General features: G+C 39.7%; 1 protein-coding gene across 1 annotated transcript; it reads right to left on the bottom strand.

The window, feature by feature from the left end:
* Positions 1 to 22,087: 22,087 nt before the first annotated feature.
* On the bottom strand, positions 22,088 to 61,125 carry DBX2 (developing brain homeobox 2). Its single transcript, XM_060113951.1, has 4 exons — positions 60,726 to 61,125; positions 45,252 to 45,347; positions 28,299 to 28,486; positions 22,088 to 22,420 (listed from the first exon to the last, which is right to left on the bottom strand). The coding sequence occupies exons 1-4, from the start codon at positions 61,123 to 61,125 to the stop codon at positions 22,088 to 22,090; spliced, it is 1,017 nt and encodes a 338-aa protein (XP_059969934.1).
* Between the last annotated feature and the right edge of the window lie 10,964 nt (positions 61,126 to 72,089).

Raw genomic sequence — 72,089 nt, 5'->3', positions numbered from 1 at the left:
GGCCTCTCACTATCACGGCCTCTCTTGTTGCAGAGCACAGGCTCCATACGCGCAGGCTCAGTAGTTGTGGCTCACGGGCCTAGTTGCTCTGCGGCATGTGGGATCTTCCCAGACCAGGGCTCGAACCCGTGTCCCCTGCATTGGCAGGCAGATTCTCAACCACTGTGCCACCAGGGAAGCCCGTATATTTGGTCTTTGTCCTGGTTCCTAGCGCCCTTGGTGCTAAACCCTTGGAGTTTTCTAAGTGCTAAGAGTGATAAAGTTATCTTGATATTCATAACAAACCCCTTTCAACCACACCTGAGTTTATGTTAGTGAGGTGACTTCTCGAAAGCACTTAAGGATGGGGGCTGGTTACCAAGGGAATCAACCATGTGATTGGAGAATTAGACTTTCAGTCCCATCCCCCTGACCTCTAGGAATGGAAGAGGGGCTGGAGGTTGAATTGGTGACTGATGGCCAATAATTTAATCAATTATGGCTATGTAATGAAGCCTCCATAATGACCCCAAAAGATGGGGGTTGGACAGCTTCTGGGTTGATGAACACTTGGAGATCTTGGGAGAGTGGTGCACTCAGAGAGGGCATGGAAGCTCCCCACCCTTTCCCCATACTTTGCCCTAAGCGTCTTTTCTGTCTGGCTGTTATTGAGTTAGTTATATCCTTTTATAATAAGCTGGTGATCTAGTAAGTAAAATGTTTCTCTGAGTTTTGTGAACTGCTCTAGCAAATTAATCAAACTCAAGGAAGGGGTAGAAGGAACCTCCTGTTTATAGCCAGTCAGTAAGAAGCACAGGTGACAACCTGGGCTTGCAACTAGCATCTACAGTTGGGTGGGGTGGGCAGTCTTGTAGGACAGCGCCCTTAACTCCTGAGATACAACACAGTTCTCTAGGTAGATAGGGGCAGAATTAAGTTGAATTGTAGGACATAAATGAATGGTATATGAGAATTGCTTTGTGGTGTGGGGTAATAGACTCATTTTAGTCTAAGTTTTTAATAATTTTAAATACTATTGTAAATGGTATTTTTTAAACTTTAATTTCTGATTATTTCATACCAGTATATAGAAATACAATTTTTTTTGCATATTGATCTTGTATCCTGAAACCTTGTTAAACTAATATATTAGATCTAATAGATTTTTGTACATTCAATTGAATTTTCTACTTAAAAGATCATGTCTTTTGTAAATAAAGACAGTTTTACTTCTTTCTTTCCAATCTGGGTGCCTTTTATTTCTTCTTCTTACCATACTGAAGGAGCTAGAATCTCCAGTATAATGTTGAAGAGAAGTGCTATGATTCACCATCCTGCTTCTAAGTATTTACTTAAGAAAAATTAAAGTATATATTCATATGAACATTTGTACACAAATGTTTTAGTAGCTTTATTTGTCATAGCTAAAAAGTGAAATAATACAAGTAGGCTATCAACAGATGAATGAAAAATAATAAACTGTAGTAAGTCCATACAATGGAATATTATGCAGCAATATAAAAGAACAAACTATTGATTTGCTACGTGGATGAATCTCAAAATAATTATGGTGAATAAAAGAAGGCATATAGAAGGGTACATACTGTATGGTTCCAGGTTATATAAAATTCTGGGAAATGAAAATGTAAATTAAAGCAAAGCAGAACAGTGGTTATTTAGGCATGGGGTTGAGAAAGAGTGGAGAGAAACTAGAAAAAGGGATTACAAATGGGCATGAAGGAAATTTGAGGGGTGATGCATATTTTAATTATCTTGATTGTGGTTATGTTTCACAGGTGTATAATATGTCAACATTTATCATTTATATCATTTTATACACTTTAAATATGTGTAGTTTATTATATATAAATTATACCTTAATAAAGCTATTAAAAATAGCATTAAAAAAAGCATACTACAGGCAATGAATGAAGTCAGGTCCAAGATTATCTGGCTGGCGGTACATATAAAATGTTAAGTCTATCATATACCCCCACTGCCGAAAACCCCCTAAATGTAGCCCAAACTCTGAGACATCTGAAGAGCAATTTTAAGGCCTGCTTACATTAGGAGACTGAGTGGCAAAGATGGATATATTATCAATTGAAGTGAGAAATAAATATGGTGAAGAGGTAGTTCTCAGAGAAAAGTTCCTAATATTTCTATTGGATTTAAACTGGGAGTGAGAAATAAATTTAAGGTATCTAAAGCATGGGGTACCAATAGCTATCATGATTATTTTAGGAATAATATATCATTGGCATGCAGCATGCAGCATGGTTTGGGGATGGAATAAATGAGAGAAAAAACTGGATATAATTAGCATACAATTAGTACTAAGCAAATACTGCTGACTGCTTATATACTGGTAATAAGTGAAGGAAATTTCTGCTCTTTTTCCAGGAAAATGAAGAAAGCTTCTAATGGTGACCTCCCACTCTCAGTTACAAAGCCATGAGCCATGGTCTCTGACTTCATGGAAACTTTCTTGAACTCATTTGTGGAGATCATTCAGTCCAACTAAGACCCTGGGATATTTGTTCAATTTCTCACACTTATAGCAACAGTCCTCTAATATATTTTATCCGATGCTCGCCCTGCTGTGCATGTTACAAGGTAATGGTTTTATGCAAGTATGACTGAACTTCCATCGCTGTCTCCATCCATTGCTTCATCCCAGAGTATCATCAGCTTATTAATTCACTATCCCAGCTTGATCCTTCACCAGTCTTCATGATTTTTGAAATTTCCACAAGGTTTCTGGTTCATGAGATATTATTAGTTTCTTTGCCTCAAATGAAAATGTTGTTCTGTGATCCAAAACCTGAATATCCTAAGCTGCTTCTCATAAACCTAATTTCTAATGTTTCTATCAAGCTTCTAATATGTATATCTGAATTGCTGGATTTCCCTTGGAAAACTGTATTACAAGTAGCCTCAAAAAGCCAAAGGTCAGGATTCTATTTAAAAGCAAAATTCTACTACAATGTCCTTGGGAATTTTGAGATGCAATATCTTCCCTTGAGATAGAAGTAAGTATTGATAGTTAACTAAGACAGTAAGTATTTTGCATTTTTGTCTATGTATTCCTAATTGTTTGAATTCAGCAAGTTTGGGGCTCACCAAGTTAGTTATTTTATAGTCAAGGCACAATGAATGATACAAAAGAAATCAATGTCATGCCATTCTACTAGTCAAGGCTCTTTCAGTTGCTAGAGATAAAACCCAATCTCAGACCAAGTTGAACAAAACAGGCTTTTCATTAGCTTACATAAAAAAAAGCTCACAGGTTTCTAGCTTCAAGCATAGTGGAATCCAGGTGCTCATATATGTTCATTCTTCCTATCTTGTACAGATCTTCTAGGCATGATGAATACCTGCAGCCCCAAAGACCCACATCCTGCTATCTTAGCAACTGCCACAGAAGGAAAGCAACTTTCCCAGTAGTTCTAGCAGACAATTACCAGGGACAACTCTTCCTGAACTAAGCACTATGGCCAGGGGACTGGGGTGCTCAAATTAGGCCAGGGGTATGGGTCCTCTTTTGCATCTGAAAGATGGAGTCACCCATGCTCAAAGCATATGGCATGGGTTCTCCTCAGTAATGGAGGGGATTTGTAAACAGATATGATGAACAGATCTTTTCTACAGTTTTCAAGAAGATGATAATATCCTCAAAGACATATCTACAAGGCACTGTAAAATACAAAATCAAATATAATCAAGTGCCACATGTAGAAGGCAAACTGTATTTGTGCCATAGATTGTCAGACATCTCTCTTGCAGAGAGTCATCAAGAAAAACTTTCAGAGGCAGTGACTTAAAAATATTCTTGCATCCTTCTTTGATATTCATACTATATATACTGCCAAATCAAACTTCCTAAAGCACTGCTGAAGAGCCTTTGGTAGCTCCTCAATACTTACATAAAAAGGCACAGGCATCTCAGTCTGAAGATAATCTATGCAAATTCAATCAATAGTACACATAGCTTCTGACCTTGAATGAAATATCTAGTCTCTTTAAGCCTCAATTTACTCATTTTATATAATGCCTACTTCAGTGGATGTTGGAGAACTGCATGAGCCTATCACAGCATCTGGCTCACAATAGACTCAACAAGTAGAGGAGATACTGTCATTAATATTATTGCTCATATTCCTCCACAGGAACAGCCTTCTTCCTATTATTCTCTTATCAGATCTTCCCACTACTTTCCTCACGCAGTGTAAGCTTGAAAAAGACAGAAACCCTGGCTTAGAACTACACCTGTAACATAGTAAGTGTTCAGTACACATTTGTTGAATGAATGAATGAATGAATGTCCTACCTTGTCTCCCACCTCGAATAGTGAACTCATTGAGGAGATGATCCCTGCTCAATTCATTTTTATATTACCCCAAATTCCTAGTTCAGAGCCTGGAACGAATAAATATTTGTCAAATGAATGACTGAATGGATAAAAACCAAACAATTGCCTCAGTTCCTCATTTTTCCCTTCTCAAACATTAATATAGTCAATGAACATTTTTAACTGCAATCATAATCATCATTCTTAGCATTTTAAGCTTCATATTCAGCAGGAAAATAATGCTATAAATACTATGCCTTTGTGTTCAATCAAACAGACATACAAACTAAAGTTAAAAGCATAAGGACTGACATTTATGTTGTTCAAGGACATTAAAAATGTAAAGATTGCTCAGTGATTTAGAGTGTTTTTTCTTAAACCTGTTTGCTTTTCAATCCCAGATAATGAATAGTAAATAGCATGTATTTAATAAAACATTTCTGAAGTCAGAGCCTACTATTGAATGATCAGTAAAATGTGCCTTTCAACATATACGCAGGACTGATATAATCAGCTTTTTAATGAATCCCTAGACGGCAGCAGAAAGTTTTATAAATTCCAAATAGTGAGATTTTTATGAAAGTTATTAGCACACTGTTCACCAAAGAACTTTACGTCATTTCCTGGGATTTTTAACTGTTTTAATGAGGGAACAGTTACAAAAAGATTTAAAGCCTAAACTTTATTGGTGATATAATAGAACAAAGATCCATTTAGCTATTTCTTAAGTCATTCCCCAAGCATTTGCATGTTGCATAAGCATGATAAAATAAAGAAGAGATGACTTGTTTTTTCCAAATTCTAATGGGACTGTGTGCTTGAACATGATTTGAACCCATGTTAGTGAATTTTCTAATGGAAAAATATGACCTCCTATCTTTAAAATTAAATGACCCTTTGGAGACTTTGCTAACATTAAATGACCCATTCAAAACATCTTGATGTATTAATATATGAATCAAAAACATCTGCATCATGTTTGGCTTAAAATATACATTGATTTGAAAATAAAATGGAAAGTTTTTGTAAAAATGTGTGCTTTATTTCAAAGACTATAAACCATTAAACATATTTTTGATACTATTCTAAAATTTAATTCATTTGTTTAAAATAATGCTCAGAGAAGTCTATCTTTCTTCCTGATATGGGACTACATAGAACCTTCCAGCAGAGGGTTTTGACCTGAGATCAGTTGACTTGGAGTTGGTCTACTGATAGGCTTCAGAAGTCCTTGAAACCCCTGAAATTGTGTTCAAAATTCCGTGTATATATGTAGACATATCTTTATTTAAATTGCGTTCAAAGTTTTGTGGGTCTATGCAGGCATGTCTTTATCTAGAGTAGAGTTTCTCAATCTTGGCATTATTGAGATTGTGGGCCAGATAACTCTTTGCTGTGGGAGCTATCCTATGCACAATAGGATATTTAGCATTATCCCTGGCCTCTACCCACAAGATGCCACCAACACAGCCCCAATCATGACTATCAAAAAGATTTCAAACATTACAATGTCCCTGGAGAACCACTGATCTAGAGAGTCCACTGCTCTCATCATATTGTATTCCCAAACAAATCAAGAGTCACTGCTTTAGCATTTAGAATGAGAGTTCTAGTCACTTCCCCATTGGGCCCCATAGATAAACATGCTGGTCATAAGCATGATTCCCCCCAAAATGAAACCCATTGCCATTACTTTTGTAGCAGGCAGAGTGATGGACCCCCCATTACCATCCTTCCCCTTGCAAAGTGCAAACCCCTCAAGCTCTATTTTTTCAAAAAACTTTGACTAAGCTCTCCTAATTGCTGGGTGGCTTCAGAAAAATCTAAGGATAGGGATTCCCTGGTGGCGAAGTGGTTAAGAATCGACCTGCCAATGCAGGGGACACGGGTTCGAGCCCTGGTCCGGGAAGATCCCACATGCCACTGAGCAACGAAGCCCGTGAGCCACAACTATTGAGCCTGCACTCTAGAGCCTGCCATCCACAACTACTGAGCCCACGTGCCACAACTACTGAAGCCTGTGTGCCTAGAACCCGTTCTCCGCAACAAGAGAAGCCACGGCAATGAGAAGCCTGCACACCTCAATGAAGAATAGCCCCCACTCACCGCAACTGAGAAAGCCCGTGTGCAGCAATGAAGACCCAACACAACCAAAAATAAATAAATAAAATAAATAAATTTATGGAAAAAAAAGAAGAAAATCTAAGAATTATGTTTCAAGAGTCATAAACCTCCTAGGTTTGTTGAGGTTTGTTGCTCACCTTGTTTTGATTCACCACCACACAACCCAGTGCCTGACTCAAGTAATAGATACATAGTTGGTTAATGACTGGATAATTGCATTATAAAAGCCATGGCATCTATTAAAGCCTATTCTTAATTAAAAGACCCATAGTACGAGGTAGTTCTGGAGTCATTTCCTCCCAAGGTTCTGATTTTCTCTGCCTGCTGACTGTAAACCTGTTGCCTCAGAGGTCCTCTCCAGGGAGAACAGAGCTCAGTGAGCCCATTCCACACCATTAACCTGGACCCGCTGGCGGTGGACTCTCTCTCTGCTCCACCTAGGTTTGGCCCCATGTGCAGCTCACAGGTATCCCTGCAGGCATCTAATATTCAAAGTATCCTTCTCATCTCTACTGGAACCCTTGTAGGGTATAGGATAGCTCTCATGCTCTGCTTTCCTTTTGCCAACAAGCGCATGGATTTTAACCTGCTTTCCTTTTCTCTTTCAGATTGCTACCACCCCTTCACTGTCTTTGATGTTCTTTTCCAAATCCAATTCTGGAGTGGAATACGATGTCTCTAGCACTCCTCCCTTCCCCAGCAAGTTTCTTGTCTACCTCACACAGATTGTATTAAACAAAACCAAATTCAGCTACATACTGTTTCATACACCCCAAACATAAGGACATAAAAAGGCTAAAACTACAAGTGTGAATTACCACCCAAAAGAAAGCTAATGTAGCCAAAGAAGCTCCAAGTATAAGAACATCACCAAAGTTAGAGGTTTGCTGCATGACAAAAGGTTTGATTCACTGAGAATATAAATCTAAACTTATAAAATAACTTCAAACTATGTGAAGCAGAATTTGACAGACCTACCTGAGCAACTTGACAAATCCTCTATTACAATGAGATTTTAATATTAACTTTCTCAGTGATTGGATCAAACAAACCCTAAATTAATAAGTATATAAATATGTGGCAATACTGCTACAAGATTGATCTAATATACATATGTATTTCAAACCTTGCCCATGTAATGCACTCTCTAATAAAATAGTTCATACCAATTTCTCTACATAAACCTATACTATCTCCTTCCTATCCTCTCTCGGCTGAGTTCTTTGCTACTTTGAGAAATTTTAAGCAGTAAGAATTTCTGCCTCTACCACATCTGCCCACTTAGCAGTATTTTCACCTTTACTCTACCTTCTCACTTTTGCTACAGATGAAGTATCTGTGCCCCTATGTAAAAGCCAGCCCCTACCCTTGTGCTTTAGACCCCATCTCTTCTAGCCTCCTTCCTCCAACTGTCCTCCTTTCCCTCCTGTTTCATTCTTCTAGATCATTCCTATTAGCATTCCATTAGCATAATCCTACCTCCTGGATATACTGCTCTGCTCCCACTTGCTAGTAACTACTGTCTCCTAACCCTCTCCTCTGATACTCTCAAATCTACCCTAGTCCAGCTTTCACAGCCATCACTCCACTGAAACTGTTCCTGTCAAGCTTTCCAATGCTAAATAGTGGTCTTTTCTGAGTTCCCATCTTATTATGCTATTGTCAGCATTGATCCACTCTCCCCGTCTTTATTCCCTTTCTTCATTAGCTTCTAGGACACCCATCCCTTTGGCTTTCCTCCCACTTCAGAGTTTGGTCCTTCTCAGTCTCTTTTACTGGTTCCTCATCTTCTCTCAGATATCTTAACATTGCAGAGTCTCAGGGCCCAGTCTCTTTGGTCCTGTCCTCTTCCCTACTCACTCCCTTGGCAACCTCATCCAGTCAGGGTTTAAGTACTGTCTAAATACTAATGTACATCCCAAATGTACATCTCCAGCCCAAGCTTAGCTCCTGAAATCTAAGTTTGTTTATCCAGTTACAAGCTCTCCACTTGAAGAGCTCATTCACATCACGAACTCAAGATGTTTAAAACTGAACGTCTGATCTTCCCCCAAGAACCTAACTCACCCACAGACTTCCTACCTCAGTTAATGATGATCCCATCCCTCCTTAAGCCCAGGCAAAAACCTTGGAGTCATCCTTATTCCCTCTGCCTCATACCACCTTTATTCTGTCAGGAAATCCATTTGGCTCTATCTTTAAAAGATATCCAGAATTCAACCACTTGTCTTTACCACCATGCTACTACGATGGGCCAAGCCACCATTGTCTCCTCCAAGGACTGTTACACTATCCTCCTGACTTTCCTGCTTCTATCCTTCCCCTTTAGTCTATTCTCAACATAGTGGCCACAATGACCCTTTGACAGTGTAAATCATATTATATCACTTCCCTGTTCCCCCTGTCACTCAGAGTAAAAGCCAAAGACCTTACAATGAAATACACCTCATTATCTGACCTCTTCTGTCATTATTCTCTCTGTTTACACCCCTCTGGTCACATTGCCTCCTTGCTGCCCTTTGAACATACCACTCAAGTTCCCACTTACCAGTATCTCCATCTATGTGCTCTGTCTTCCTGCTTAGATCCTTTGCATTCCCTTTTCCAGCGGCCTAAAATGCTCTCCCCACAGATACCCACATGACTAATTTCCTCACCTTCTTCAGGTCTTTGCTCAGGTGTCATCTTTTTAGTGAAGGCTTCCATGACCTCTTTATTTATAATAGCAAAAACCACCTCCAGTCCTCCTGTATTATATTCCCCCCATAGCCTGTATCAGATTCTTACACTCTTCTAATTTACTTACATACTACACTCATGATTTGTTATCTGTCTTCCTCCACTAGAATGTAAGCTCTTAAGGGCAAAGATTTCTGTTTTGTTCACTGATGTATCTCAGGCACTTCAAAGAGTTCCTGGCGCACATTCCTCTTTTTGCACGTGCTTAGTAGAAATTTGTTAAATGAAAGAAATGAATGACTGAACAAATGAATAAATGAATGAATGTATAGAACTCTGCATCCAACATTTCTTATTTGTAGGAAAAGGGCTTCAGCCTCCCAGACCTTCTCTGAGTTCAAAAGGGAAGACTCAAACAGTTACTAATTCCGGGAGTGAAGGAATGTAGAAACAAAGGAAAGGCAGTTGAGAAACTATTGTATAGCAATGGGGCAGGGTCCTCGCTCCTCCTCAGGGGACGGGCAGCAATGGGATACTGAGTTCTTCCACAGGAGCTGGGAAGAACTCCCGAGCTCCACCCAGTTAGAGGACGGTAACTTCAGGCTGAGCACAAGTATGTGGACCTCAGACTGGTTGCAACCAGAGGGCTGGTGACTGAGATTCCTGGAGCACCACCCTGTCACCTCCCCACCAACAAATCAAAAGAAAGTCACATACCCTGCAGCCCTCTTCCCCAATTTTGCCTATAAAACTTCTCCCCAAAAACCATCAGGGAATTTGGGGTGTTGAGCCACTCATTCTCCTTGCGTGGCGCTTGCAATAAACCTTTCTCTGCTCCAAACTCCAACGTTACGGTTTGTTTGGCCTCACTGTGCACACGAACCTGGGTTGGCAACATCTTCAGTGGGCTCCAATCTGGCTTTCACTTACATTTAAGACTATTTTTGTCAATGTCATTTTCATTCTCTCTGTTGTCAAATTCAAAGAGCTTTTCTCTGTCCTTATCTTACCTCTCAGCAGCATTCCAGGAGGAGGTTAGCCTTTTCTTGTTATAATCTTCTCTTGGCTTCCTGACACAATGCATTCTTGCTTTTCCTCTTACCTCACTGCCTCCTCCTTCTCAGAGACGGTGGCTCCTTCACAGACTCTCTTTGCTGGTGTCCCTCAGAGTCATTCCAGGGTCCTCTTCTTCCGTTTTCTCTCTACACCTTTTCTTCCATGACCCCACTCAATAGATTTAAATACCACCTATATTCTGATGATTCCCAAATTGGTATCTGCAGTATGGATGTCTCCTCTCAACCCCAGGTACTCATAACCAGCTTTAACCAATGTCCATTGAATGACTCAACAGCTTCATGAACCCAAAATTGAATTTCCAGTTCAAACTCGTTCCCCATACCTTCACCGTCTTAGTAAATGTCTTCTTTGCTCATCTCACTGCTCAACCCAGAAGCCTCAGAATCTTTGTGATCCCTTCATTTCCATCATTCATCACATTTAATCCATCAGAAAGCCCCACTGATTCTAGCTTTACAGCCTATCTCAAATATATCCATTTCTTTCCATTTAAACTGCCATCAACTCTGTCCATGCCACCATCATTTCATTTCCCCTCTAGTCTACTGAATAGTCTTTTCCTCCCTCCCTTCCTTCCTTCCTTCCTTTCTTCCTTCTTTCCTTCCTTCCCTCCTTCCTTCTTTGTATTACAGAGCAACGTGCCCACAATGCAGAAAGCCAAACTCTGACAGTAGGTGTTTGCAGCAAAGTAAGAATTTATTTGCAGGAAGTCAAGCAAGGAGAATGGGCAGCTCATGCTCAAAAGATTCAACTTCCCAATGGCTTTCAGACAAGGGTGTTTAAAGACAGTATTAGGGGAGAGGTTCATAGAATGCGTGATCACCTCTTGGACTTTCTTCTGATTGGTTAGAGGTGAAGTAACAGGGTAATGTTTCAGGAACCTCAACCTTCTGGTTCCAACCAGTCTGGGGTCTACATCTTGTGGTCAAAAAGTAGTCATCATCCTCCACCTAGTTGGGGGAGGGGGGTCTTAGTTTCTACAGAACGACTCAAAGATATGCATCAGATTGTTATATATATCCCTTCAGGAGGATTTAGGAGTCCTGTGACCCTATTGTTCTAATCATTAACTGCTTGAGCCTGCTCTCTGGAACACAGGGAAGGCCTAGGAGACTAAAGCCCTTTTCTCTACAAACAAGAAACAGGGAACAGAGGGGCTTTTACCTGGGAAGGACCCCCAGAGTCCTGCTTGGTTTCAGTCTCCCCTTTTCATTGATACTCCTCAATCCTGAGAGGAACAGGGTCAGGACAAGAAAGGGAATAAAGTTTTGGATAGAGAGATTAATCATAAACTCAGCAAGGGAACTCAGTTTTAGGGGGACTCGGTTTCCCTTCCTTCTCTTTCTTTCTCTTTCTCCTTCCTTCCTTTCTCTTTCTACTTTGTAATCTCTTGCCTATCCCTTCCTACTCCATTCCCTGCAACAAGAGAGTGATTTTAAAAAATAAGAAGATTACTCCCTCACCCTTCCCTGGGTTCTATTGCACTTATAATAAAATCCAAACTACTTACCATGTTTTATACGACTGGGCTTCTTCTAGTCCCTGCCCAACGCTACAGCCCCTTCCCCTTTGCTTATCCCCATAGATTCTGCCCCAGTTCCATAGACATAGCATGTTTTCCTGTTTCAAAGCATCTGCACATGATCTTTCCTCTGCTGGGAACCTTCCTCCCGCCACTCCTGCACATCCAGCTTCTTCCCATCCTTCACGATGTGCCTGAAATGTTACCACCCAGGGTAAAGTTTGCCTCATCTCTACCTTTTTTCTAGAACTTATTATAATTTACACTTTTTTATTGACTTATATTGTCTGTTCAGTGAAACTGAATATAAGCTGTGTGGGCAATGACCACATTGAACTTGTTCACCATGATATTCCTATAGTCTAGGACAGAGCCTTGCAAACACGTATTTCTTGAATGAATTAAGTACCGAATCAATGACATACCAGGAGGGGAGTGACATGATCAAATCCATGTTTTAGGGCAGTGGCTCTTAACTGGAGGCAATCCTCCCTCTCCCCCAGGGATGTTTGGATGTTTTGTATTGTCATGCCTGGAGTGAAGGAGGACTTGCTAGTGAGTAGAGGCTAGGGTTGCTGATAAGCATCCTGTAAGGCACAGGACAGCCCTACACAACAAAGAATGATCTGGCCCCAAATGCCCACAGTGTCAAGGTTAAGAGATCCTGCTTTAGAGAGATCAAGGTAAAATTTAAAGAACAGATTATTGCTAATCTCTTCCTCAGTTGGCAGTGGGGAGACCAATTAGAAGGTCGTTCCAGGTAAGAGAGGATGTCCTATAATGGAAAAAAGTATGTGGTAAGGAGAGAAGTAAATACACATTTAGGATGTTTGGATATAGGGTAAATGTTTAGAGCTGACTATACTTTGTAAATACCATTGGAGGAGAGAGAGAGTCATTCAGACAGACAGACAAAGATATCCAGGATTACCCACAAGTTTCTTGTTTAGATGTCTAGATAAAAGCAGTGCATTCATTGAGTCTGAAGATATAGGAAGCTGAGCTCACTTGGAGAGGAAGATGCAATCAGTCTTGAATGAAACATGAAATTAATAAATGGTTGGGGAACTCACAATTCGAACCTAACAAATTCCATCACTGAAGTAAAAAAAAAAACCCAAGATATAAATTCTCAGAGATAAATCAAGACAAATCTTATAAAGGTGAAAACAATATGGTATGAATAAATAGTATACAGTACAATTACTAGAGATATTTCGCAAAAGGAAAGAAAAGAGAATAACATGAAATAAGGTAAAAAGGAATAAAAACTTCAGAAATGCAGTGATTCAAAATACCTAGAGAAATCATTGAGAGCATACAATAAAGCAGAAACTGAGAGTAGGAAACCTTTAAACTGATGTATAATCCCTTTTAGCACAAGTGAACAATTAAATGGCCAGTTTGGATTACTCATGTGAAAGGAATTTAAAAGTTTTATAATATATATAGAAAATATCTTTTCTATATGTATACCCTTTAAAACAATGGTGTTAAGGCTTCTGATTTTATTTCTGACCTTTATGACTTGAAGTTCTTCATTATAAAGAAGATTTATATATGTTTACGGAACCACAACATAAAAATATACTTTTGACTGAAAGAAATTATACTTTAATTTCAAGGCTTAATTGTAAAAGACTACAATATTTTAAAATACTGGTTGTGGGACTTTCCTGGTGGCGCAGTGGTAAAGAATCTGCCTTACAATACAGGAGACACAGGTTCGAGCCCTGGTCAGGGAATTAAGATCCCACATGCTGCAGGGCAACTAAGCCTGCGCCACAACTACTGACCTCACGCACCTCAGCTAGAGCCCATGTGCCGCAAACTACAGAGCCCACACGCTCTGGAACCTGTGCGCCACAACGAGAGAAAACCTGCACGCTACAACTAGAGAGAAGCCCACGCACCACAAGGAAGAGCCCGCACACTGCAAGGAAAGATCCCGTATGCCTCAATGAAGATCCGTGTGTCGCAACTAAGACCCGACACAGCCAAAAATAAATTAAATAAATAAACAATAAAGAAATTTAAAAAACAAATAAATAAATAAAATAAAATACTGGTTGTGGTAGACTGAGATATCTTCCCTCCAAAGATATCAGATCCTAATCCCTGGCACCTGTAAATTTTACCTTATCTGGAAAAAGGGTCTTTGCAGATGTGATTAAGTTAAGGGTCTTGAGATGGGGAGATTATTCTGGATTATCTGAGTGGCCTCTAAATGCAATCACATGAAATCTTATAAGAGGAAGGCAGAGGGAGATTTGATACAGGCAGAAGTAGAGAAAACATAGACAGAAGAGGATGCCATGTGACTATGGAGACGGATTGGAGTGATAAAGCCACAAGCCAAGGAATGCTGGCAGCCAGCAAAAGCTGGAAGAGGAAAGGAATAGATTCTCCTCTAGAAGTTCCAGAAGAAGCTAGCCTTGCCAACACCTTCATTTCAGCCCATTAATATTGATTTTGGATTTCTTGCCTCCAGAACTATGAAAGAATACATTTCTGTTGTTTTAGGACACGAGTTTGCAGTAATTTGTTATTATAGCAGCCATAGGAAACTAATACAAAAGAAGATTTTAAATACTTGTATATTTAAAAAACAAAAAGTAGGGAGAGATGAGACAAGAGATGTGCAGATATCTGATCTCAGAGGACACTGTAAACTATATGAGGGAGGTTGGTCTTGATCTTAGCTTAGGGAAGAACCACAAAAAGATTTTAATCAGAAGAATGGTTTGATCAAATTTGCATTTAAAAAGGATCCTTCTGACTACAGCCTGGAGAAGGAGTTGGAAGGAAGCTAGAAGGAAGAATGCAAAGAGACTTTGCAAACCAGAGGGACTGGTGATCTGGAATGTATTAGCGGCTGTGGGGGTGGTTAGAAGGGGCCAGATTGAAGAGATGTTTAGGAGAATGCATAGACAGGACTCACTAATTAATTATATATGAGGGGAGCAGGGAAGAAAGAGTCAAGCTGACTCCCATGTTGCTGACTTCAGCAACTGTTTGTCCTATTTTACTATTACCAAAAGAAGGAAATACTGCTAAAGATTTGAGGCGAAAGAAGAACTCATTTGAATTGGAGATGTCTGTGAGACATCCAAGTCAATGTGTGTTTTCTAATTTTAAAAGTAATATGATTTGTAGTAGATTATTTGGAAAATGGAGGGAAAAAAGAAAGCAAACATCATCTTTAACCCCACTACTCAGAGACAGTTACAGTTAATACATGGGTGTACAGTTTTTTCTTTAAACCTGTATACACACACACACACACACACACACACACACACACAAGCAATATTAGGTGATTAAAATATTGTTTTGTAATGTTTTTCCCTTTAACAATGAATTATGGCCATTTTTATCAATCATCATTCTTCTACAATACTTTCAACGGCTTCATAGGATTTTATTATATAAATTTGCTATGACTGAGTTTAGCAGTCCCCTATTGTTATCAAACCCCTTTGTTAATCAAAATATATAACGAGAGGACTTTTAGGGCAGTGAAACTATTCTGTAGTTAAATGTCATTATACGTTTTTCAAAACGCATAGAATGCACAACACTGAGAGTGAGCTCTGATATAAACTATGGATTTTAGGTGATAATGGTGTGTCACTGTAGATTCTTTCATTGTAACAGACGTACCATTTTTGTGTGAGATGTTGATAGGAAGGGAGGTCGTGTACATGTGGAGGCGGGAGGCATATGGGAACTCTCTGTACCTTCTGCTCAACTGTGCTGTGAACACAAAACTGCTCAAAAAAATAAAGCCAAGTGTATTATGATGAGCATCCTTGTATGTAACTCTGTTTGCATAATCCTGACTATTTCCTTAAGATAAATTCCAGTAAGTGGAATTGTCTGGTCAAAAGGTATGCTCATTTAACAACTTGTTTGTGTTACCCAATACCCCTCCAGAAAGTTTATGGTAAGTTACACCCCTAAGAGAGTACACTTGAGTTGATTTCTCATCCCTGACTCAACACTGCCCATATTGTATTTCACTCCACACCTCCATTTACCCCATCCTCAAAATAATGCTATCAAAACATTATTGGATGTTTCCATCAAAAAATCCCTATTTTCTTAACCACAATATAGTACCAAGTTCACTCTGTTTTTTGACTACCAGCTAGCTGCAGCTCTGAGAAAATGTATGCCATGCTAATTTGTCTTTATTTAAAATAAAGAAATTCCCACATGGATCCCAGATGTTGACCATTTAATGCAAGAAGGTGTTTCCTCATTATACAAACATGGTATATGTCCTAAATATTGGCATTGTTTCATTTATGAATCACTTAAAATAACTACATCACAAAAAAACAATGGTTCACGTGTGAGTCATAAATTAAACAATGCCAATTTTTTGATGTGCACCACATTTGTGTAATAAGGAAACACCTTGGATTAAATGGTCAACATCTGGAATCCATGTGAGGGCTTTAAAAAATTAGTGCTACATTTTCTTAAATTTTCCCATTGTAGAAAGAAATCCAAAATGGAGGCAATTTTTACAAAAATTTCCCTGCTCCAAATATCCTTGCAAGTAGTGCATTGGTTGGTTGGTACAAAAGCCTAAGTCAAAGCAATATAGTCAAATTCCATTACAGGGAATGCCATAGGAGTCTAAGTCTTCTGTTTTCATTTATTTTAGGTCTTACGCTGTGATACTGAGGAACACAGTTGTAGTGGATTGAATAGTGGTTCCCAAAAAAGATACGTCTATGTCCTAACTCCTAAAACCTGTGAATATGAACTTATTTGGGGAAAAAAAGGGCCTTTGCAGATACAATTAAGGATCTTTAGATGTGATATTCCTGGACTTCAGCTCTAAATCCAGTGACAGGTGTCCTTACAAAAGAAAGGCAGAGGGAAGTTTGTGACATAAACACATAGGAGAGAAAAACATAAGAAGTCAGAAGTAGAGACTGAAGTCACACAGCCCAAACCAAAGAATTCCTAGGGGCACCACCAGAAGCTGAGGAGAGGGCTTCCTAAAACCTTCTGAGAGACCAAGGCCCTGCTGACATCTTGATTTTAGATTTTTAGCCTCCACAACTCTAAGAGAATAAACTTCTGTTATTTTAAGCCACACAGTTTATGGTAATTTGTTATGGTAGCCCTAGACAACCACCATGGAAATTCATTGTAATAGGATTAGATTTACATTATGAATTGGTTATGACACGTACTTTTTTCAAATTTAACATGCTTGATATTTTGACTTTTGATTAGCATCAAGCACTTAATGGTTCTATTTTGGGTTTAGATAACATTCAAGGCTCTCTTTTAACCTTGGAATGTTCTGATCCCAAAAGATTCTCTCCATAATTTCTGTTGTTCAAGCACATTTGAGAGAATATCCATAGAGTTGTGAGAGCTGGGGAATTCTAGACTGGACAGGCAAAACAGCCTTATCAACGAAGCCTTCAAAATGGTGACACACGTCAGATACCCATTAGCTTACTTGACCTCTGCCCACATTGTGAACAAAAATATGTACCTGAAAAAGCTAACTAATGTATCAATGTGACCGTAAAGCACAATTAAAGAGATGTAGACTATTACCCTACACTAGTTATGTTTGCTGCTGGCTACGTACTGAAATCCATGTGTATACACTCCCTTGGATTTTGAATGGATGGGGGATGTTTTGATACATTTCATGGTGGATTTTTGGAAGAGGCTCTCCAGTTAGTATATTTGATATTCCTTGATATTCAACACCGCTGAAAGTATAAGCCCAAACTTCCTCAATTTTCATTCTACATCTAGTGTTTGCTGGGCTTTCATTTAGTTAAAAGAAATAACAAACATCAGATTGTTTTTCTTAAGTAAATTTTTGGTACAGGAGCCCAAGATCATTCTTCCCATGACCTACCATGTCCTGGCCCCATCCCCTGGTCCACCTCAAGAAATGAAGGAGTTACAAAGAAATAATATTATGCAGCTGTCATAACCAGTTTAAAGAATTTTTAATGGCGTGGGAAAATATTCTCTATAAAGTTGAGTAAAAAAAAAAGAGGATAAACTAGATATACACTAGGATCCAAATTTGTTTAGACATATACATTTACATACACATACATTCAAAAGTGAAAATTTTTCACAAGAGCTAAATTGGCTATCTCCAGATGGCAGAATTACACATGAATTTTTCTTTGTTAGCTACATTTTCAAGTGTTTCTTAATAATGAGCATGTATAGCTTTTATAACCAAAAATACTAATGTAATGGAACCCATCTAACAGCTGGAAGCTAAGAACCATCTTTGGAGGGGTTAGTACTTTGTCCTTAAGGTATTTGCTTATTTAAGAACTGGTTTATAAAGGATATAAATTAATTCTGCAAGATTTTCCCTATATAATCAAGAATACTCATCATCCTGATTTCCTCCCACTTGTGTTATTTGCTTTTTCTTCACTCTTACCACTCACCATGGTTGCAAGTTGATCTGAGGCTGGGAAGGTAGAAAGACGAAAGTAGAGGGTAGGGTGCACTATGAACAAAAAAGTCACTATATTCTTTCCTTAGACTCATTCTGACTCCTCTTGGGACCAACTGTGGCCTAAATGGAGGGGAGAGAGCACAGAAAATCAGCAACGCCAAATAGCTTGTATTTTTCTGAAAAATGGAGCCCTCAATAATTACCCCCCATTCCACCACCACCACTGCAAATGGATAGATAGGGTTTTGGAGGATGTTAGATTATTTTTTACCCCAAATTTACTGGATCCAGTCACTGGTAACACGGAATATTTCAAAAATAGTTTGGCAAGAAGACTAGATCATAAGTTCCTTAAGGGCAAGAACCACGCTCTCCCTCATATTTGTTTACATAGAGCCTAGGACAGTGCCTCACACATAATGCCTAAGAAGTGCTGAGATCCAGAAAGAAAATATTTTTGTGGATTTCAAAAGAGTGCAGAGGCAGTGTCTAACAAGCTTACGAGCCCAGTGGAATGAGCTTTGTTTTATTAAAGGCCAGCGGAACTTGACGAAATCACTGGTCATCAAGGAATCGGTGGTGGATCAAGCTGGGGAGTATGTACCTTTGCAAAAGATGCATCAGAATGGGGAATGAAGGGGGCCAGAAAGGACATGTGTGGTTTATATTTAATTATGCTTTTATATTTGAAAAGTGAAAAGAAGTATATGCATGATTCTAAGGGGGTGGAGTGGGAGGTGTGGGTGCTGAAGAGTATTATGAGGTATATGCCAAATCTGAGCACATACCCAAAACTGGTTGGAAGGTATGGCATGTTCAAGGGTATGGATTTTTAAAGACTGTGAACCACTAGACTGAATAATTAGGTTCCCCATTCAAACCACTTCATTACTAAGAAAACAGAGTTGCCTTTTAAACATCGGTGATCATGGCCTCACTGTCTCCACATCCAGTGACCATTCCAAACCTGGTTATATACTTCCAACCCTTTATACTTAGCATTATAAAATATTTTCCTGTATAAAAGCTGAAGGATGGTGTTCACCATTGTTTTCCTTCTCTTCCACCTAAGATAATTAGACAATGTCTTTTAAAAATTTTTAAACACTTGTACCTGCAGGCTTATATGGTCCTGGTGCTTTCTAGAGTAGTTTTAGTTTGGAAAGCAGACAGAAAACATACTCATATGTGATCACTTGGAGAAAAGGAGTCTGCATTTAGAAAACAGAGGGAAATACACGTGTAAGAACACTGTAGGTGGAGGGGGCATTGGTAAAGCACAAGTTAAAGGGGAAAGGAGACCCTTGTCAATTAGAATATGAAGCTCAGCACTTCTCTCCAACAACTTGGGTAAATGAAGGCAAAGTCAAGGCACAGCAAGCATATGCCTGTGGACCATGTGCGTGTTTGTGTGTGTTTCCTAAGTACCCCTAATATATTCATTCAAGATGTACTTTTCCTAAGCCTTTAACACATTCTGAGGTAGAAACCAATTAAAAGATGTATCTGTGTATACGATTATCAGGCCAATCATACAGAGAGAAGCCTCTGCTGGGTCTCAGAGCTCGAGATGAAACCCTGGGGAAGATCATTTAAGCACCAAGTAGCCCACTTCTAAACCCTGGGTAATCAGATGGCCAAGACACAGGTTTCTCTCATTTGATTTTCAAGTTATTCTCAAGAAACATTGACCACAGATAAGCACTCTATGATTTCTAGCAACAAGTGATAGAAAAATACACTTCCATTTCATACTTAAACACTCCTGAGTGACTATTCTCTACAGAGACTTCAAAGTTGAAGACTTTTGTGATTCTTTACTTTCCCCAAACTTCAAAATTAATAGAGAAGATACTGAAGAGAAAATCTTTCCCCAAGTAAGAGATTATAAAGTACAACGTGCTTCTGAATTTCTTTAATACATTTCTCTGCAATCCTCAAAATGTATGTCTTACAATGCATCTGATAGCTGGGTGAATACATTCACAGTGGTATACACCCCCGCATGGCTGGTTAGATTTCAAGAGCTGAAACTTGACTGCCAGGGGTCAAATCCCATTTATTACCCTCAGTACCTTGGGCAAATCACCCTAACCATACTGGTCTGGGTCCCCTGTCTGAATAACAAGAATCCTAATAGTAACAGAGTCCCTACACTTCATAGGTTATTGTCATGAGGATTAAATGAGTTAATCCACATTAAAGGCCTATTAGCAGTCTCCAGCACACAGAAAGGACCTGATAAATGTAAATGAGGTTAACATTATACAAAGAAAAGGAACCGTATTATAAATCATTTTAAGACAGGTTTTAAAATGTAAATTGTTGTCGGCAGATCCCTGCCTCTGCTTCCCACAAAGAGGGACTGAGACAATCTTCTGAGATGATTTTTGATCTTGTGATAAAGACATAAGCTAGCATATACCAAATCAAGTTCCATTCATACAAAATAATTCCCTGGTGTTGACAAAAACCATTATCACCTGAAATATTACCTTTGCTAAAACTCTAAACCCTCAAAGTCCATAGCTAAGAACGTAAGCAAATTAGAAGCTACTCTCTTTATGCAGCTTTCTCACTAACAAAATTCCACATCATGAACTTCTACTAATGTTTCTTGTCCACAGATTAATAACAACCTAGTTCAAAACCACATCATTTCCTTTTTCTGCCTCATTTCCTTCAAGTGAAACATAATTTTTTCTTGGACCTGGAATAAAAAATTCTAGATGAACTAAGCAAATTGTTACCAGAAATGCAATTTTATAATAATACTATTTCAGAATACTCAAGAAACATAAAACATCTGTGGTGATGTTTTTGTTAATACATAAAAATAACCTAATATATACTGCATACCACCTAAATGGAAAATTGAGTCTATAACTAAAAGTGCAAACAGAAATCACTATAGATCCCATCAGTATCGGGTTTTGAAGCCCAGTTGGGAACATTTTAAGAACTGTGACACTTCTTTAAGTCTTGGTTGGACGTCACAAACTGCTTGGCACAGATGTTTTGTTTGGCCAACACAATATTTAAAAATTATTAAACTCAAATATCTTTAGGTGAGTCATGCCCTCTATTTACCTGACAGGCCCTTAAAGGCATTTTATTTGGCAGACCCCGATAAAGACCCATCCTTACAGAAAAGAGATCAAATGATAATCATTAGTTAAATGGGTCCCTCCCTCACTGATAGCCTGATAAAGTCCAGAGCCTTGGAAATTAAAGATACTAACAGTTACATTCAGAAATTCTTCTAGTTGCTTGTTGGATTAATTTTAAATACATACTTTCAGTGCATGTATCTAATAGTGGCTCATTTGATTAGGATCGCTGAGCTGAGTTGTTAAAAATCATTTACATCTGGATACTGAAAGAAACCAGAAACTAGAGTTTTTTTAAAATGTTCTTTTGATATGAAAATTTGTACTGAAGTCCAAATTTCACATAATTTTCAAAAAATTAAAAACATTCAGTCATCGTTGGTTTTTCTTCATATAAAAGGAAGTGAATTTGCTCAATGCACTATTTAGAGAGAAATTAATTTCTACTGATGTATTTTAATGAATATTTATATATATACACATAGAGACACACGCATATATACACATATTCAGAGCAAGGACTGAGCTGACCATTATTCTCGTTCTTTTCAGTTCCATCGTACTTTCTGGGAGATTCTGTTCCACTTACAAATTAAGTCTGAGTCTAGGACCCAAATAAGACAACACTGGAGAGGGTTTCCTAAAACATTAGTCCATGCTTCACTCCAAAGGTGTTAGGTTTTAGGCACTGATGAGACACAAGCTAGCAGGCTTAAGAGTCCAAACATTAATAGTTAACTGTTCTTTACGTTAACATGGCAGAATGCTTCCATTCACACTGAGCCAGTAAGTACACCCTTGTCTCTGGCATCCTCTTCAGAACACAAATACAAGGCACCTTGCAGTGACTTTGCTTCTGGGGCCAATGCCCCTGGACTCTCCAGGATTAGTCTCTCTGAAGGTTCTGGTGAATTCTCCCTCCATCTTGGACTCGAGTGCTGTTGGGAGATTTCCCAGAGTGAAGGACATGGAGAAGGGAAACCCAGAGCAGATCGTGAGAGGGGGTCCTCTTGAAGGACTACTTCTTGGATACACCTGTTGGAAAGCACTTCCTTTTCTTTGGAATTCCGCCATTTCATCCTTCTGTTCTGAAACCAGATTTTCACCTATTGATAAAGTAATTGGACAAAACGATCACTTACATCACGTTACTTCACTTCAGCATTTTAAACTGTAATTTCTTCCACTGTGCCATCCATAGAATACCTTATCCTGAGAGCCAGCCTAGCAAAGTCCTTGTGGCTTTTTACTTCAGAAATATCTGAGAAATTATTTTAGTAAAGCATCTCCACACACTTATGAAACAAAACAACTGTGGTAAGCTGCTGACATCCTGAAAGTCAGACATCTTTCAAGACTGATTTAACTCTCTTCGATATTTTAAAACCTCATTTAGTCTGTGCTAAATTATTTATCCAAAGGAAATGTTATTGACTAGTAATGGCATCTGAGTGTTTATTTTGTGCCAGGTGTCAGGCCAGGCACTCATCGTGGATTTTACAATTTGATCCTCACAATGACTGCAAGAAGTCCTTATTTCACACATAAGAAAACTGGGGTTCAACGCAATGAACCAGTTCAAGGTCACATAGCTAGTAAAATAGAAGCATTTAGACTAGAATCCGTGATAGTCCCACTCCAGCGCTGAGGCTCTTATAAACATTCAGACCTCATCAGAAACTTCTGGAGACTAAATTAAGATTACATTTTATGGGCTTCCCTGGTGGCGCAGTGGTTGAGAGTCCACTTGCCGATGCAGGGGACACGGGTTCGTGCCCCAGTCTGGGAAGATCCCACGTGCAGGGGAGCGGCTGGGCCTGTGAGGCATGGCCGCTGAGCCTGCGCATCCGGAGCCTGTGCTCCGCAACGGGAGAGGCCACGACAGTGAGAGGCCGCGTACCGCAAGAAAAAAAAAAAAAGATTACATTTTATAATGCTTGGATAAATTGCAAGCTTTATACAATTTCCAAGTTCGAGTACTTCCAGGATTTATCAAACTCAAAGAATTAGGCTCAATAAATAACAATTGATTGTAATTAACCTAAAAGTGCTTATGATGGTAGTTTCTAATTTGAGCCATACCTTCCCCTACCCCACTTGAGTCTCTCTTTACTACTAACCTCCCTCTGACTGTGTAGTCAACTGTGCCTGAGCAGGAAACTTCACAACTGGTTTCCTGATAGATTAAAAGCCAATCACATTGCTTTCCTGTGCATTACATTGCACCCTTTTTTAGTAGCTTTCTATTTTTAAAACAAGACCTGGAAAATTTTTACCTAAAGAAGTAATTATTAAAGTGTACCAACCAGATATTTCTCCCAATGAAGTAAAAAATTCTACCTGAGATGGTCTTTCCAGATTGGCAAAACAATTCTTTCATTCTTTCAACGTGATGGGCAATGTCCAAAATGGCTACAAAAGAAACCTACCACAGGCAGCTGAGTCCGAAAGACTGCCATCTCAGTTGTAATCCTGTGGCTCAGGCTTTTCACAAGAAACCAGTCCTAATGCATACATAGCAGAGCATTTGCTTCTGTTCACAAACTCATTTATTATTTGCAGTAGGCATTTACTCCCAGAATGCCTGCCAACTATTTCTAATGGGTTTTCACCAAGACAGTTATTTGTTGCCATTAGTGATTTTTGTCTTTCTCATCACATTAATTATTTTATTCTCCTCTTAGCTTTTCTGTATATCTAGAAATTTTTTGAGTAATATCTCAATTTAAAAAAATCATGAAAGGAGTTTCTTCATAATCAGTGGTATTGGGACAAATGTACATATTTGGGAAAAATCATAAAATAAAATTTCTACCTCTCAACAAATATAAAAACAAATTCCAGATGGATTAAACAGCTAAACATAAATACAAAACTATAAAAATTCTAGAAGAAAATATAAGAGATGATCATTACAGTCTTGGGGAGATTAATGTTTTCTTAAGCATGACATAAAAAAATAAGGCTACAAAGGGAAAACTAGATCTGACTACATTAAAAAAAGAGAAATTTTTGTACAAATAAAGATGCCACAAGCATATGAAAAAAGCCACAAACTACCCAAAAGAATTAAAAGCAGGGACTCAAGGAGATATTTGTACACACAATGCTCACAGTAGCATTATTCATATTAGTCAAAAGTTGGAAGCAACCCAAGTGTCCATTGATGGATGAATGAATAAACAAAATGTGGTATATACATACAATTGAATATTATTCAGTCTTAAAAAGGAAGGAAATTCTGACACATGCTACACCATGGATGAAACTTGAAAAAAAATGGTGCAGCCATGAAAAGGTTAAATTCAGATGAAAAATGACCAGTAAAGTGATTAAAAGATTCCCGAGTTCTGATAATTAGGAAAAAAATAACAAATACAACTGCCCATGAGGTTGGCAACATTTTCAAAAACTTAAATAGGGGAGGGATTGCAAAAAAAGGACTGTTTATTAGTAAGAGTAAAATTTGATATAATTCAAATTGATATAATTGATATAATTGATATAATTCAATATCTTGATACAATATTTGGAAAGGAATTTTAAAATTGATCACAACTTAAAATGTACATAAACTTTAACTTATAAATCCAACTCCTAGTTCCCTATCTTACAGAATTATTTTTAAAGTGCATAAAGATAGGCAACAGTAAAAACTAGGAAGTAACAAAGCTGAGGATGGCTAAGTGAATTACAGTATATCCATGTAATGGTCTGCTCTGAGACACTCACTAAAAAAGAATGAAGTAAATGTGTATGCAGACATGGAAGGACGTATCCCATGACATTTGAGTGGGAGAAAAAAAAGCAAAGTGTCAAACAATACTCATTGTAAGCAGCATTAATCATAATAGCCCAAAAATGGGAACAATCCAAACACCCACCATTAGAATGGATAAACCCTGGTATACCATGTAATACTACACAGCAATGAATGTAAATGAGCTACTGTTACAACACAGCCACATGGATGAATCTCGCAAGCATACGGTAAGTGAAAGAAGCCATATACCAAAGAAAATGTACTGAGTGATCCTATCTATATAAAGCACAAAAACAGGCAAAACTAATCTATGCTGTTCAAAGTTATTAAGGAGAAGGTAGTGACCGGGAGGGGGCACGCAGGGGGCTCCTGGCCCGGTGGTAATGTCCTATCTGGACATTGTGCTGGTTACACAAGTGATTTGTATTGTCCTTCAAAAGATGTTAAAATATATGCAGTGTGATGCCATTTTTATTTAAAATTATATACATGATTCTAGGTCTCAGCTTCTTCATTTGTAAAACAGAAATAGCAAAAGTAGCTACTTTTATTATCTGTAAATAACATCAAATGTAAGGGCACATAGTAGTCATTATGAAAGTATCTGTGTTTTTATATGTTTGTGCATATATGACACACATGTATACATTTATTTATAAAATAATACATGATATGTCAATAAACTCAAACAAGAGCCATATATAAATGACAGTAGTAACCAGGGAGTTGGATTGGAAAGGGAACAGATATGTTTTCATTTTTAACTCTACCAATCTCCCTCTTGTTTGAATTTACCGTAATAAATACCATGTAGTAACTGTGTAATTAGATATAGTGTACATGCAAATAAGAAAACGTTAAATTACTTCCGAGCTGTTCGCCAAATTCAATAAGGTAAAAAGCATTCATTCCTGAGGCACTTGAATTTTAAAAATGATACAATCGACTATGTAAAACTATGTGCCTATGGATAACAACTGGGAGATAACATACAAATATGGAAACAGTTTGTTATCTCAGAGTGGAAATATTATGGTCATGCCCTCATAAATATTCCTTAATAGGCTTGCTGCATTCCCTTTTCAACAGTTCATTTTAAAGAAGATGCTATGTACTATCACAGATTTTCACACTTTCTCAGAGCACTGTCAGATCAATCCTAGCCACTTTTGATCTTTTAACACCTACCTCAAGTTCCAACTCAACCAGAAGCCCCCAGCCTCCCAAACCTGCACACTTTCTCCCCTCTGACTCTGGTGTGTCTTATCCATAGCAATGCGATGCAGGCCAGGCCCACTGAGCCCCCGACGTGATCCTCTCTCAGGCCCAGCAATTCCTCTGAGGATCAGGTAACTCCCATCACTAGACTCCCCAGGGGTATAGGAACCAGTCCTATGATCATCCTTTCCAGAGATGGGGATTAGTGTAAGGCTCCAAAGAGATACATAAGTTCTAGGAGAACCACTGATCTAGCTCCTTTATTTGGTAGTATATCTAATCTACCAGGGGCGGTTTCCTACATTAATGTCTTATATTGTTATCTAACTGTTCATGAGCTTCTGTTTTGTTTTCCCAGTTGGTTGTATAAATTCCTGGGGTCCAAGAAGTGTTATTTATCTTTTTTTTTTTTTTTTTTTTGCGGTACGCGGGCCTCTCACTGTTGTGGCCTCTCCCGTTGCGGAGCACAGGTTCCGGACACGCAGGCTCAGCGGCCATGGCTCACAGGCCTAACTGCTCCGCGGCATGTGGGATCTTCCCGCACCGGGGCACGAACCCGTGTTCCCTGCATCGGCAGGCGGACTCTCAACCACTGCGCCACCAGGGAAGCCCGTGTTATTTATCTTAATCAGTATTTATCAATATTCCCTCTTACCTAGCACAGTGTCTTACACACAACAGACCACCAAGATATACCTATTGATTTGCCTGTCATAGACACAAAATTGCTCTGTGACATAGACAGAATTCCTATATTTGTCCCTGTTTTTAAAGTGAGAAGCTGAGGCACAGAGCAGTTAATTAAGGTTATGGGCTCATTAGTCCCACACATGAGGAAAACACAGACTGGCTGATCTAGGCCAATTATCCTCTACCACACCTCGTGCTTCCTACGACTATAAAAAGTCGGGGGACAGGGGGACAGATCACTTCCCTAGGGAAAGGAAGCAAGGTTAAGAAGGGTTTCATCCAAAAATAACTAGTTTAATAATATCCCAAGTTAGAAACCAGGTCATTTGTATTGAGGGAAGTACAGTAGAGCATGGTGGTTAACACAGAGCCTCTGCTAGCCCTTCAGTGCCTTTATGCTGATTCAAAAATTCCAGGTGGAAGGAGCCTTGCACCTGGAAAGTCAGTTTGACAAGCAGAGTACCTGCTGCATTTCAGTTGCTGCCATCCCTCTTAGACAAATGCCCTTGTGCAGTGAACATCCTGCACAACTGTACATGGTGGCTCCAGGTTAAAGAGAATGCAAACTCCAGAGTCAGGTTGCCTGGGGTGGGAGCCCAGTTCCAAAGCAGCTTCACTTTGTGACACTGGACCTCTGTTTACCTCTCTACATTTCCTCATCTAGAAAATGGGGATATTTCATATGGTGATTATAAGAAGGATTAAATAGGAAAATGCTAGTGCCTTATACTGTTAATTATTTATAAGTAGGCCAATCTTTAAATGGAGTATGCTGCACTTCCCAAAAGGCCAGAAAGTCTCTTTCAAAATTATATGAAATATCATTGTACAAGAAAGGTTTGTAAAGGTTGCAAATGTGAAACTACTTGACTGTACTTGACATAAGCCCACAGTGCAAAATAATGAAATCTATTAAGAGGTCTTTATGAGTCACTCATTCATGCCTTGATTTTGGACTGGAAATGAAGAAAAAGACAGGAAAATTGGTTCCTGCTTTTGAAGGCAATTATGTAACCTGTTTCTCTGAAAACAGAGCAAACAATGTAATGATGTAAATGCCACAAGCCTTCGCTTTTCTCTTCATTTGGGGAGAATTAATCAGGCGAAAACCTAGACCTCTTCAGCAAAGGGCCCGATTTCCAAATAGGAATTGTGACATATATTTCCACCCACTAAAAAACCATGAAAGTCATTTCAATAATGCTTCAGGGTCCAGTGCTATGCCTACTACAACAAATAGTTACCAAATGAATAGATATCATTGGATTCCTTCAGAAACCAGGAGCAGTAGATATCTTCCTGCTCATTAGTACCTGTGATTCCTTTAGTCCCAAGTTGAGGGCAAGTTTCTTTCGGTCTGTTTTGCTGATATATTTCTGCTTCTGAAACATTTTCTCCAGAGCCTTTCTCTGGTCCTCAGAAAAGACAGCTCTTCTTAAAATACCCCTCCGAGCTTTGGAATTAGATTCCTGTGTCAGAAGAGGCAGCACACTCTCTTCTCCTAGAGGGGAGAAAAGACACAAAAAGCCCCATTAGCTGTACGGAGAATTCCATCTGTCTTTTCCATGACAAGATCCTCCTTCTCTGTACCATGGCCAAATTATCTCATCTCTGAACTCTGCACATTTAGAGAGCTTCTTAACCTTTTTTTGGTCATGGACTCCACTGAGAATCTGATAAATGCTCTTTGCTCCCCACTGGGAAAAAAAAGTACATATGCTTGCCTTCCCAATTTTGCATGCCATGTCGGAAAGTCCATGGTCCCAGGTTACAAAGCTCCAATGCAGAACTAGTAGGTGGTTTAAATACTGAATTTTTCTCTAATTCTTCATTTATTTATTCATTCTTCTATTGTCTCAAACTGTTGAACACTTACCATATGCCAGGCACTCCTCTCAATACTACACACTGAGAAATAAGACATATGTTTTATCGTACTCATTACCTATAAAATCAAGTGGGAGGCATTTATTGAACCAGCATCACAAGTGTGATGAAGTATTCCTAAGAAGAGGGTGCACTGGGAGCACAAAACGATGGGCTTAATCTTCATCTGGGATGTCAGGGAAAGCTTGCAAGAGTCAGAGATGTTTAAACTGAGAAGGAAGGTTTGGAAGACCTCCAATCACCCCCTCCCTGATTCAGTTGATCATCAACTCCTTCAGGGCAGAGACATTTACCACTTTTTCTGCCTTTCTGCGGCTAGCACAACACTGGTTCCCACCCTCTGTGAGCTTCATTCATCATTCACTATTCATTTATTCAGCTTCCAAGCTGTGGTAGGAAGAATAATGTCCTTTCCAAAGATGCCCATGTCCTAATCCCCAGAGCCTGAGAACATATTACATTATATGGCAAGGGGTAATTAAGGTTGCAAATGGAATTACAGTTGCTAATCAGCTAAACTTGAGGTCAGGAGAGTATCCTGGAGTATCCAGGTAGGCCAAATGTAATGACAAGGGTCCTTATCAGTGGAAGAGGGAGACCAAAAAAGGAAGTCATAGTGATAGTTTTGAAGATGCTACACTTCTTCCTTTAAAGATGGAGGAAGGGGCCATGAGCCAAGAAATGCACTAGAAACTGGAAAGAGAAGGAAACAGATTCTCCCCTAGAGCCTCCAGAAGAAATGAAGTCCTGCTGACACACTGATTTTCGTTCAGTGAGACCCATTTCAGGCTTCTGACCTCTGTAACTGTACAATAATAAGCTTGTATTGTTTTAAGACATGAGGTTTGTGGACATTTGTTACAGCAGCAAGAGGACACTAATACACTGGGTATCTGCTGAGGAAACCAGACAAACAGCACATGGTCCCTGCCCTCAAGGAGTTCACCTTCTCATGGGAGGACCAATACATGAAAATCAATCCAGAATACAGGCACCAGGGGAGCAGGGACTCCAGTTTACGACTGTACTGGTATGCATTTTGGTGTTTAATAATTATTTCTAAATAAAAAAGCAAACGCATGTCTTAAGTACTGAAATAGAATGATCCCTACAATGCTCCGGCATCACAAAAAAAGGAAGTGATGAGTTCGAGAAAATAGGTTGAGTCAAGTCTAAAAGGACAATTCAGTTCCAGAGAGAAAGAACCAAGGCCAATCCAGGCAGAGTGACTAGCATGTCTCAAAGCACTAAAGCACAAAGGAATAAAGTCTCTCCAAGGAAAAGTAAGCAGTCTGCAAGGCCTTGGAAGGGCATGAAACAGAGGGTGCACGCTGGCAACTGTATCCAGCCTGCAGACGGGCTTTGTTTAGAGTGTTGGTTAAAAATTCGGATTTAGTTGTTCACATTTAATAACTGGGAGGTTTCATACGAAGTCCAGGTTTCTAACATCTCTTCAAAGGTAACCACACTAGGCTCACCTTCCCATAAAGCAAAGATCTACCATAGTGAGTGGCAGGTGCCCTCTTTAGATGGAGCATGTGGTCCCCAGTTTGCCATAGCCTCACCTAACTTGCTTCTTATCTGACAGGCTCTTGAAGACATCTAGACCTCTGGCACAGAGATTATGGAGTGGAATCGAGCCAGACCATAGAGGACTACAAGGGTTTGGAACATTTCCCAATACTTAGTGAAGACCAATAGAATATGTTTAAGCAGGGTGTGACATGATAATAATAAATCTACACTGAGCACTTCCTCTGTCCTCATACTATGTTAAGCCGCTGACATGCATTATTTCATTTAATCCTCCCAACTTACCTATGCCATGTATGCTACTATTATTCTTCCCATTTCACAGATGAATAAAAAGAAGCTTAGGTAGCTTACGGAACTTTGTCCAAGGTCACATGGCTAGGGCTTCAAACCCAGGAATACTGATTCCAAAACAAATGCTCTTAACTCTACAGTGGACTGACACAATCTGACTTGTATTTTAGAAGAAATATGTCAATAAGTGGATAAAGCTCATCAATTTTACCTCTGTAATATAATAGTTTCCCTTCCTATTTGTTTAAAAGATTGTAAACATCTCTCAGCTAGTCTCTCAGCTCTGGGTTGTGCCTCATTCTGATTCATCCTGACATTCCCAGAACTACCGGCCTCTCCCTCTTTCTTCCAGGTCTGTAACACCTGAATCTCCGTAGAAATGCCAGAGCCCCTGGGATGTAATCAAGCCCAGTTCTTTACAAAAGTCTACTTTTACTGATGCCCTTCCCATTCATCCTCTTATGGGATCTTGGTTAATTCTCCATCTACAGAACCAATTATTTTTGCCTCTCTCACACCGAGGTCATATCCTGAAGTCAGGCTTTGGCACCTGGATTCACTATTTCTTAGAGATTTGAATAGTTTTATGCAATATTTGTCAATAATAAAAATAGTATAAACATCACAATATGTTCATATCTTTCTAAATGCTTTTCTTCTCTGAACTATCCTTTGTATAGAGAACATGGAATTGGCCCTTCTGCACTATTTCAGATCACAGATTCATCTGTTGAGATGGTGTCTCTCTAGGAAGCCTCAGGACAAAAGTCTCTGGAGGATGGAAGAACTGGGTTTGGATCTCAGCACTTGGAATGAATTACTCTTTCAGTTTATTTTACAGAGTTTCTTTAAGGATTTGATGAAACAGCACAAAAAATTTCCAGTGCCTAGCCCACAATAAGGATCCCTCAAATCCATTTCACTTGCCCCTGTTGAATTTCATTTTATTCTTATAAGAATCATAGGCCACAGACATCCTCTATACAGATGAAGAAGTGTTCAGAGCAGTTAAGATCCAAAGCAGCACAAAGGACACAGATCTCAGTGGTAGCAAGACCTTCTAACTCCAAATTCTTGGCTCCTTTCTATGCTTCCCCACACTGTTTCTTGATGGGTCAAGAATGGGAAGAAAGAAACATTTATAAACATAGCCAGAGCTCCTGTCTGTGTCTATGGGCTTCTGTTCCCTGTCCTGGGTCAGTCTGTGAGCCTGGACCATATAGCATCTCCTATACAACCTGGTAACAGTGTCCTCAGATTCCAGCATACCCTTCTCACTTCATATTTTGATCTGGAATTCTTAATTTGTAACTGTATACAATCCACCATTATTATGGCCATATGTATTAAAAATTAGGAAAGAAACTTAAATATCCAAAGGTAAAGAAATGCATAAGCACATGATGCTATATCTACTAGGTGAAATTTTAAAGAACCACTAAAGATGATGACTAGGAAGATCAGCCAGCAGCAAAACAAACAAACAAAAAACATTATAATACGTATGATATTTAAGATACATACTATGCTCACAACTAAGTAAAAATGCAGAGAAAAAAGACTGAAAGGCAAAAAAAAACTCTACTAAGATAGGCTACTGTTGTAGAGTTATGGACGAATAATTCACCTCCACTCTACATTTTAAGTCTGGCTCAGTTTTCTAAGGAAAACAAGCAAATGTTGTAGTAACCTTTTGGGGAGTAATCTGGCCAAGTGATTGAGTCATCGCTGAGTGACAACTGAAAATGAATCCACTCCATCCTTCACAGATGCTCACAGTTGATAAGGATAGGTCCAAGTAGAGACAGCCAAGGTACAAGTGAGAAAAACACCCGCAGACCACCACATAGGAAGCTTTCAAGCACCAGATAAGAAGTCACTTAGTCTTGGAGGCCAACAGAGTGAGTACTGAGAGAGAAGAGCTGCCAGAAGACTAGCAATTCCTCTTGCTGGCCATCTTGACCAAGGCGGGCAGAGAGAGGGACTGACATTTGCAGATGCCTGAGTGGGGTGAGGACAAGTGTGAAACGTGGTAAATCTAGGAATCTCACACAGCTTGGAACTTCCAGACTGCAGGGGATGAGCGGGAAGAACACAGGACATTAGCTGGGAGGTAGATTAGGGCCAGGGGTGACTGAAACAAATCTAAGGGATAATTTCCCACAGAGGGAAGCCTTTCAAGGACTTGACCAACTTAGTATTTTAGAAAGGCCAATACTTTTTGAGCTAATACAACTTTTTCCTTTTTAAAGTAATTTTATTTTGTTCTTATTGAAGTATAGTTGATTTACAATGTTGTGTTAGTTTCAGGTGTACAGCACAGTGATTCAGTTATATATATAGTCTTTTTCAGATTCTTTTCCCTTATAGGTTATTACAAACTACTGAGTATATATAGTTCCCTGTGCTATACAGGAGGTCCTTGTGGGTTATCTATTTTATAATACAAATTTTTAAATCTGTATAGAAATACAAACAAATTTTTGGACCAATAAAGCTAGTTTAAAAAAAAAATCTGCCTACATTTTTTTCTAAGCCAAGGTTTTATAAATACGGATCATGATTTTACTCATTTTCACCCCTTCTTCACCAAGATCTACATGTTTACATAAAACAGTGGGGTAACACATTTAAATGCCCCTACGACTTTTAATAGGAACCTACAGGTTTTCCTATTGAGTTATATTTAAGTGAAGAGAAAGAAGAGTCCCATCAAGGGGATCTACAGATAAATTATTCTCACCAACATGGTAAAAGCTAACATTGAAGGGCCATGCAAACAAAGCAGACCTCAATCTCTGAAAGACAGAGCTGGAGTGGTTGTGAGGGTCAGAGGGTTAACTCCTGGGTCTGGTCTTTGGGATTCGGTGCCCTATAACAAACACGAATACAACCACTGAACAAGCAAAAACCATAGCAAAGATAAAGAATATTCTATTTTTCCTTTCTTTGCTAGTTGCCTGGTTTCTCTTAGCATTGCTCTCAATACACAAATTGCGCTTGTTTTCATAAACGGATGTGGATCAGTTTCCTACAAGAAGCATGTGACAAGATGCTACTTCTACCACTGATGCTCCTCTCCTTGTCTCCCCCATGAGTCTTTTGGGGGCTGTCTCTGGATCTAACCATAAACTACTGATGAACCTATACCATATTCCTACCTTCTAAATCTAGGAATATGGGCTCAATTACACCTGCAAAACAAACATAGTGACTTCAAGAACTTGTTGGTAATTCAAAAATCTCAGAAGCTACTGAAAAGTTATAAGCAACAAACGCCTCTGATTATTCCTAAATTCATGACAAAAGTCTGATTTATATGGAAACTTACAGGTGACAAAAATAACTAAATAATATAAAAATAACAGTTAACAGGGACAGAGTTTAAGGCATGCAGTAGAAAAGACACTTTAAAATCCAGGGCTGCCAATTCAAGGTGCTATACGCTCTGCTAATTTGTGAATATCATTATTATTATTTTATAATGTGACTTCCATATTTATTTGGGGCTCAACATGTGCTGATGTATGTGCCAACGACAGGCAGCATGGCATGAAATCTTTACCACAATCCCCAGAGGTACATATTATCATCCCCATTTTCCACAGGAAGAAACTGAGGCTCTGGAAAGATAAGTTGTGCAATTGAGGTCATACACCCAAGCAGCGTGAGGCCAATCAATGCTCTTTAAAATTACCAAAGGCTGTCAAAATTACCAATGTGCTGGGAAAGAGGTCAGGAGGTGGGGAGAGTCATTAAAATGGCAGAATGACCTAGTATAGAAAAGTTTACAAAGGCCTAACTCTCTGCATCCTGAGACAGCCCCCATGTACCACACCCCCCTGGGAATCCCTGTGTGCAGTGAGCCTGTGAAGGGCATTTTGAACAGAGGTGTGCTGTGTGTGAATGATACAGTACGGGGTGGGGGGCAGCGAAGAGCAATAGAGAAACACAGCAGTAGATAGGCCCCTGTTTACCCCAGGGTAGGCTACTACGACTACTTATGAACATTTGGGGAGAAAGGGAACCCCATTCCAGGAATGACCCTCGAATATTTTCAATGCCTCTGTGGAACTGCTGAATAGAGCCATCAACTTGGAAAATCTATTGTCTTCGAGTCTCTGACTCCTTTAAACTTTCTTCCTGGTTGACCAAGTGTCATTTATCTCCCTTCACTATTGAGAAGTCAAAACCTATGTTCAACTTATCACACAAACACAACTATGTTTTCACCACAATAATTAGGCTTCTTTCTTCGTTAGCATAAAATGCTGCAACCCTCTGAAAATCTTAAGAGTTCTAAAGATAAATCCTTATAAAATAAGCTCTCAGGCAGCCTTTTATGGATTTCCATAGGTCTTGGTCAGTTCCCTAAGCCCACTCACTGCTCCAGCTGAGAGCAGGAAACATCCAGTTCAGGTGGTAAGAAGACGCATCAGAGCACTGCCAACTCATAGGACGAACCTACAGTAATAAAAATAAGGTCCTTTCCCTGCTGCCTTGCCTTCAACAAAATCCTAAATTCAAATTTGGAGAGTATTCTATGTTCTTTTAAGTTTTAAAGAAAAAGGGAAGATAGTAAGATGATCTCAAAATGCAGAATCTAAGTTCACCTCCCAAGAAAAAGGGAGAGCAATTTATCCCAGAAGAATATTTCCTCACTCATATTTTTATAATGCTGCTCCAAATTTAAACTTTGTCTTTTAATGCATAAAATTCTTGAAAGGTCAAATTCAAGTTGGGTACTTAAAGACAAAATGAAATAATTATCTCATTAATTCAATTAGCTATTCTACAAAATTAAGACTCCTATACATTTTCATGTAGTCTTTTCCTTAAGGTCATTCTCTGCATAACTTCTACAACTTTCCATTTCATTTTATGAAGTATGTTATTTTGAAAAGAACCTTATGGATATACTATCAAAGATTTTCCTTACACTGCTTTGGGGGAGAGGAGAACTTTTACCACTGCCTTTAAATTTTTCCCACTGTAAGGATTGTGCTTAAATAGCCTATTAAACTATTTATTATATGTGAGAAGGGCACTAGATGAATGATTGTTTCCACACTGCCACAAGTCAATCATAAATCTAAAAGGTTAACAAGAAAAACTAAATCAATTTTAAACAAGTGAATCATGTAAACAGTCAAAATGATGTTTCACTTGCTAGCTAAGGATGTGTTGCTCTAATCCTACACTTTTTAGAAAGAGTGAAGTCAATATTGTGAAACAATGATGAGGGCCCACTGATTTCATCTCTTATTAAAACTTTTAGTGTAAACCATAATTTTGGCTCTGAACTGAAATACAAAATTACTTCAACAGTTCATTTTCCTTCTTTCGTACAAATGGAAAAAAACCTAAATGCTTGGGCATAAATCATTCTTCTTATTAAAAAAAGAAGAAGAAAAGAAAATGTAGTAAGTGCCTTAAATTAAAAAGCTTACCGGGCAGTTGTAAGTCTTATTAACTGTTCCTTGGTATAATGATTATTTATGTAATATTCTTAATTGAAAGCCTAAATCCACCATTTCATTATTATTTGCTGCCAATACAGTGAACATCATAAATAAAATAAGAAATTCATTTCAGATTTATCACTAATGAGACACCAACATTTATTAAGAACACTTGTGGCATCTCTACACTTTTATTTTATTTATTTATTTATTTTTTTTTTCCTAGTGTTCTTTCTTTTTTTTTAAACATCTTTATTGGAGTATAATTGCTTTACAATGTTGCGATGGTTTCTTCTGTATAACAAAGTGAATCAGCTATATGCAAGTGTATAGCCCCATATCCCCTCCCCCTTGTGTCTCCCTCCCACCCTGCCTATCCCACCCCTCTAGGTGGTCACAAAGCACTGAGCTGATCTCCCTGTGCTAGGTGGCTGCTTCCCACTAGCTATCTATTTTACGTTTGGTAGTGTATATATGTCAGTGTTACTCTCTCACTTCGTCCCAGCTTACTCTTCCCCCTCTGCATGTCCTCAAGTCCATTCTCTATGTCTGTGTCTTTACTCCTGTCCTGCCCCTAGGTTCATCAGAACCTTTTTATTTTCTTCAGATTCCATATACATGTGTTAATATACAGTATTTGTTTTTCTCTTTCTGACTTACTTCACTCTATATGACAGACTCTAGGTCCATCCACCTCACTACAAATAACTCAATTTCGTTTCTTTTTATGGCTGAATAATATTCCACTATATATATGTGCCACATCTTCTTTACCCATTCATCTGTTGATGGATACTTAGGTTGCTTCCATGTCCTGGCTATTCTAAATAGTGATGCAATGAACATTGTGGTACATGACTCTTTTTGGATTATGGTTTTCTCAGGGTATGTGCCCAGTAGTGGGACTGCTGTGTTGTATGGTAGTTCTATTTTTAGTTTTTTAAGGAACCTCCATACTGTTCTCCACAGTGGCTGTATCAATTTACATTCCCACCAACAGTACAAGAGGGTTCCCTTTTCTCCACACCCTCTCCAGCATTGTTTGTAGATTTTTTGATAATGGCCATTCTGACCAGTGTGAGGTGATAACTCATTGTAGTTTTGATTTGCATTTCTCTAATAACCTGTGCTGTTGAGCAGCTTTTCATGTGTTTGTTGGCAATCTGTATATCTTCTTTGGACAAGTGTCTATTTAGGTCTTCTGCCCATTTTTGGATGGGGTTGTTTTTTTGATGTTGAGCTGCCTGTATATTTTGGAGATTAATCCTTTGTCGGTTGCTTCATTTGCAAATATTTTCTCCCATTCTGAGGATTGTCTTTTCATGTTGTTTATGGTTTCCTTTGCTATGCAAAAGCTTTTACGTTTCATTAGATCCCATTTGTTTATTTTTGTTTTTATTTCCATTTCTCTAGCAGGTGGGTCAAAAAGAATCTTGCTGTGATTTATGTCATAGAGTGTTCTGCCTATGTTTTCCTCTAAGAGTTTTATTGTGTCTGGCCTTACATTTAGGTCTTTAATCCATTTTGAGTTTACTTTTGTGTATGGTATTAGGAAGTGTTCTAATTTCACTCTTTTCCATGTAGCTCTCCAGTTTCCCCAGCACCACTTATTGAAGAGGCGGTCTTTTCTCCATTGTATACTCTTGCCTCCTTTATCAAAGATAAGGTGACCATATGTGCGTGGGTTTATCTCTGGGCTTTCTATCCTGTTCCATTGATCTATATTTCTGTTTTTGTGCTAGTATCATACTGTCTTGATTACTGTAGCTTTATAGTATAGTCTGAAGTCCAGGAGCCTGATTCCTCCAGCTCCATTTTTCTTTCTCAAGATTGCTTTGGCTATTCAGGGTCTTTTGTGTCTCCATACAAAGTGTATAATTTTTTGTTCTAGTTCTGTGAAAAAAGCCTTGGTAGTTTGATAAGGATTGCACTGAATCTGTAGATCGCTTTGGGTAGTATAGTCATTTTCACAATGTTGATTTTTCCAATACAAGAACATGGTATATCTCTCCATCTGTTTGTATCATCTTTAATTCCTTTCATCAGTGTCTTATAGTTTTCTGCATACAGGTCTTTTCTCTCCCTAGGTAGGTTTATTCCTAGGTATTTTATTCATTTTGTTGCAATGGTAAATGGGAGTGTTTCCTTAATTTCTCTTTCAGATTTTTCATCATTAGTGTATAGGAATGCAAGAGATTTCTGTGCTTTGATTTTGTATCCTGCTACTCTCCCACATTCATTGATTAGCTCTCGTAGTTTTCTGGTAGCATCTTTAGGATTCTCTATGTATAGCATCCTGTCATCTACAAACAGTGACAGTTTTACTTCTCCTTTTCCCATTTGTATTCCTTTTATTTCTTCTTCTTCTCTGACTGCAGTGGCTAAAACTTCCAAAACTATGTTGAATAATACTGATGAGAGTGGGCAACCTTGTCTTGTTCCCGATCTTAGAGGAAATGCTTTCAGTTTTTCACCATTGAGAACAATGTTGGCTGTGTGTTTGTCATATATGGCCTTTATTATGTGGAGGTAGGTTCCCTCTATTCCTACCTTCTGGAGGGTTATCATAAATGGGTGTTAAATTTTGTCAAAAGCCTCTTCTGCATCTATTGAGACTATCATATGATTTTTATCATTCAGTTTGTTAATATGGTGTATCACACTGACTGATTTGCAGATATTGAAGAATCCTTGCATCTCTGGGATAAACCCCACTTGATCATGGTATATGATCCTTTTAATGTGCTGTTGGATTCTGTTTGTTAGCATTTTATTGAGGATTTTTGCATCTATGTTCATCAGAGATATTGGCCTGTAGTTTTGTTTGTGACATCTTTGTCTTGTTTTGGTATCAGGGTGATGGTGGCCTCGTAGAATGAGTTTGGGAGTGTTCCTCCCTCTGCTATATTTAGGAAGAGTTTGAGAAGGATAGGTGTTAACTATTCTCTAAATGTTTGATAGAATTCACCTGTGAATCCATCTGGTCCTTGGCTTTTGTTTTTTGCAAGATTTTTAATCACAGTATCAATTTCAATGCTTGTGATTGTTCTGTTTATATTTTCTATTTCTTCCTGGTTCAGTTTTAGAAGGTTGTGCTTTTCTACGAATTTGTCCATTTCTTCCAGGTTGTGCATTTTACTGGCTTATAGTTGCTTCTAGTAACCCCTCATGATCCTTTGTATTTCTGCAGTGTCAGCTGTTACTTCTTTTTCATTTCTAATTCTGCTGATTTGAGTCTTCTCCTTTTTTTTTTTTTTTTCTTGATGAGTCTGGCTAATGGTTTATCAATTTTGTTTATTTTCTCAAAGAACCAGCTTTTAGTTTTATTGATCTTTGGTATTGTTCTCTACATTTCTTTTTCATTCATTTCTGATCTGATCTTTAGGATTTCCTTCCTTCTGCTAAATTTGTGTATTTTTTGTTCTTCTTTCTTTAATTGCTTTTGTGTCAGGTTAGTTTGTTCATTTGAGATTTTTCTTGTTTCCTGAAATAGGATTGTATTGCTATAAACTTCCCTCTTAGAACTGCTTTTGCTTCATCCCATAGGTTTTGGGTCATCATGTTTTCATTGTCATTTGTTTCTAGGTATTTTTTGATTTCCTGTTTGATTTCTTCAGTGATCTCTTAGTTATTTAGTAGCATATTCTTTAGCCTCCATGTGTTCGTATTTTTTAGTTTTTTTCCTGTAATTGATATTCAGTCTCATAGTGTTGTGGTTGGAAAAGATACTTGATATGATTTCAATTTTCTTAAATTTCCCAAGGCTTGATTTGTGACCCAAGATATGGTCTATCCTGGAGAGTGTTCCATGAGCACTTGAGAAGAAAGTGTATTCTGTTGTTTTTGGATGGAATGTCCTATAAATATCAATTAAGTCCATCTTGTTTAATGTGTCCTTTAAAGTTTGTGTTTCCTTATTCATTTTCATTTTGGATGATCTGTCCATTGGTGAAAGTGGGGTGTTAACGTTCTCTACTATGACTGTGTTACTGTCGATTTCCCCTTTTATGGCTGTTAGCATTTGTCTTATGTATTGAGGTGCTCCTATATTGGGTGCATAAATATTTACAATTGTTATATCTTCTTCTTGGATTGATCCCTTGATCATTATGTAGTGTCCTTCTTTGTCTATTTTAAAGTCTATTTTGTCTGATATGAGTATTGCTACTCCAGCTTTCTTTTGATTTCCATTTGCATGGAATATCTTTTTCCATCCCCTCACTTTCCGTCTGTATATGTCCCTAGGTCAGAAGTGCGTCTCTTGTGGACAGCATATATATGCATCTTGTTTTTGTATCCATTCAGCCAGTCTATGTCTTTTAGTTGGAGCATTTAATCCATTTACATTTAAGGTAATTATGGTATGTATGCTCCTATTACCATTTTCTTAATTGCTTTGGGTTTGTTATTGTAGTTCTTTTCCTTTTCTTGTATTTCCTGCCTAGAGAAGTTCCTTTTGCATTTGTTGTAAAGTTGGTTTGGTGGTGCTGAATTCTCTTAATTTTTGCTTGTCTGTAGAGCTCTCCATCAAATCTGAATGAGATCCTTGCTGGGTAGAGTAATCTTGTTTGTAGGTTTTTCCCTTTTATCACTTTAAATAGGTCCTGCCACTCCCTTCTGGCTTGCAGAGTTTCTGCTGAAAGATCAGCTGTTAACCTTATGGGGATTCCCTTGTATGTTATTTGTTGCTTTTCCCTTGCTGCTTTTAATATTTTTTCTCTGTATTTAACTTTTGATAGTTTGATTAATATGTGTCTTGGCATGCTTCTCTTTGGGTTTATCCTGTATGGTACTCTCTGCGCTTCCTGGACTTGATTGACTATTTCCTTTCCCATATTAGGGAAGTTTTCGACTATAATCTCTTCAAATATTTTCTCAGACCCTTTCTTTTTCTCTTCCTCTTCTGGGACCCCTATAATTTGAATGTTCAAGCGTTTAATGTTGTCCCAGAGGTCTCTGAGATGACCCTCAATTCTTTTCATTATTTTTTCTTTATTCTGCTCCCTGGCAGTTATTTCCACCATTTTATCTTACAGCTTATTTATCTGTTCTCCTGCCTCAGTTATTCTGCTATTGATTCCTTCTAGAGTATTTTTACTTTCAGTAATTGTGCTGTTCATAACTGTTTGTTTGCCCTTTAGGTCTTCCAGATCTTCGTTAAATGTGTTTTGTATTTCCTCCATTCTGTTTCCAAGATTTTGGATCATCTTTACTATCATTACTCTGAATTCTTTCTCAGGTAGGTTGCCTATTTCATCTTCATTTATTTGGTCTTGTAGGTTTTTACCTTGCTGCTTCATCTGTAACATAATTTTTTGTTGTTTCTTTTTTTTTTTTTTTATGGATGGTACTGTATTCCTGTCTTACTGGTTGTTTGGACTGAGACATCCAGCAATGGAGTTTGCAGGCAGTTGGATAGAGCTGGGTTTTGGAGCTTAGATGAGGACCTCCAGGAGGCCTCACTGCACTTAATATTCCCTGGGGTCTGAGGTTCTCTTTTAGTCCAGCGGTTTGGACTCAGAGCTCCCTGCACAGGAGCTCGGGCCCAACCTCTGGTCTGGGAACCAAGATCCCACGAGCTTCGTAGTGCAGTAAAAAAAAAGAAAGAAAGAAAGAAAAGACCAGTACAATATCAAAGAATAAAAAACAAAACAAAATTAGAATGATAAAAAATATATTAGGAAAAATAAAACTAAAATTGGAACAACTGCAACAAAGTAAAATAAAACCACAGCAGAAAAAAGAAAAAGAAAAAAAAAGGGGGGAGGGGGGAACAAGCCAAAAGGAGAGAACAATAACAAAGTATAAAGAATAAAATAAAATTAGAAAAATAAAAGAATTGGAAAGATAAAAATATAAAAGAATCAACCACAATGAATCAACAAGGTAAAACAATCCCAATCTAAATGAGGAAAAAAGAAAAAAAAAAAATAGCCTTGACTATGGGGGCAGAGTTTAGGCAGGGGTGGAACTTAGGCAGGGGTGGGGTTTAGGGTAGGGCAGGACCTAGGTGGGTGGGGGGGCTACGTTTGAGCATGGGGTGGGGCGTCCAAGTGTGGGGCGGGGCCTCTGCTTAGGACCTGCGTGGAATAGGAGAGGCAGCAGGAGGAACTCTGGAGTGTGGAGTTCCAGAGTTTGGAAGTAGCACCCGGAGTGAGGGTGTGTGGGTGGGGCTTGGGTTCTGCATGGCAGGAGCGAGGCTCCAAGGGCAGAGGATTAGGCCCGGGAGCCCAACAGGCTTCCCGGTGCCTAAGTGGACAGGGAAAGCACTGGCTGCATTCCTCCACGCCCCCCCCATCTCCCCCAGGGTCTCCCCTGTCACCACTGCTGGACCAGTAACTGTGGGTCAGTCCCACTGGGTTTAGGCACTCCTACCCTCTCCCAGCCACCCGTCGGGGTGCTGGTCCTGGAGGTCGGCCTTAACTTTTGCTCCCCTCCCTCCCACTCCCTCAGGACCTGCACGGCTGGAGGGGGCCTCGGTGGGCAGAGGATCAGGCCTGGGACCTCAACAGGTTCCTGGGGGCCCAAGTGGTTAGGGGAAACCTGGCCATACTCCCTTTTGATCCTCTGCCCTCCCTATGGTTCCCCAATTTCCCCCTTCAGGTGTGGGATCCCTTCACCTCAGCCAGCCGCCCCTCAGGGGCACCAGTCCCATCCCGCCTCCACTTCTCCTCCCCCTTCCTTCCCCCCACTCCCCATGTCCTACCCGGTCACTGCGGCCTCCTCCCATCCCCTTAGGTGTCCGTGGTTCCCCACCGGTGTCTGGTAGGTGCCCTGGTTGTGCCGAGACGCGAATTCCACATCCTCCTAGTACGCCATGTTGACTCCACCCTTCTACGCTATTTTAAAATGCCAACTTAGAAATGGAGACAAACCAAGTGCATTCTCATCCTCAGTCTGAACTGTGCTGATTTTCCCCTTGTATGGTTTATTAAATAAAAAAGATAAACACAGGACTTTATAAGCCTCCAGGGATAGACACCACAATTTACAACAGCTACACAAAGGCATAAAGTGGGAAGGGCTGAGAAGCAGATGGAGAAAAATGAGACATGCTTAGGGTGATTTTTTTCAAGCAGTCAAGAAGATGAGGTTATCTAGGAAACGACTTTGGACTTACTTTTATGTGCTCTATTTAGTAAACTGGCCTGGGCATTAGTATACTTTTATGGCTTAGTCACTTATTAAAACAGTACTATAAAATGAATACACACACACATTCACGCATACATGAATGTCCACCTGTTACATGGAATATTTTGGTACATTGCCCCTTACCTGTTTACATTTCCAGAGAGTTTCTGAAGTAGAAGACCAGTATTATACCAGGGTGAAAACACTGAAACTAGGGGTTGGACCTCTTTCAATCTCCACCCCTGGAATACCACACTGAAGATTTAATTCCACAGAGATGCCACCATGCTGTGGTATCAGATATTTGGGGTTTAAGTCTCTACTCCAGGCATCCTTTCCTGATACTCTAATATATGGTGATAAATGTCTCCTTAATCTGTACAACAGTTTTCAATTATCCTCATAGGAGACCACCTTGAAGGAGCGAGAAAAAGGTTTAGTCATGGTTTCTATTTTTCTATTTGAATCAATACATTCCAGTTAAATGGACAATTAATAGGTCACTTCCAAAATAGTGTATCAGTCCTGGTTAATAAACAATCCCCACAGTGGATAATGGGCCCTATGTATTCAGCAAGTCCTGTATACACTCAGCTCATCCACTAAATCCTTTTTCAGGTGGGCAGGGTTATATGGGAAGATGAGCTAGAATGAGTCTATAAAAGTCAGTTTCATTCACTGCTTTATTTTTCAGCCAAGTGCTTTAAATGGTGTCCAGAAATTCACTTGGAATGTGAGACAGGAGAAAAGACTGACACACAGAGCCTTGCTTTATGACCATACAAAAGGGCAACTGACCCTTGCCCGAGTCTTTTCCCTGTGAAATGGTTCCGAAAGTTCATCTGCACAGTGAAAAATCGTGGTGAGGTCGCGTGTGGATGAGTCAAGTGAAAGTGACGATTGGTCACGGGTCTGTCACCCATTGTGGCCGGGTCCCGGCCATGTAAAGTGCTCTGTGGGAAAGTATCAGCCCCCTAAAGAGATGCTCAGAAGCTTGCAGCTCATTAAACGGCCAGCATTTGCTGCCTCACTTGTCAGGAATCATTCTGTTGAGCAACTGCTCTCCTGAAACATTCATAAAACACATGCAGAGAGGCAACAGGGAATCTGAATTCAACCGTGATACAGCTCTGGACTTCCACCTGACTCTACCCCTATTTCACTTTTCACCTGACAGAGCTGTTAACCTGAATCAATGTTTTCTCTTGGGCAGCTGAAATAAATGCACCCCTCCTCTGGACTTGTTTATCATAAACTCGAATCCTCTGTCTACAGATTCTTAGCTGACCTAGAAATCTCAAGATCAAGGTGAACTTTATTTCTTTTTATTTTCAGTTAGACATTTTTTTCTTTGTGCGTGTGAGTGTGAGTGTACTCTTCAAGTTTTTGAAAGTTGTCATTCTCCCTCTACCCTGCACACTATTACAACTGTGTAATGTTTGAAAAGTTCTCTTGAAAATGTTTCCTACAACCCTGGTTGGTTTTCTTAAAGATCATAAGAGAAGGTATTTATCTCCTTTTACAATCTTGACAATTTTTGATTATTTTCCATGGATACCTAGGGACTTTCTGTGTCACATTTTCAGTTGAATGGAAATTTTACACAATTTCTTAGCTTTCTTTCCTTCCTTTCTTCTTCTTTAAATGAGCATTGCTACACATTTCAGAAAGAGCCAAATGGGTCCCTCTGAGATCTTTTACATCAAATGGAAAATAAGTTGCTTTCCTTGGTGTGTCAGCCCTGGGTTTCAATGCCATTAGAAGCCACTCACAATCGCTCAGTGTGCTGAGGTTCGATAAATCTCTGGAGACCTCCTGAATAGGATCGCTGTGGTTTTTAGTGAGGAATTATCTCCTTGCCATTGCATTACCAATTAGTTTTCCAGAGCACATTAAATCCTGCTGCTTTGGTCTACAGAGTAACTGAGGCATTGCTGATGAAGTATAAAAACTTACTTGGAAAAATAGTGGGGGAGGCAGGGCGCCGACAGGACCCACCGCAGCATGACGAGTAGAATGGCGGGGCGCTCAGAAAAAAAGGCTTGGAAGGCGCTGCAGAGAAAGTGTTGATCACACTGATTAGCCATATCTCTTAGACAGTATTCAAAATTCCAATTTCCCCAAAGTCATGGAGTAAAGCACTACATCTTCTGAGACTTTAGTTAAACTTTTACTGGAATTAAAGTCATTTTAAAGCAGGCTTTACCTGTCAAAGAGCTTGCTAAAATAATTTCATCAAGATTTGGAAGCTGTGGTGTAAACAATCAAATTATCAAAACCAAACTTAGTCATTCGTTTTCTGTGTGGTTATAAGTAGTAAATATCAAATAGTCCTTTATCTAATATAACCTCGAGCAACACTGCCCAGGAGAACTCTCTGTGATGATGGACATGTCCTCTACTTGCACTGTCCAATATGTATCCACTTGTCACATATGACACTAAGCACTTGAAATGTGCCTAGTATGTCTGTGTAACTGAATTCTCACTTTAAGTTCTTTTTAAATTTAAATAGACTCATGTGTCTAGAGGCTTTCATATTGAACAGCACGCCTCTGGATACAATACTTACCAAGAAACAATCTGGATGTTACACACTTCAGTTTACTCTTTTTTTTTTTTTTTTTTTTTGCGGTATGCGGGCCTCTCACTGCTGTGGCCTCCCCCGCTGCGGAGCACAGGCTCCGGACGCGCAGGCTCCGGACGCGCAGGCCCAGCGGCCATGGCTCACGGGCCCAGCCGCTCCGCGGCACATGGGATCCTCCCAGACCGGGGCACGAACCCGTATCCCCTGCATCGGCAGGCGGACTCTCAACCACTTGCGCCACCAGGGAGGCCCCAGTTTACTCTTTTAAGAGATGGCATTACTCTACTGCTTATTTTCAGAAGGTTCTTTGAAATATATAGATAGCTAGATTCCAAAGTTGATAATAGTTAATTTACTGAGCAATTCCATAACAAAAAGTGGCCTTTCTGATCACTTTTACATGACTCAAAGTATTTGAGAATAGTAACAACATTTACTCTCAAGAGATATCTATTAACCTGAAAGCATTTGTGTTTATAGTATAGGGAGTTGCCATATAATTCTGCTCTTCTCATTTTCTTAAACTATTCTATTCAGAACATTTTCAATTCATATACACGGAATAGTTATCATTACTCTTATAAATAAAGAAATTTTATACTCTGTTCCTCAGTAGATGAAAAATAGCTATAAAGGATGTCACAGAATATTAATGGCTCTTCTTTATTGAGCACTTACTATATGCCAGGCTTTGGTTTAGTACCTTAGATACAACATGTCCTTTAGTACAGTGGGGTTTAATACAATATAAATATGGGTGATACTTCTTTAGGTGGGCAACTTGCTTTTACCATCACATACCCAGCAGAGTGCATGGCACATTCTAAATAGTCAAAAAATGTTCAATAAATGAATGAATAATCTTAAAACTAAGAAATAGGAAATCAGGAATTAACCTCTTCCCTGCTCCCCTGACACACCCTGAAACATAGTATCTTCCATAACAGATGACCTTGAAATCTAGAACATGACTTGAAAATAAATATTTTTACTACTCTCCCTTCATTTTCAATGGAAACTTTTTTCTTTTCTTAATCATATACAGTGAATATTATTTTGCTACAAATACATGTCTTTTTCAAGAACACAATAATTTCAGACTCATATTTTAACCAACTGATAAGTATGTGTTTATTTTACCAGTATCTTTGAAGGATATATCAAAATAAGTATATAAGTATATATAAGAATTTTATGGTCTCATGGTCCTTAATGTCTTTGAATTGCAAATTAATCATAATGCAGGGTCTTTTCTATAATATGATGGAAAGTTGTCAATGTCAGTGTTTTTAGTTTTTAAACATCTGGATTTTCAAATAATAAAATGTCTTAATGCTACCTTGGAAATACGGCAACTAAGCAAAGTATGAAAAGGAGACCCACTTTGGTGCTCAGTAAGTTCTATGAAACTTTAAAAAAATTTTCATTGTTATCATAAGTTGTTATAATACTGACTGAAAAACCATCATAGAAATGATAAATCACTTTATTTGAATTTGACATCTTAAATTATAAGAGTACAGCGTTATTTAGGCAGAGTTACACTTTCTAATGTTTCTATGAGTATATGAAGCACTTTGAAATGTGGAAATACATTTCCCTGTATAAAAGTTACCTCATTATGTTTATTCTCAAGTATTTCTGTTAACTAACTTATTTCACCTCCAAACTAAACACTCCGTAGATAATTAAGTTATGGCTATTGTGCTGTTTGGCATTTTTTAAATTGAGGTAAAAGAAAAATGCTGAGCCATGTTGCATTTACATACATGCGTGTAAGCATTTATCATGATAGTTGGAAATACACACACAAAAGAAATGCTTTTGCTCGATATCTAGTGTAGAAAATAAGCATATTAGTGATACTATTAAAATAACAATGCAGGACATGGACAAATTACAAATTATACTATTCTAGCCAAAATGTTTCTCAGTCTAACCCTATGGCCCTAAAATGAAAAAATAAAGAATTTTTTAAAAAATGGATGGTTCAGGGCTTCCCTGGTGGCGCGGTGGTTGAGAGTCCGCCTGCCAATGCAGGGGATACGGGTTCGTGCCCCGGTCTGGGAGGATCCCACATGCCGTGGAGCGGCTGGGCCCGTGAGCCATGGCCGCTGAGCCTGCGCGTCCGGAGCCTGTGCTCCGCTACGGGAGAGGCCACAACAGTGAGAGGCCCACATACCGCAAAAAAAAAAAAATGGATGGTTCATTTGAGACAAGTGTTCAATTAAATTCATTTGTGATGATAAATGAGGTTCTGAGACATAGGATCTTAGTGTTAAATTTAACCAGAAAAAGTTTTAATCGAACAGTTTGTTATAGTGCTCTATATTACCTATCTTAATATAGTAAAGCTGTAATCAAAATGACATTCTGTCTACAGTAGCAACTCTAGTGGCTAAAGAACTACATGTGACATGACCAGGCTTAAAGTTCCACCGTGTAGCATTTCTTCACCTTTTAAAATCACCTAATTGACACACATATATTTACAGATTAGTCAATTCCTAATTTCCATATATAATACACCTTGTTGAAGCTGGTTTATGTAGAAATCACTGTGAAATTCCAATTAAGTGCTCCATTTTTTTATGTGCTCCTACTTGGACATAAGTCAAATGTTAATCCAGCTGAGCATGTGACTGCAGGGATGTTGAATGGTGTGAGGAAATAGCCATTTAAAACAATGTAGTGCATTAAAAACATGTATAACACTTTTAAGTGTTTGTAAACCACATGGTTTTTAAAGTGGTGAGCAAAAACAGAAACTCAAGTGTGATAAAAACAAAGTGACGAGTTAACAGATGCATTCAAACTTTTGTAAACCATTTAAGAACTACTTTGAAGAAGCTCTGAAAAGGGCAGAAAACAAGGCAATTTCAAGCAGATGATATGCATTTCAAAGCCCATCAGTATAATCTAGATGCAGTCAGTTTATCATTTATCATGAGAGGAACAATTCATTTTAGGTGTACTGAACAATATTTATGATAATACTATTTAAGGAATACCTCCTATACAAAGGCACTGGACTGGCTATGCATTTAATACTTGCTATTTCATTCATTAATATTCAACCTCAAATGGGCAAGCATCTGGAATGTGATGATGACTGGTCTCAGCACATTTTTTAAAAGACCAGGGAAAGGGCTTCCCTGGTGGCGCAGTGGTTGAGAGTTCGCCTGCCGATGCAGGGGACACGGGTTCGTGCCCCAGTCCAGGAAGATCCCACATGCCGCGGAGCGCCTGGGCCCATGAGCCATGGCCGCTGAGCCTGCGCGTCCAGAGCCTGTGCTCCGCAACGGGAGAGGCCACAACAGTGAGAGGCCCGCGTACCGCAAAAAAAAAAAAAAAAAAAAAAAAAAAGACCAGGGAAACAGATATTTTAGCACAGTATGTAGTTATTAGCCATGAGGGATAAGGATGTCATGCACACAGACTGTCAGTTAGCCAGTAAGAGATGGAACCCAGAAAATGGACATCTCCACATCTCCCCAGCTTTCCATAAGAGAAAAACTAATGGCTTTCCCTGTGGCAAAAATGCACGCTGTCAGGTTCTATAGCGTGATGTTAGGTTCCCTCAGCATAACACTTCAGGATACTCCACATTTTGTATCCTGCCAACAAATCTGCCTTCTGGGTTCTGTGGGAATCTCTTACGAATTACAAACAAATGAGTTAAAATTTCCGCAACAAGACTCTGAATCCAAATGACTAAAATCACTTATTCACAGAAAACTTCATGAAATTTTCATTTCTTAATCAGATGTTCTGACTTATTTGAAGACACAGAATCAAACTATCTATTAATTATTTTGAATGTTTAATTAAGATGGGAACTTATAGGCAACTTAATGGTGAAATGGCCTGGTTTTGTTTTTTTTTAACTTAACTACATGGTTCTGTGACAAAAGCATCTCACAGTCAAGGATGGTTACAAGCCTAGATACAGAAAAATTATTTTCAAAATTCTGTTGTCTAGAAAGCAAGCAAAATATTTTAAATTGTTTTTTATTATTTTCATTTTTCTTTACCAATGGAGAACAGAGAGAGTGTATCTACATGGGGTGAAACCACATTCTTTTTATTGTCATAGCAAACTGTGGTATTAACTGATTTGTGCTGACATTTCCAAGGACAGATCCTAAAGACCACTGATAAAACCTTCAAATAAATTTCAGGAGCTACTGCGATGCTATGCTGACTGGGCAGCACATTTTAGAAGGACAAGGAGAAACGAGAAAAGTGTTCCAAGGTGTCTTACAAAGGCAACCAAAAGGTCAAAAAATACCTCTGGGAAAGAATAAAAGGGAATTAAATAATTTCAAAAGGATGGTTTTAATGACCTCCTTCAAGTGCTGGGCACATGGCACCGGGAATAAAGAAATCTAAACCCTTGACCTTGAAATAACACATAATTGAACTGACTATAAGGAATAGAGTGGACCCACACACACACAAAAGACTCTAAAGAATGACAACCACCTGTCTTGAGTAGTAAGACCTAAGAAATAACACTTACGAATAAGGTGTGATTTATTTTATCACACAACCTGGATGGAATTCATTTATGTGATTCACGTGCAAACTTGCCTTCCATCACAAGGCTAAGCAAGTTAAGTCATCCTTTACCTTTCTGCTCATCAGAAAACAAGAGAAGTCTGCATTTATTTTTGCCTTGAGTATTTCAGAGACAGCAAAACAAAGGTCTTAATGTTCTAGTACAGTTCATGAGAAGATAAACCAAATGCAGAGTCTACTTGTTTGATTCTGTCCTTTTAATTCCACGCAAATAATACTTATTGCACATCTATCAAGTGCCACATAATGCACCGTGTGCTGGGATGACACAGATTAAAAAAGGATAGCTTCCCTCCCTGGAAGAATTTCTACCTTTAAATGTTCCGTACCTTACAGGTCTGAATCTGCTGATCAAATAAATGAAATACAAATATCTTCATACTCCAAATTCAGGTTTTTTTGTTTTTTTGTTTTTTTTTTTTTTTGGTACACGGGCCTCTCACTGCTGTGGCCTCTCCTGTTGCAGAGCACAGGCTCCAGATGCGCAGGCTCAGCGGCCATGGTTCACGGGCCCAGCCGCTCCACGGCAGGTGGGATCTTCCTGGACCGGGGCACGAACCCGTGTCCCCTGCATCGGCAGGCGGACTCACAACCACTGCGCCACCAGGGAAGCCCCAAATTCAGTTTTGTCCTATAAAATCTGAGGCATTTTCCAAGGCCATGAGATCTAAAATACATAGTACTGTGTGTTCCCCTAGCCAATGTTTCTCAACCCTGAATACACTTCAGAATTATCTGGAGTGCTTTTCAAAGATACAGATGCCCAGGCCCCACACCAATTGGGTTAACTCATGCTGGCGAGGAGTGGGCCCCCAGTATACCATTTTTTTTCAAAAGCTGCACTCGTGATTATGATGTATAATCAGGATGAGGCCACTGAAAAGAACACAAAAAAATGCCTGACATGCAGCAGGCACTCAATAAATGTTAGCCTTTATTCCTACCACTATTATATAATTTGGGATCGATTCTAAGACAGCATATAAAAAGGAGCAGCATGGTCCAGATTTCCACTAAAATATACTATCAAGAACAAAGAAAAGAGTATTATTGTTAGGAAGCCTTTGTCAAAGAAGGCTTTAAGCAGGAAAAGCATCTTGATCTGGAAACTTGATTTGGAAAGTATTTGAATGGCAAAAGAAGAGAAAGGCATTCCAGGAAGGAAAGGTGGCATGAACAAAAGGAAAGAAGGCAAGGATGATGGTGACACCCAGGGCAGGTTAAGGAGACCAGCCTGACTGCTGGCCCAAGGCCAAAGATGTGAACATTAAGAATGTAGTTGGACACCCCAATGTTCACAGCAGCACTATTTACAATAGCCAAGACACAGAAGCAACGTAAATGTCCATCGACAGATGAATGGATAAAGAAGATGTGGTGTATACGTATATGTGTGTGTGTGTGTATACACACGCACACATACACAATGGAATATTACTCAGCCAAGAATGAAATAATGCCATCTGCAGCAACATGGCTGAACCTAGAGATTATCATACTAAGTGAAATAAGCCAGACAGAGAAAGACAAGTATCATATGATACCACTTACATGTTTCCACATGTAAAATCTAAAAAAAAAAAATCTAAAAAAATCTTTAAAAAATAAGATACAAACAAACTTACTTACAAAACAGAAAGACTCACAGACACAGAAAACAAACTTATGGTTACCAGAGGGGATAGTGGTGGGGAAGGATAAATTAGAAGACTAGGATTAACAGATACACACTACTATATATAAAATAGATAACCAACAAAGACCTACTGTATAGCACAGGGAACTATACTCAGTATTTTGCAATAACCTATAAGGGAAAAGAATCTGAAAAAGAATATATATATATGTATAACTGAGAGAAAAAAGGATGTGGCTGGAGGAGCTAAATGCAATTGATGGAATGAAGGTCTTGAAGGACAAACTGAACATTTTTATTTGATCCGATAGTCAAATGGGGATAATTAAGGTTTTCCTAAATAGCTTGATGATATGATGAAAGCTATATTTTAAAAAAATCACCTGGCAGTAGTGGATGGGCTGTAGTGGAATATACAGGGGCTAAATGGAAGGATTCTACTGTGGTCATATGCTGCGTGGCAAGAGGTAACGACCAGTTGTTTGGACACTCCCATTAGCATCTTCTCTTCCGTCCTCAAAACACCAACAAGGGGGTGGAGTCTGGCTTTTCCTCCAGCTGTGGGGTTCTAGTTCATTGCAATTATCAAAGGTAGTCCCTTTCCCTTCAAGGAGTCTTCATTAGACAGCTGCCTCTCCCTTCAAGGAATCTTCATTAGACAGCTTCCAAAAAATGAGTTGCTTGACCAAGGGATATGGAAGAAGTGACATTCTGGAACTTCCAAGGCTAGGTTGTAAGAAGACTTACAGCTATTGCCTGGGTTTCTGGGAATGTTGCTCTTAGAACTCTGCCTTTCAGAACCCAGGTGCCATGGTATAAGAAGCTCCAGGCCCTTGGAAAATCCAAGTGTGAATGCTGGAACAGCTTTAGTTGAGCACCCCATCAGCAGCCAGCATCCCTGTCAGCCAAGCGAGTCAATGGACATCCATCTTGGACATCCAGCCCAGCTGAGCCCTCAGATGATGGCAGCCCCAGCTGACCTCTAATTGCAATGAGATTCCAAGGGAGAACCACCCAGCTGTGCCCCGTCAGTCCACAGAACCGTGAGAGAAAATAATAAATTGCTCCTTTAAGCCTCTAAGTTGTGAGATGGTTTCTTCACAGCGATACCCCTTTTCCAGTATGTATTTTACTTATGGCGGAAGGGTGGAAAGCTGTCTTTCACATCTTTCCCTGTATGTTGTCAATGGACTCTTGAGGTATGTGGCTGAAAGTCAAATGGTGAGCCTAACATCTGTGCTCATTTTGAAATGAGGCTCAATGCAGTTACATGAATTGCTTAGGATTATATAATCAGTAATTTAAAGACCTTAGATTTGAATCTAGACTTTAAAATTAAAGAAATACTGCTAAAACCAGCTCAGAAAACTATACATTCTTTTAAAATTGACTCAATTTGCCATTTATGCTTTGGAAAAGGTTTTGGCAAACTTTTATTATAAAGGGCCAGATAGTAAATACATTAGGCTTTGCAGGCCATGTGGTCTCTGTTGCAGCTGTTCAATGTGTAGTGCGAAAGCACCTATAGAAAATACGTAGACAAACAGAAATGACTCTGTTCCTGCTTTGAAGAATCTGACTGTCTTTTGGTTTCAGACCCAATCTAACTCTAGGGTAGGTTCAACACACCTAAACTCAATCCAGTCCTTGGTTAGTCTATTTAAAAAATTCACCAGCAGTCATGGTTTTTATTCTCTTTTATAAAAAAATTTATATATATATATATATATATTTATTGATTGATTGATGGCTGTGTTGGGTCTTCGTGTCTGTGCGAGGGCTTTCTCTAGTTGCGGCAAGCGGGGGCCACTCTTCATCACGGTGCGTGGGCCTCTCACTATCGTGGCCTCTCTTGTTGCGGAGCACAGGCTCCAGACGCGCAGGCTCAGTAGTTGTGGCTCACGGGCCTAGTTGCTCTGTGGCATGTGGGATCTTCCCAGACCAGGGCTTGAACCCGTGTCCCCTGCACTGGCAGGCAGATTCTCAACCACTGAGCCACCAGGGAAGCCCTTTATTCTCTTTTAATGTACATAAATCTTCTCAAAGAATAATTCCTCCACATATTTTAATTTTGAAAGTATTAGGGATTTAAATTTTTAAGGAACAAGGAATTTTGAGATCTCTCAAGAGGACTGGTATAAATGTATACATTGTATATTCTATTCTGATGGCCACTTAGAACTAATGAAATCAAGGCTGTTATGGCATGCATGGTGCCTGAACATGTGAAAGAAAAGGGAAAAACCTAGTTCATCTTTGGAATATCTATAAACAAGAAGGCAATTAAATATTCAGCAATATATAGAAAAAGACCTGATGTTTTTTTCCTTTCCTTTTCCCCACGCTTTGTTTGATTCTGAAACAAAAGTCTAAAAACTTATAGAGGCTTTCTGATCTTTGACTTCAGAGAATTTTAGTGCCTTAAGTTTACTGTTCATATAACTTACAAAAAGAGTGTGCCCCTGAAATACTCCCAACTAAGAGCTGGCTGACAAAATAATAACGTTATTAAAGATAAAATCAGTTATGGTAACTTTATATAAAGTGATGAATCACTCAGCATTGCCAAATCAAGTATTGACTGGAGGCTAAAAATAATGAAAGGGACAGATTTCATTCAAAGTGGAAACATTACTGAAAGTAAAATAAAATATTTTTGGAATAAAATATACAAGGGTCTGGTAAGCATATTATACGTTAAGGCAAAAATCCAATTTCTTACTAAGAAAGTTTAAAATGGAAGCATGATCTAATGAAGTCTTTAAAGAAGGATTCTAACAAGCATTCCTAGATAAAAATCATATTGTTTCTTTCTACAGTTTGCCTTTTTATTCCTGACAGATTCCAGGTGCATTTGAATGAAAACAAAGTGATTAAAAATTGTTTTTAATTTTAATTTAAATTTTTTTAATTTTTAAAAATTGTTTTAAATTTTTAATTTGACATAAAAATTGTGTACCTTCACTGTGGAAAGAAAAATGACAGTAATTAAGGTAAAAAAACTTTATTTAGGGGCTCTGTTAACCCAAGATTAAGGGGACAAACACTGTTTTAAGAGCTACAAATCAAGCCTCCCCAAAAGATATAAAATGGATTCTAAAATTATGGGAGATATCAACAAGAGAAATAGTGTGGTGGAAAGTAGGTTGAGGAGAAAATAAGGTATTTACCCCCCAACTCTAACATAAAAACACATTTCTTATGCAAAATATTTGATAATCCTATTGATTAATGACTAATAAGACTTTAGAAAAACCTTATAAAGCAAGGTTACATAGAAATATGAAATAAATGGTAACTTATCAGTGACTTTTTTTATGAATCCAACAAAAACCTTACATTATGACTTCAAATTATAGAAGTTAAAAACTAAATCGAAATAAGCAGGATACCAAACAAATAAAATCTGCCTCAGGAATTCAGACACATTATAAACCAGTCTCACAACATGATCCAATGGCTGATTTGTTAACTCTTAGAGTTTGAGAATAAAGAAATTTATGACTCCAAAAAAAAAAAAAAAAACACACATTTGTTTAAATATTTGAAAGACTATAACATTTTTGCTTCTGTAAAAACTTTCATAGCAATGAAGCTAAAAGTATTTTATGAACACAGCTATTACCTATGTTGCTTCCCTTACTTTCAACTTGATACCATCTCTATCATTGTTCAGCAGCAAAACTAACCGTAAGATGTCTTCTTACAGCAAAAAGAGACTTTTTCTGGTGGGCACAAGAACAGGATGGAGGCGGCACACTCCAAAAGGAATACAACGGAGTCTAATGCACAGCATTGGGTCCCACATCTGAGCCACACTGATGGCAAACAAAAGTAGCTAAAAATCACTGTTGCCAATTCTTTTAAGTTGCCCACAATATATGACATCCTTTGGCTTCCTGACACGACCCTGAACCCTCTGGAGCCTACATTTACTTCTGCATAAATCCGTACACAATTTTCTGGGCATTCAAACCACTGTGCCTCTTAAAATAATCCTCAAATCCCTAAAGTGAGTAAGAATTAAGGGAGAAATTCTAAAATGTTTCTACTTGCCTACTGTATTTACTCCTGTTTGATTATTAAACCTCAGTAATAAAGCTTCAATACATGTTAACAGATTGAAATTTCTTGCTGTTAAAGCAAAGTAGAGAAGCATATTTTAGGGACTGGGAGAGGGATAGGTGCTAAAGTGAGAGGCAAATAAAATGCACATAAATTGCTACCCTTTTGTAATTCCAACTCAGACATTATTTTGGAGGGAGTGTGGTTTTCTCAATCTGAACCAGAAGTAAAAGGACTGTCTCTTAATCCTACTGGTTCTCGTCACTGCAAGAACTTCCTGAACCTGAAGTTGATGAACTTGGGGACCAGATAACAATTTGTTCAGAGCTGATTCCTCATGAACTATGTAAAAGTTATTAATATGTTCATATAAATCCAAAGATATGTTGAGCAGATTATTTTTAAAAGTACAGGTGTAGTAAGAATATTGTTTGGTATTATCTACAAATCCCACCAAAGGATGTTTGGGGTGATACCCTGAGCAAGGAACTACCAGCATGGGTCCCAACATTATCCTTTTCTGGATCCCCCATTCTCTTTGTCCTGGTTCTGGGTCAGTATCATCAATAGTCAAGATCCTGTGACTTTAATTTGCCAAAACGAACCTCGAGCATAGCGTCAGCAAAAATAAATGACAAACTCCAGCTTCATAAATCAAATCGCAGTCTTCAGCTGGACTGGAATCCCCACCTGGAGCACAGATTCATCTTCTTCTCCCTCTCTTCTCTTAGATGTAAGAGAAGCTATTTTGTGTCACACTTTCAGGGTATCTCAGTGAAAGCGGATAAAACTACCAGTTGGAAAAAAAAAGACATAAGTGCAAGTAGTTTAAGACAGAGTCAAGGATTAATAATAGGTCAAGAGTAACTGGTGGACAAGAAACTCAGAGTGCACGTGACGCATTAATTAACAGCCCTACAGGGGTACCAGAAAAAATACTATGGATCTGGTTCCATTTCTGTACTACATGGTACAACCTACTTGACAAAATTACTTTAAAAAAAAGAACAGTTCAATTCAACTATTCAGAATAAACATTTGCTTTCTAATCCTTTTATATGCAGCCCTAGGAGTAGATTTAATAATCACTAAATTATATGCAGGAAATTATCTTCATTTCAAACACTTTCTAAAATGTTTAACATAACAAATGTTACTGAGAAGCAAGGCTATTTGTTCCACTTACTTTGAAGAAAATTGGTGGCATAACTAAGAGAAATTTTAAATTTTCAGCTTTTTACATTTCAGGACCCTCTTTAATATACAAAAACATGGATATTTAAATCTAGCACAATAGTCACCAAATAATGACATTAATGAATTTCTGGGGGAGGATCTCTGATGATTAGGATTTACTTGAAAAACCTGGTTTCATTAATAAACTATAATATCCAAAATTCTTTTTTTCACATACAACTCCTGGAGGTGAATCTACTCAACTACCCGTTATTACACTAAACATGCTCCTTTCAAACTTTGAAGAATGCCCTCTGATTTTTTAAGTTTTAAACTACTCTACATACACAACTTGACAACATACAGCTATGGAATGTTCCTTTGCTTGCTCTAAATACTTAAAGGATTGCCCGTTTTCAGGGATGAAGTACTGACAGCTAAACTTTCATCTATAATCTGTAAACCTGTGTTACTAACTGTCACCACCTTTCAGACACGTAACAAGATGAAGGGGAAGGCCAATTTCTTTCCTTATGGGCTCAGATATAACATCCCAGTCTGATTTATTATTGTGATCCATGCAATTGGTTATCCCATAAGCCCTCATTAGTTTTCTCACATTCAATGAAAGACTAATCCAAGGAATATGGAGATTTGGGGCAATTTTCTTCTCTTTCACAAGACCACAGATGTTTAAACTGATACTTCAGACAAAAACAAAATTAGGAAGTGGAATAATCTTTGTAGGAAAAAATTGGCCTATTATGAGAATTAAAGCAGCTAACAATTATGAAAATGCTTGGTAAACCATAAAGTAGGACAGAACATGGACTCTAAGCTTCACAGGGGCAGAGACAGTCATCTGTTTTGTTCACTGATTATCCCAATGGCCTGGAACAGTCTGAACACATGGGAGACAGTAAGCATTTGCTGAATGAATGAACTATATGGTATAATTAATAGTGGGTAACAAAAATAATGAAGCCGAAATGCATGCAGTGGCATAAATCCCCTAGTTAAATGGTGCTGTCTTTCACCAATGCCCTTAAAAAGAACTCCGGGGTTTTCTTATTCAACATCTAGACTGGTGCACTCAACAAATTAAGTTGAGAAAAAAATGAGTAGTCAAATACACTGAAATCATTAAAAATCACATTTTGTGATCCACTCCTAAGTTAGTGTCTAAAGGATTAGAACTGGTTGTTCACTGATGTTTCAGAAAGAAGTATTTTATCGTTCTGAAAACAGTAGCTTTTCTAAATCTCCTTTCTACTCTTTACAGAACGTCAATCACTATTTCACCCTCATCTAATTTTCAGGTGATAGCTAACATTGTCAGCACTCATTATAACTTCATAATTCTACATGGTACAAAAGAATTTCCACATTTGGTAGGGCAAGAATCTGTCATTTAAATAAAATTGGAGCACGGTTCAGAAAGCTATATTCTCTGTCAAAAAATTTTTTTAAATGTTTTTAAGCAGCATATTTGTGGGCACAAATGTATGGGGTTCTAGTCTTAAGATATTTTTTGAGTTTCAAAAATTAAATGCACTCTTCACAAGAATGATTTTTTTGAAATAAAGTTATTTGTTCAAATAAAAATTAACCTAGGAAAACACCAAATCTTCAATAAGGACTGAAAAAAATTAGGAAAAATATAGGCTTAAGCTATATGAAAATACTTCAAAGTGAAATTTAAGTTCTTATACTCTCAATTATTCCAAAAAGCATTTTTGCATTTTGATACTTTAATAAGTGTACAAGAATGAGTATGTTCTTGAAAATAAAAATAATGTAGTTAGGAAACCCTTTACCCAATGATCGTAACATTTTGAATGAAAATGAATAGGTATACAAAATTATTTTTCAGTTATTGAAATGTCTGCATTTGATTCGCATTTGGTTTACTTAAATTTAACCTGTAAAATCTACAAAGGTTACAATTAACTTTTTTGAGGAGCCAGTCATGATCAAGAGCAACTTAAGAATTCTTGAAAAACAGTTTCTATGAACACAATGCCAAACCACCAAAAATTATACAAATCACCAAATTTTCTTGAAAATGTTATTTTTATGGTCGTTATTTACCAGCTCTTGTCTACACGAACCTGCTTTACACGTTTGTAATTTTCCTAATACTTCAAAAAGAACAGAGTGGCCCAGATTTCCAAGGCACATCAACTTTGTCTTAACGGTACTTGTTCCTCTCCCAGCGTGCAAAAAGGCTGCCTAGAATTTAGGTTTTACACTATGTGAATGAGACCGGTGCTAATATAATTATATTTGTTCCATTCTGTTAGTAACCATTTCAAACTGAAAGACCAGGACAGGTTCTAAACATGTTCAATTCTATAAAGCCATTAGCAATAAATTTGATTCGGCAGTTTGGTGGGACAATGAAATCTGCTGAAAAAGCGTCTATTAGTCATTCTTGGACAAACCCACCGGGATTTAAAGAATGAGTTAAGATCGTCCAAGGACGCAAGCCAAAAAAAAAAAAAAAAAAAAAAAAAAAAATTAATCCAACTGGATCTCAGTTTTTGAGTCTCTAAGAGGCTTTCCCTTTCTCACTGCCAATTTCGGCAGCCCCTCCTTAAGCTTTACCTAATATATTGACTAAACTGTCCGCATCCTCTTCCCAGTCACGACACTTAGGTTTTATTCGGGAATAAAAACAAGCAAACCAAAACTGCCCTTCGTTTGGTAAATTCTCATTTATTGGCGAACTTCCTACTCCAGGTGCCAATTAGGCTGTTCCAGCTCAGCACGAAGAAAAAGCCAGCCTCGATTTTCTTGCGTCTTAGTGATCCAAATGTAAGAGTGAAGAAAGCCAAAACTTTGCGCAACTCTTTTTCCAAAGATCTCTGCGAGCGTTCTGCAACCGCCTCGACCGTCGCAACGGTTTGAAGAGGCAAAAGCCCCCAAAGCGGGCCGAGCGAGGCTCTCCAAGCCAAGAACTTTCCAGGGAACGGGTGTCGCGCGGCCTCCGGGACAGGAGCGGGCGGGTGGAGACGCTGAACTTGGGAAACCCCGTGAAACTGGTCCTGCGAACCCAGAGATCTCAGGACCAGGGCTGCCCTTTCGGCTAAAGCCAGGAGGTGCCTCCAGAGTTTCTTCAAAAAGGCCTTAAATTCAAGGCAGCCCTACCACTTGTAGAAAGAGGGGACGGAGAGGAAGCTGGTGGTACGCGAAGGGGAGGAAAATCACAGTTAGTGGTGGTACCCTCCTCACCCCCGAGGCGGCATCTCCACCCAATCTCTAGATGCTCTCGGAAGGTCTAGGCCCGGGCGGATTCCTGCGCACTAGGGCCGACGCGCCCAGGTCTCGGGATCCGCAGGCCAAGAGGCGCCGCGCGCAGCTGGGGAGGGGAGAGCGGACTCACCTGGGGTTGATGGCTGGAAGGCACAGTCTCGGTCCCCCGGAGCCCGGCCCGGCAGCCTGGCGCCGTCCGCCGAGGGGCTGAGCACTTGAAACGCCCACCGCGTGCTGTAGAGCGCTCCGTTGGGGCTGACTGGTTCTGCCGCGGGGCACAGCTTGAGCGGAACCGGGCTGGCGGGCAGGGGCCGGACCTGAGCGCCCGCGGCGAGAGCTGCTGCCGGGCCGTGGGGCGGGGGCGGTAGTAGCCTGTGCGGCGGGGCGCCCCCAGCCCGCAGCAAGTTCTCGATCAGAAAACTCTTGCCCAGGTTGCCGAAGCCCGGCGCGGCGGGGAAGTTCAGCAGCGCGGAGGAAGCCACCACGTCCCAGTAGGCGCCGGCATGGGCCGCCACGGCGCTGGGGAGCATGGTGCGGCGCCCCGGAGCGCTGCGCGCCCGCTTCCGGACCCGCGCCCCGCGCGCCGCCTCCCGCAACGCTGGAGCGCGCTCAGCCGGGAAAGGAGGCGAGAGCACCGCGGACGCCGGCGGGTAGGGAAAGATTATTTTCTGGGCTGGGCGGTTTTTTAAAGGAGGGGAGGAGTGAGTGTGGGAGGGGGGAGCTGTGCGTTTCCTCTGCCCGCGGCGTTGGCTCTGGGGGCGCCGGGGGAGTCCCTCCCGCCCTCTATGCAGATCCAGACTTTTTTTTTTTTCTAGAAGGCTGGAAGGTGTGTCCAGCCCATCCATTCATGTCACCCGGCCCACAAAGTGACAGACGCGGCCAACAATAAGGGCAACCCCGAGAGTCCGAGCTTTGGCAAGGGGAGGGGACGCGTAGCCGGAGGAGACGGGAGTGGAGGCGACGGGAACCGGGCGCTCGCCCCCTCCCAGCAGCCAGGCCCCGTCCCTCTCTAGGGAGCCAGCGCTGCCCCGGGGGCGCCAGGGCGCGTGGACGCCCTCGCGGAGCACCCTGAGCGCGGGCGGCGCTCTCACCTGGAGAGCGCTCGGCGGACCACCTGTTGGGCGACCCCTGGTTCTCCCGTGTTGGTGTCACTTCAGGGCATCCAGGGGAGGAGAATGGTGGTACAGATGAAAAGGTACCTTTTCAAGAATGGGTTTGTTCGCGTATTAAAATGTGGCCCCTGTTTGTTTGTTTTTAAGAGGAAAAGAAATGTTTTTCTTGAAGACTTTTAAGAAATTTCTCAGGTTCCAGCAATTCATTTCCAGTGACTTTTTAGTAAGATTTGATTTAGGAAGCACTCAAGAAGAGATGATCTAATAAATTTTGATCTAGAAAAGGGGATCTTGGTTGGAGTTGGTTAAATGGCAAACGACAGATGCTTGAGTCCAAAACCCAGGAAGAAAGCCACCGCCAAACCAAAGGTGGCTGGAACCTCCTCAGAGACCTGGGTGTGAACACTGAACTCCTTAGAATTATAGTTGCTCTTTTTTCTTTTTTCCCCTAGAATTGTGGGTATTTTCAATTTATTGACAGTCTGCCAAATAGAGACTGGACAGGTGAAAAAAAGCATGTGTGTCATTAAAAGTTCTAGTTAACCACAAGGCAACCTCATTTTCAAAATTTATTTATTTTAAATTTATTTATTTATGGCTGCGTTGGGTCTTCGTTGCTGCGCGTGGGCTTTCTCTAGTTGTGGTGAGCGGGGGCTGTGCTTCATTGTGGTGCGCAGGCTTCTCATTGCAGTGGCTTCTCTTGTTGTGGAGCACAGGCTCTAGGCGTGTGGGCTTCAGTAGTTGTGGGACGCGGGCTCAGTAGTCGTGGCTCGCAGGTTCTAGAGCTCAGGCTCAGTAGTTGTGGTGCGTGGGCTTAGTTGCTCCACGGCATGTGGGATCTTCGCAGACCAGGGCTCAAACCCATGTCCCCTGCATTGGCAGGCAGATTCTTAACCACTGCGCCACCAGGGAAGTCCCAGCAACCTCATTTTGCTCATGACTGTCTATGTCAATGGAGTGTTTACACTGTGACTTCTCTGTCAGTTCACACTTCCCACTATCACTCTCCTGTGCAAAGTTTGATGCATTTATTTAGAGTACAGTTTTTAAAGAATGTCTGCAAAGTTTGGGGTCACATGTATAGTTTTACTCTTTGCCCTAAGAATAATTTTGTCCCTAGCTTCCATTTACTTAAAAGCTGGCTGGAGTTGCCAGGTTTGTGAGATAAATTTCCTCTTGAAAATTCACCTGGTTGATTTGTGTTTCATTTACACTTGGTATGTCCAAAGATTTTTAAAGGTCCACCCTTCCCCCCTGCTGCCAAATGGGAGAGAAGCTTCTGGCAAGGCTGGTGCATGTTACTAATATTCATTTACTTATTGATTTAATCAACATACCTTTACAGAGCATTTCATGTATATTGAGCCCCTGTGGTGGTCCTGGGACTATATAGAGTAAAGAAAGATCTTGTCCTTGCCTTGTAGTTCACAGCCTAGTGAGGGAGAAAAACAAGTAATGTCTTGTAATTTGGAGAGAAAAGTGTGAGAAAACTTCCAGAAATCTCCCCTAAACTGAGTCCTAAAAAGTGGACGGTGGTTGAGGATAGGATGTGAAGTAGTAACCTTTGAGATTAGCAAGGAATAGAGAGATCATGTCATCGCTGCCATTCCTGTATCATAGCCACCATTTATCCAGTGTTTACATTTAGACAGGTATAGCACTAAGCACTTTACACATTTTAACTTGTTTATCTCCACAATAATCTTATAAGGTTGGTGCTATTGTTATCCCAGTGTTACCATGGGGCCCAGAGAAATTTAAGTAACTTTCCTAAAGCTGAACAACTACCAGGGTGATAAGGCTGAGACACAATTTAAACTGGATGATTCCAAAGCCTTGGAACCTTTAAGTTCAACTGTCACCCTCTCCACAAACCTGATTTGCCATGCTAAATGGTGTTGCCTGGCCATTCGAAGAGGGGCTGAAAAGCAAGTATTCCTTTTTTTTAGTGGAAGGTGACAGTGAAGATTTGAGCAAAGAAACTATTGGGTCAGCCAACTTGCCACAGACACAGATAAGAAGCAACTGGAGAAATCCAGACACAAGATGATGTGGAATTTAATAAGGTTAATGGTAAGAAAATGGAATGGAGGAGATAAATATTGTAATGATTGAATCAATAAGACTGGATAATGCAGTTCTCAGTGGGGGGTGACCCCCTCCCTCCCCAGGGGACATTTGGCAATGTCACAGCTTTTGTTTGTCACAACTTGGCAGGGGTCGGGGGTTAGCTACTGACACCTAGTAGCTGGAATCCAGGGATGCTGTTAAACATCTTGTAATGCACAGGACAGCTCCCAGCCTGAAATGTCAGTAGTGTGGTGGCTGAGAAACCTCAGCTATAGAGGATAAGGGAAGAATATAGGATCACTTCTCTGGTTTTCTGGTTCAGTGACTGAGCAGATGCCCACTTATCAAGATGGGGACTTGTAAGAGGAGGAGGAGTTTTACATGGGGATATGAACAAAAGGATGGAGATAGATGTTCTGGTTGTTTATGAAATCTTCGAGGGCGAATAATGTAGTGAAAAGGGAAGTGAGTCAGGAGATAGATGCTGGGGATACCAACATGGAAGGATGGAAAAAAGAAAGAGGAGCTGTGAAGGAGACTGAAAAAACAATCAGTGAAGATTTGAAGACAGAGACCAGGAGAGAATGGAAGACAAGGGAGAGACAGTTTCAGAAAACTGGGAATGGCAAGCTTTGGTAAAGAACTGCTGTATGCTCAGCAGTTTCTTCTTCCAGCTGGACAAAAGCCACAGTGCATTTCCCAGCCTCCCCTGCAGGCTGTGTATGGCCGATGGAGTAATAGGGGAAGTGATCTATTTCTCCTCCAGGGCTGTCCCCTGCTAACAATCCACACAGTCCTCTGCACTCTTTGCTCTTCAGCCACCAGATCAGAGGTCCAGCTGAGGACTCGAAGTCCCCAGGGCATGGTGGAGCCACAAGGTGAAAGGAGCCTAAGTCCCTGCATCACCCTGGAAGGCCAGTGACCATGAATATTTCCATGAGTAAATTATGACATAAGCAAAAAGTAAACCTTTAGTAGCTAATGCCATTAAAATTGAAAAAGTTGATTTCCACAGCATATCCTCACTTACCTTAGTTAATATGCAACTCTGTAAATGCTTCAGACCAAAAAAATAACTTGATTCTAAGTGACTAGGGCAAGAAGCTTTTCATAGGGAGCAAGAGAGGCAGAGATCAGTTTGTGGATGATTGAAGGTCAATAGAAGATAGGAAAGTAGAGATGGAAGAAACATGAGGGAAAAGCTAAAGGGAGTCATGGGTTAAAAGAAGAGATGAATATATCTATATGATGAGAAAAAAAAGAGGTGCTACAGACAGGAGGCTGAAGGTTCAAAAGAGGTGGGGCTGTTTGATGGAACCAAGAGAGGCGATGAGCCCAGCACAGGCTGGCTGAGCTCTTTCTTTCCTGGTAAAGCAGTGTTCCAGGCCCCAGGCCCATTCTTACGCAACCAAGTGGGGGATGATAAAGACTGCCTTTCCCAGCAGTTATCTTTATCTTCAGTTAACACCAGGCTTCTTTAGTTAGTTTAATGAAAGTTACAAATTATTTTTCAGGCGATCAATAAGTGGTGTTTAAGATGTGGAGGGAAGCATTCCACCTTTATGTGAAAGCCTTTAACCTCCAGAATGGAGCCCAAGGCTTATTTCTGAACCAGGCCTGTGCTCAGCCACTGACTTAGAGAACTGATTTCCTAAACCCAGCTAGTATTAGCAACATCCCAGGACTAGAACACTGTCACATTTCCTCAAGCAAATCTCTCTTAGAGGATGTGACCTTGAAAGGGCCAAGAGCTGGACATTACTGAGCTTCCAAAACCTATTATATGACTGTCTCTGTACCCGCTTGCGCATAAATGTTTTAGTACGTCATAGAATTCAGTCTGAACACTTGCTTTCACACCTAATGGTAGTGGGGTTATGGGAATGGCTCTATATCCCTTAATTCGCTTAACTAGTTGTTAGAAGCTACTGATATTTATGAAAAAGAACCTAATAATTGAGAATGCACAAAGAGGCTCAGCCCATTTTGCTATATAGAGTTTTCATTCCTTAAAGAACCACCTTGGCCTATGCTAAGATCTGGTCCAAAAAAAAAAAAAACATCATGACAAACTTAAATGACTTCAGGGTCAGATGCGTAAAACCTATGGGATAGCCAGGTATAAAATAATGAGTGCAAGTTAGCTAGTAAAGAAGGGTGGGAGGGGGAGAGGAGGAGAGGAGGGGAGAGAGCCTGTAGGGAAAAGTGTAGGTGGAGACCTATATTGTCATTAAGCTGGAGAAGCAGGCTGGGGCCAGATTGTGCCTTGTATGCAGCACTCAGGATTTTGGACTTTGTCATTACAGCAATGAGATGTGCATAAGAAAAAAAAATTGTAACTATGTGTGTTGATGGATGTTAACTAATCTTATTGTGGTAATCATTTTGCAATATCAAATGGTTGTGTTGCATACCTAAAACGAATATAATGCGTGTCAGTTGTATCTCAATAATGTCTGTCAGTTGTATCTCAGTCTCTGCATTGAGATATGATCTCCTATGTGCATTTTAAAAGACCACTTCTGTGGTACGGAGGCTATGCTAAGATTTGGAGAAAACTGGGATTGGAGACCATTAAAGTAATCCAGATAAGAGGTCCCAGGAGTTTGGGCTGGGTTTGTGGCAATGATAATGGGGTGAAGCAGGAGAATTTGAGAGCTATCTAGAAGGTATCTGTGAATTGAGTCTGAGGAAGTCTTGTCTCTCCGTAAGGAACCAGTATGCTTAGTTTTATCAGACCGTGAGAACTATATAGCCATTGTGTTTCCTGATGTGTTTTGAATGCCAAGCAGTTGAGCTAATTTTAGAGTTCAATGGCAGTAACTCCCTTAGCCTGCCTTTCCCTCATCTCCATCCTCTCCTTAGCTCACTTTACATCTTTTATGTTTATTTTAATGTTTCTGTTATATGTGTGTCCATTTAGTGCATCTCCTCAAATCCTTTAAGTGGTAAACAGATACAACAAACAAGGTATCTCTCTTTTTATTTTAAACTCGCATGCTTAACAATAGTTCCATTAAGACCTGGACCTCTGTGATGGAGTCTGAAGAAGCTCTTCTCATCCCTCCATGATCAGCAGAATTCTTCCTTTTGAGCAGGAGAGTCTCTGTGCTTGGTGGAGAGAGAAGCCTTCTCATAGCCTTGGTAACACAGACACTGGATGAAGTCCAGGATGAATTGCTGACCTCTTGTTGGCAGCTTCTGAGCACCTGCTCCAACAATCAGACCTCTTTTAAAAGGAGATGCAATTGTGAGGAGCTAGGCTCTGTTCTCAACTTAAAGGAGAAGATTCAGGAACCCTTTGTATCCCTTTTAGTAACCTTTAAGTCTGGCTGGTGCAGGGTTACTCAGGGAGAAACAAATATTTCCCAATAACTGCTAACTGTGTAGTTTCTCTCCATAGCCCAACACACACTCACGACTCAGAGCCTTAGGCAGATTACATCCTAATCCTTGAATTAGAGGAAAAATATATTTTAAAGAAAAACACAGGGATATGTTAAGAGTTAGGCATATTCAACCACTTCAATAATCATTACTCAATTGATTTCTATACAGTTCTATTCTTTCCTAAACATTCTCCCACTCCGTCTACCCCATCTCATCCCATATACTCTCGGGTCTTTGAAATAAATTATAAAAACCTGGCTCACCTCTGAAATATGTTTTCAGTGTTGATCTGGCAGGACTCATGCTCTGATTGTCCTGCTTTTCCTGCACATGTCTTTCCTGGCTGGCTCTGTTGGCATTGGTGTATTATTTTGCCATGCCTCAGGCATTGTTCATCTCCGTGCCCTGCATTCAACCTTCAAGCTCTATTTTACTGACTTTCTTCTGTAACTGGGAGACTTCCCAGTTTCTTTCCAGGCCATTCAGTTTCTCTGGCATTCCTTGCTCATTGGTCATTTCTAACCACGTCTCCCCTTGTACTGCTTGGCCCCAAGTGAAATGTGAGAACCACTGAAAGATTTTGAGGAAATTACCCTGGGTGCTGCTGAGCAGCAGCCTTTTCAACCGTTTCTCATTAGCTCAATGTCCTCAGAGTCACAGGTGCCGCTCATTCATATTGAAATCCTGCAAAGCTTTCTGGTTGGCCCTGAATTACTGCTTTGGACAAAAGGAAGGATACACATTGCATCGTGAATTTTGTCATGTTCCCCAATGTTTACACCAAAGTAGTCCCTTCAGATGAACATTAAGTTGTTTGCATTTACTACCAAAATTATGAAGTACACACAGAGAAGTTAATCCCTCGTGAAGCTCCACTCTAAGGCTATGAATCCAGGCTCTCTGAACCAAATTTAGTTGTGTTCATCGCCTTGCTTCAGAGTGTCCTTTCTCTGGTGAGACTTTGTTTCATGTAAAATACAACAGGTATTTTAGGCCAATAAACAAAAATTAATCCCTAGAGTTTTTTCTAGTCCCCCAGTCCTCTATTGAGTTTCACAGCTTTGACTTTCAAGCATTGCTTGAAAGTTAACCATTTAAATTGCGGGGTGTAATTCTGCAGTGGCATTCCTTATGTTACTCCGATACCCTCCCTGTTTTTCAAGTTACTACATATATTTCACTCTCTCCATCATTCCATCTAGTAATCACCCCAAGCCCCAATCCAACACTTCTGCTCTAGCTACACGTTCTTCATTTAGCCTACACACTTTGACCAATCATTCAGCAATGAACTTGTGAAATGGCACACCACTTAATTGAATGACACACCAACATCTTTCATTTCTTCTTCCATTGAAATACTGCATTACGGGCTTCCCTGGTGGCGCAGTGGTTGAGAGTCCGCCTGCCGGTGCAGGGGACGTGGGTTCGTGCCCCGGTCTGGGAGGATCCCACGTGCCGCGGAGCGGCTAGGCCCGTGAGCCATGGCTGCTGAGCCTGTGCGTCCGGAGCCTGTGCTCCGCAACGGGAGAGGCCACAACAGTGAGAGGCCCACGTACCGCAAAAAAAAAAAAAAAAAAAAAGAAATATTGCATTACAGATTGCATTGTTTAATTAGATAGATTCTGCCAAAGTCTCACCTTTTTCATAGAGCATAACTACTACTTAGTCCTCTAATTAGGTTCTTGTTAGATTTGGAAATAATAAGTGTTGATTTCTTTAAAATATTCTACAACTCTGACTTCTTACTAATTCAAATGGCCTTCTCCTAGGCAACACTCTCTCAATGTAAGGTTTTATTCTACTTGTTCCAAATGTATGTAATGTTCAAAGATAGGGATAGGTTAATTATGCTCTGGTAACACATGACTCCAAAATTGTAATGGCTTAAAGCAATAAAGGTTTATGTCCATCTCTGTGGGCCATAACTCTCCTCCACATAGAATTTATTCCTGGCTTCAAGCTGATGGAGTAACCTCTATCTGAAGTATTTCTGGCCTTTTGGTAGAAGGAAAAGAAACTATATCAAAGCACATACTAACTCTTAAAATTTCTGCCCCAAGAGGGCACATGTCACTTCTGCTCACATTTCGCTGGCCAAAGCAAGTCACGTGGCCATGCTTGAGTTCAATAGGGTGAGGAATAAAATCTTCCCATAAGGAGGGACACTGTACATGTGTGAACAGTTATAAAGTGCACTACAGTATCCTAATCATCTAATATTCTGCATTAATTAGAAATCAAAACATACATATAATACTACTGGGTTATAAAATCAAAGGAAAATATGATGATAGAAAACAATAAACTCGCTTGATCATATAAGGAATTATCTTTGGTTTGCCTGAGTACTAACAAAGCCTCATAGTAATGCAATTAAATTATTTAGTTAGATACCTATGCAATTTTTTTCTTCATTTATTTCCATTAATTATCTGGATTTTTCTTACTTTGCCTAACATAGCTATGAAATTGAGATAGCATTGAATAATTTCTAGTGATATTTTTGTATAGTACAGATCACTGATATCAGAGTTTTAGACATTTTCAACTGTAGCTTAGATGTTTCTATATAAACCATAGTCTTCTTCAGTCATTAAAATAACATAACTATTTATTCTCTAAAAATATGTTGTTTCACAAACTACTCCAGTTAAAAATAGAGGAACAAACTTCTCCCCTCATCACCCTTTTTTTTTTTGAGTTGAAGATATTTCCTTGCTTCTATTAAATGTAGTTACAGTTAACCAAAAGATAAATACAGCTTTTTTTTTTTTTTTTTTTTTTGCGGTACGCGGCCCTCTCACCGCTGCGGCCCCTCCCACCGTGGAGCACAGGCTCCAGACGCGCAGGCCCAGTGGCCATGGCCCACGGGCCCAGCTGCTCCGTGGCATGTGAGATCCTCCCGGACCAGGGCACGAACCCGTGTCCCCCGCATCGGCAGGCGGACTCCCAACCACTGCACCACCAGGGAAGCCCAAATACAGCTTTTTAAAGGTGAATTAATGCCCTTTTGAGCTATAGCTGCTACCAAGCATCTCCCAGTTTATTTATTCAAAAATACTTATCAACTGCTCTAGTACTTACAGTGGGCAAGGTACTGGGGATACTGTAGTAAGTAAGACAGAGATGGTCTCTCCTCAGGGAGTTTAAACTCTAGTTAAAGAGATAGAAAATACATTATTAAACAAGTAAAATAATTATATGCTGTTGATAAATGATAAGAAAAAATGAAATGGATGCTGTGTTTAGGGAACGAATTGAGATGGACTGAATATATTCCAAAATATTATATTTTTGAAATAGAATATATAGATCTTATTGATGGATTGTTTGTACAGGATGAGCAATAGGGAGAAATCCAGGCTCACTCAATGTCTGGGTAGATCACCTGGGTAGATGATAGTATCATCAACTGAGATGGGGAAGAATAGAGGAAAATCAGGTTTTGGAGGTAGCTGGCAGCAGAGGGCTTCTGTGTTTGGCACGTTAAGTTTGAGAGGCTTATTAGATATGGAAGCACAGGGCTTCCCTGGTGGCGCAGTGGTTGAGAGTCCATCTGCCGATGCAGGGGACACGGGTTCGTGCCCGGGTCCGGGAAGATCCCACATGCCACAGAGCGGCTGGGCCCGTGAGCCATGGCCGCTGGGCCTACGCGTCCGGAGCCTGTGCTCCACAACGGGAGAGGCCACAGCAGTGAGAGGCCCGCGTACCACAAAAAAAAAAAAAAAAAAAGATATGGAAGCACAAAGATCAAATGGAAAGAAACCTATATAACATCTGATATGTGTAATATTGTACATAATGGTATTATATGTTAGAATGTGCATAACATTTTATATATATATATGTGTATAGAAAGAGAGACGGAGACAGACTACATCATTTAGAGATAGAGCAGAGGAGGCAGAGCCAGCGAAGGAGATGGAAAAAGAATGCAAAATTTCTTCTGTAAAGGGCCAGATAGTAAATCGTTTAGGTTTTGCAAGTCATGAGGCCTCTGCCACAACTACTTAACTCTGCAGTTGCAGTACAAAAGCAACCATAGACAATAGAGAAAGGAATGTATGTGGCTATGTTCCAATAAAGCTTTATTTATGACACATTTGAATTTCATATAACTTTTACATTAATGAAATATTATTATCCTTTTTATTCATTTTCAACCATTTAAAAAGGTGAGAACAATCCTTAGCTCACAGGCAGGACAAAAGCAAGCAGTGGGCTAGATTTGGCCCATTGCTGTAGTTTGCTGACCTCTGAGGGAAACTCCCATGTATTAGTTATCTATGACTGTGTAACAAGTTACCCTAAAATTTAGCAGCTTAAAACAACAAATATTTATTTTCTCATAGGTTCAGTGGATCAGGAATCTGGGGTCAGTTTAACTGAATCCTTGGCCCAGGGTCATTCACAGGCTGCCACTGAGGTGTTGGCTGGGGCTAAGTCACCACAAGGCTCCACTGGGGAGGATCTGCTTCCAGGCTCACCTGGTGGTAGCTGGCAGAATTCAGTTTTCCCCTGCCTGTTGTCCAGAGACCTCTTTTAGTTTTTGTACCATGTGGGCCTTTCCATAGGGAAGTTCACAACATGGTAGCTGGCTTCCATCGAAATAAAAAAGAGCAAGCAAGGGGGAGTGGGCAAGATGGAAGCCAGAGTCTTTTGTAATCCAGTCTCAGAAGTATCACCCATCACTTTTGCCATATTCTATTCATTTAGAAGCAAGTTGCTAGGTTTACCCCATGCTCAAGGTGAGGGGATCACACAAGGGCATTACTACCAGGAGCGGGGATCATTGGGAGTCATCTTAGAAGCTGCCCCCTGCTGGGAGAATGTGGTGTTACACACAGAGGCTGAGAAAGGAGAGTGGTTCCAGAATGCAGAAGTGATCAACTGTAGTCAATGCTGCTTAAAGGGTTAGA

The sequence above is a fragment of the Mesoplodon densirostris genome, chromosome 11, assembly GCF_025265405.1.
Source record: "Mesoplodon densirostris isolate mMesDen1 chromosome 11, mMesDen1 primary haplotype, whole genome shotgun sequence".
Taxonomy (NCBI): Eukaryota; Metazoa; Chordata; class Mammalia; order Artiodactyla; family Ziphiidae; genus Mesoplodon; species Mesoplodon densirostris.
Note: the sequence above shows the minus strand (reverse complement) of the source record. Positions and strands in the feature narration are given on the sequence as shown.

What these genes read in the sequence shown, in the direction of transcription:
- DBX2 (XM_060113951.1), bottom strand. Translation starts at nt 61,125, where the DNA reads ATGCTCCCCAGCGCCGTGGCGGCCCATGCCGGCGCCTACTGGGACGTG. An exon ending in CTCCCCCACTATTTTTCCAA is followed by an intron (nt 28,487 to 45,251) that starts GTAAGTTTTTAT and finishes TCTCCCCTCTAG; the next exon opens with GAGAAGAGAGTGTGCTGCCT. An exon ending in TGGGACTAAAGGAATCACAG is followed by an intron (nt 22,421 to 28,298) that starts GTACTAATGAGC and finishes CTTTATCAATAG; the next exon opens with GTGAAAATCTGGTTTCAGAA.